Here is a 72,089-nt window from a genome sequence, read left to right as displayed (position 1 = left end):
ATCTAAAAGTCCCATGGTAAGCAAGACTGAAGACACTAGAGCCATCCAATTCAATGAAGTGCAGAGAAGGTCAAGTGTCACACAGGCTCCCTCTGTTCAAGCCAAGAGGAACAAATGTACAGCCTCTGAGCCTAACAGTGATGCTCCTAAGGCCAAAATCCAGCCCCACAGCCCTGACTGCATGCTCGTGGGAGAAGTGGGGATGTGCAAGCTGCAGCCAGTGATGGGGCTTCTGCAAACATGGCTAAGGATTCCAACAGCAAATCTCAGAAATGGGCAGCCAGCAGGCTCAGCATACATAATGGCCACGACCAGGAAAAGACATAAAGAACAAAAGAAAAGAACTCGAAAAAAGCTGAATATAAGAACTGAAGAAAGCAAAGAAGCAGAGAAAAGGTCAAGACACAAGAGAAGCCAACCATTCCCATGATGAAGCGGAGGAAAAACAACCTGAGCTGATCCAAGAACCTTCAAAAAGCCTCGAAGCCCCCTAGGTATGCAAATGCTGCAGTCTGTTCAGGCTTTTCATGCTCTGGGGAAGAAGACTGATGAGAAAATGGAACTCTCTTCCTCCCGAGTCCTGGAAAACTCAAGCAACCTCAAAGGCCCCCAGCTACTCCCAGGTATCAATCCATGGCTAAATACCCTGTATGAAGACAATTATCCTGAGAAAACTCAAGTCAAACCCTAGAAGCCAGACGGCAGTGTTGAGAAGGAGCTGCCACCTACTGGGAAGGTCAATTTGGTACCTTTGGCTTTTCCATCCTTGGACCGGCCTCAAGCTCCACCTGCTCCTCGCAGGCCACAGTCTCTGGCATCACATCGGGATGCTGTGGCTGACCCTGCCTGGGTTCTAACTCAGCTCAGGCTACTGCAGTCAATTCATCTCGGCCAACTCCTGCCAGGCCAGCTCGGCCAATTTCAACCAACACAGCTGTCCAGTTTTATCCAATCCTGCCTGCTCTGGTACTGACTCAGCTGTAACTACGACAGCCAATTCATTCCAGGAAACTCCTGCTAGACAAGCTTGGCCAATTTCAAACAACCAGGCTGGATGAGGTTTGACGAACCCTACCAGGCCTAGTGCCCTGCAGTCTGCTGCTTCTAGGCCTGTGCCCAACAAAACATCATCTTGCATGTTGTTCTAGTGGGAGCCCATTCACATTGCTGTGACCAAGTCCTAGATCTTAACTAAGCCTCAGGACCAGTATATACTCCAGGATTTTGCCTTGGAACCAGTTCCCTGGAGGAAACCCAATGTTCCTGGATCAGTAATGTCAATGCCCATCACAGAGCAGCAGAGGCCAGAATGAGAAACCATGAAGAAAATGGCTCAACTACAGCCAGAAAATGCTTCCAAAAGTACTGTATTGGGGAAACACCTCATTGAGAGGGAATAGTAAATGGGAATCTCTCAATACTATGGCTATGCGATTAAGAGATTCTAGAACACAGATAAAAAAATGGCAGTGAAGTAGACGGATGTTACAACTCCCACCTCCCAGGACCAAAGTGGATTACAACTTAATCTAGGAACAATCATTTTGAAAAACCAACTTTGGACTAAAGTAAGAGAAATCTATAATCAAGCAACACCGAAGGAACCACAATGAGCAGGTAGGAAAGGCGTAGACACAGAAAGGGCTGCCCCGATCCCAAAAGCGAAAGGTGGCCTGGAGGGTCTCTCACCGTGGGTGAGTTTTCTGGAGAGTTGTGGGCTCTCAGCTACAGGACCAGAACCACAGCCTGGAGCCTTAGAGACTAGAGTAGGCGTATAGACAGTATTTAGCTGAAAGAAGAGCTAGGTTACTAATTTTGTGAGAGAGACAGAACTCTCAGACCCAGGCTCCATCCTAAAGGAACTGTACAGAAAACTTCATTCACAGCCACTTACCTGGGGGTCTGGGAGCGGAAGTGAGGAGCACTGAGAGGGCTGGATATGCGAGAGCAGAGTGTAATGTCGGAGGCACAGTGAGAGACTATGGGAGACAGCCACTCTAATCCCTATGCTGACACACTCCCCAAATCTAAAGTGGCCATTTTTCCCCGGAAGAAGCAGCACCAGCAAAGGGAAGCAATTACTCCACCAACTGGAGGCTCTCCTACTCCAGTCAGCACAAAGAATCACTTAGAAGCAGGAAGCACATCAGGGACACAGGTTTTGAGTGGTGAGGTCTGGGATACACGGTCCTCCCAACCTGCTGAGCACCCTCCAAAGGACAAGAGGGCCCAGCTGCAGCAGCAGCCGTGGTGCTTGGCCCATGGAGCAAATGGGGGTGGAGCCTGGAAAGGCTTCCAATGCACCCATAGGAGGTGGAGCTCGGAGAGGCAGCCCGAGCACCCCCAAACAGCAGAGCACAGCAAACCATGCTGCAAAAGAGAGGGGTAGAGCCCTAAGAGGCATTCCTCATGCCCACAGGGGCAGAGCCCAGAGAGGCAGCCCATGCACCCACAAGGGCGGAGCCCATGGAGGCAAGGAATCTCCCGTACCCGTAGAAAAGCCCAAACTGTAGCCCACGAGCCCCTGCTGGTGCCCGAGTGCCTGAGGAGGCAGAGGTAGAGGGGGGCCACAGCAGTCAAACAAGAAGAAGAAATAAAAGGCATCCAAATTGGAAAAGAAGTAAACTATCAATATTTGCTGATGATATGATACTGTACATAGAAAATCCTAAAGTCTCAGTCAAAAACTACTGGACCTGATAAATGAATTCAGCAAGGTAGCAGGATATAAAATTAATATTCAGAAATCAGAGGCCTTTTTATACTCCAACAATGAACTGAGAGAAAGAGAAATTAAGAAAACAATCCTCTTCACTATTGTAACAAGAAAAATAAAGTACCTAGAAGTAAATTTAACCAAGGAGGTTAAAGACTTGTACTTGAAAAATTATAAAACATTAATAAAAGAAATTAAGGAAGATACAAACAAGTAGAAGCTATACTGAGTTCATGAATAGGAAGAATAAACATCATTAAAACATCTATATTACCCAAAGCAATTTATAAATTCAATTCAATTCCCATTAAAATGCCAATGATATACTTCAAAGATATAGAACAAATATTCTAAAAATTCATATGGAACCAAAAAAGAACATAAATAGCCTCAGCAATCTTGAAAAAAAAGAATAAAGTGGGTGGTATTACACTTCCTGATATCAAGTGATACTACAAGGCCATTGTACTCAAAACAGCCTGGTACTGGCATAAGAACAGGCAGATAAATCAATGGAGCAGAACAGAGAACCCAGAAATAAACCCACACCTTTATGGACAATTGATATTTGACAAAGGACGTAAGAGCATACTATGGAGTAAAGACAGTCTCTTTAACAAATGGTGTTGGGAAAATTGGACAGCTAACTGCAAAAATATGAACTTACACCATTCACAAAAATAAACTTAAAATGGATAAAAGACTTAAATGTAAGTTGTGAAACCATAAGCATCTTAGAAGAAAACATAGGCAGTAAGCTCTCTGACATCTCTCACAGCGATATATTTGCTGATTTATCTTCACGGGCAAGTGAAATAAAGGACAGGATAAACAAATGAGACTATAACAAACTAAAAAGCTTTTGCACAGCTAAAGACAATACAATCAAAATAAAAAGACAATCCACACAATGGGAGAACATATTCAACAAAGCGTCTGATAAGGGGTTAATAACCAAAATTTACACAGAACTTGTAAAACTCAACACCAGGAAGATAAACAATCCAATAAAAAAAATGAGCAAAAGAAATGAATAAACATTTCTCCAAAGAGGACATACAGATGGCCAATAGGCATATGAAAAAATGTTCAACGTCACTATCGTTAGAGAAATACAAATTAAAACCACAATGAGATATCACGTCACATCAGTCAGAATGGCACTCATTAACAAAACAACACATAATAAGTGCTGGCAAGGATGTGGAGAAAAGGGAACCCTCCTGCACTGCTGGTGGGAATGCAGACTGGTGCAGCCACTGTGGAAAACATTATGGAGATGCCTCAAAAAATTAAAAATGGCACTGCCCTTTTGATGCCTCAAAAAATTAAAAATGAAACATCCCACTTTTAAAAACATTTCCTAAGAACACCACATCACTGATTCAAAAAAAGAAATGCACTCCCATGTTTATGGCAGCATTGTTTACAATAGCCAAGATCTAAAAACAGCCCAAGTGTCCATCAGTGGACGAGTGGATTAAAAAGCAGTGGTACATATACACATTGGAATACTCTGGGGCCATGAAAAAGAAGGAAATCTTACCTTTTGCAACAACATGGATGGACCTGGAAACTATTATGTTAAGTGAAATAAGCAAGGCAGAGAAAGAAAGATATCACATGACGTCACTCATTTGAGGAATCCAATGAACAATGTGAACTGAGGAATGGAATAGAGACAGAGGCGGGATCAAAGGGACCAGAGGAAATGAGGACAGAGAGAAAGGGGATGATAGGATGGGATCAGAGAAAGGAAAGAGATTGGTGAAATACACATAACACAGAGTTATAGAGAGCAGAAAAGCAAATCCTGGAGGGAAGGGGGGAAGGTGTTGGTGGGAAGGGGACAAGGGAGATGTTAGGGGAACATGGAGGTGGGGGATGTATTAGGTGGGACACTAGAATCTACGTAAACACAATAAATTAAAATCAATAAAAATTTTTAAAAATGATACTAGAATTGTTGGTGACAATTTGGATACTAGATGTTATTCCATAGAGAAACAGATAGATAGAAAGACAGATAGATGGATATACATTTCCCTATTTTGATATATATTAAGCCTGACCTGCGGTGGTACAGTGGATGAAGTGTCAACCTGGGACACTGAGGTTGCTAGTTTGAAATCCCCTGCTTGCCAGGTCAAAGAACATATTATTACAGTTGATGCTTCCTCCTTCTTTTCCCTTTCTCTTTCTTTCTCTCCTCTCTCTACAAATAAATAAGTATAATCTTTAAAAGGAAAAAAAAGAATAAGTAAGTGAAATCGAATTACTAGATGAGTAATAAAGAAGTCTCTTGACTTCTGAGGTGCTGCTACTTTAGGAGAGGCCAGGATCATAACTGGAAGGCCAGTAGGGTCTGCTCCATGTTGAGGATGCACCTGCCTTCTTGACTAAGCACTAACATCAAACCAATTCTACCAACTAATCCACAGGATACGTCCATTCACATGTAGCCATAACAAGAAGCAAAGAAGGTCACTACATAACACTAAAGGGATTGGTGCAGCAAGAGGATATAACCATTGTAAACATATGTGCACCCAACACAGGAACACCTAAATATATAATATAAAGATGATCTTGGTGCACAGTAAGTGAGAAACTGACAGCACTGCAGTCATAATAGAAGATTTCTCCACCCCACTGACCTCAATGGATAGATCTTCCAGACAAAAATCAACAAGACAACAGCAACTTTAAATGATGCACTGGATCAGAGGGATTTAATTCATATTCACAGAATATTTCACACCAAAGCAACAGAATATACATTCTTCTCAAATGCATATGGAACATTCTCAAAGACAGACAACATATTAGGACATGAAATAAGTCTTCATAAATTCAAGAATATTAAAGTCATATAAAGCATCTTTTCTGACCACAATGGTATGAAACTAGAAACCAATTACAATTAAAAAATATATAAAACATTCAAACAATTTTAGGCTATATAACAGTTATTAAACAATGACTGGGTTAAAAATGAAATAAAAAAAGAAATCAAAAGTTACTTGGAGACAAATGAAAATGAACACACAACAACCAAAAATCTATGGGACAAAGCAAAAGCAGTCCTGAGAGGGAAATTCACAGCATTACAGGCTTACCTCAAGATGTATGAAAAATCTCCAAAAAACAATCTTACTTTACACTTAAAGAAACTAGAGAAAGAAAAATGCACAAAGTGCAGGGGAAGTAGAAGGAAAGAAATAATAAAGGTGAGAATAAAAGAAATGACATAAAGATTGAAAAATATAATACAAAAGATCAATTGAATGAAAAGCTGGTCCTTTGAAAAGATGAACAAGATTGACAAACCTATAACCATATTCATCAAGAAGAAAAAAAAGAGAGGATCCACATAAATAAAATCAAAATGAAAGAAGACAAGAAACAACCGACACCAAAGAAATACAAAGGATTCTGAGAAAATAGAACAAAAACTCTATGCCAACAAAATGGATAAATTCTTAGAAACATATTATCTACCAAAACTGAATAAGAAAGAATCCAAAAATCTGAATTAACAAATTACAAGTAAAAAATATTGAAGCAGGAATCAAAAAATTCCCAGGAAACAAAGGTTCTAGACCAGTGGCTTCACAAGCAAATTTTCCCAAACAGTCAAAGAACTAACACCTAGCCTTCTCAAACTATTCCAAACAATTCAAGAGGAGGGAAGATTTTCAAGCTCTTTTTTAGGAGACCACCACTTTTCTAATTTCAAAACTAGATAAAGATACTACAAAGAAAAAAAATATATAGGCCAACATCTGTGATGAACATAGATGATGAAATTCTCAACAAAATAGTAGCAAAATGAACCCAGCAATGCATTAAAAAGATCATACACCATGAACAAATAGGATTTATTCTGGAGATGCTAGGTCAGTACAGTATTTGTAAATCTATAAACACGTGATATCACATAAACAATACAAAAGATATCACACGATCATATCAATAGATGTAGAAAAAGCATTTGATAAAATACAGCACACAGGTACAATAAAAACTCTCAGGAAACTGGACCTGGCCAGTTAGCTCAGTGGTAGAGCGTCAGCCTGGCGTGCAGGAGTCCCAGGTTCAATTCCCGGCCAGGGCACACAGAAGAAGCGCCCATCTGCTTCTCCACCCCTCCCCCTCTCCTTCCTCTCAGTCTCTCTCTTCCCCTCCTGCAGCCAAGGCTCCATTGGAGAAAAGTTTGCCCGGGCGCTGAGGATGGCTCTGTGGCCTCTGCCTCAGGCACTAGAGTGGCTCTGGTCACAACAGAGCGATGCCCTGGATGGGCAGAGCGTCACCCCCTGGTGGGTGTGCCGATGGATCCCGGTCGGGCGCATGCAGGAGTCTGTCTAACTGCCTCCCCGTTTCTGGCTTCAGAAAAATACAAAAAAAAAAACAAAACAAAAACAAAAAAAAAAACAAAACAAAACAACAACAACAAAAAACCTCTCAGGAAACTGATAGTAGAAGGATCATAGCTCAACATAATCAAGGCCATGCAGGACAGACCCACAGCCAACACACACTCAATGGGTCAAAACTGAAAGCAATTCCAATTCCCTTAAGATCAGGAAAGAGACCAGGAGAAAGCTTTCACCACTCGTACTCAACATAGTACTGAACATCCCAGCCACAGCAATTAGATAAGAAGAAGAAATAACAAGCATCCAAACTGGAAAGGAGAAAGTTAAACTGTCATGATGTTGTATAAGGAAACCCTAAAGACTTCACCAAAAACAACCAGGTAGAATGAATAAATCTGGCAAAGTACAGGATACAAAATTAATATTTAGAAATTGCTGGCATTTTATACACCAATATTGAACTATCAGAGAATTAAGAAAACAAACCCATTTACTATTGCAATCATGACAACCATGACCACAAATAAGATGCCGACATATAAATTTAACAAAAGAGGTAAAAGATGTGTACTTCGAAAATTATAAGATGCTGAAGAAAGAAACTGAAGAACATACAAATAAGGGGAAGCATATACTATGTTCACCAACAACAAAATTTAACAGAAAAAAAATCCATACAACCAAAGCAATCTACACAATCAATGTGACTCTTATTAATATACCAAAAGCATTACTCACAAATCTAAAACAAATATTCCACAAACTTATACAAAACCATAAAAGGTCCCAAATAGTCTCAGCAACATTGACAATAAAGAACAAAGTTGGAGGAGTCATGTGAAAAGGCCACAGCGATCACAAGAGCATGGTATTGGCACAAAAACAGCCATATAAATCATTGGAACAGAATAGAGAACACAGAAATAAATCCATGCCTTTACAGTCAGTATTTTACAGAGGAAGCAAAAATACACAATGGGGTAAAGAAAGTCTCATCAATAAATGGTGTTGGAAATTAAAATTGGACAGATCCGGGAAATATGGAAATTAGACCACCAACTTATACCATTCGCATAAATAAACTCAAAAATTGATTAAAGACTTAAATGAAACTTAGAAAAAACCATAAAAATCCTAGAATATATAGGCAGTAAAATTTCAGACATTTCTCACAGCAGTGTTTTTGCCAATATATCCCCTCAGGCAAGGGAAACAAAAAAAAATTAACACATGGAACTACATCAAACTAAAAAGCTTTGGCACAGCTAGAGAAACCATAAACAAAATGAAAAAGGAAGCCACTGAATGGGAGAACATATTTACCCACTGATATTTTGGATAAGCGGTTAATTTTCAAAAGGTATATGAAGAACTTAAACACCTCAACATCAAGAATACGCAATTAAGAAATAGGCGAAGAACATGAATAGCCACTTCTCCAAAGAGGACAGACAAATCACCAATATACATATCTTATTTTTCTTTTTCTTAAGTGAGAAGTGGGAGGCAGAGAGACAGACTCCCGCATGCGCTCTAAAGGGATTTGCCCAGCAAGCCTTCTATGAGGCGATGCACTTCCCATTTGGGGCATTTGCTCTGCTGCTCTTATAGCATCTGAGGCAAGGCCATGAAGTCATTTTCAGTGCCAAAGACAAACTTGCTCCAACCCAGCCATGGCTGTGGGAGAAGAAGAAAAAGACAGAGAAGAGAGAGGGGGAGGAGTGGAAAAGAAGAGGGTTGCTGCTCCTGTATGCCCTGACCTGGAATCGAATTTGTAACATCCACATGCCGGGCTGACGCTCTACCACTGAGACAACCGGCCAGGGTCACAGACTTATCAAAAAAGGCTCAAAGTCACTCATCATCAAAGATGCAAATTAAAACAACAGTTAGGGATCACATCATGCCTGTCAGAATGGCTATCATCACTAAATCAACAAACAAGAGCTGGGGAGGATGGAGAGAAAAGGGAACCCTCCTGTACTGTTGGTGAGCGGGATGCAGACTGTAAAAAGCACTATCAAGTTTCCTCAAAAAATTAAAAATGGAACTGACCTTTCACCCAGCATTCCCACTTCTGGGAACATTGAAAAACCCAAAACACTAATTCCAAAGAATATATGAACCCCTGTAACAGAGGCCTGGTTACTTAGAACAGACTGACAGCTGTCAGAGGAGAGGTGGTTTGAGGGGCTCAATGAAAGAAGGTGAAGGGATTAAGCAGAAAACGATGTCTAAATAATGCATAGACATAGACAAGTGTGGGGATAGCCAGAGAAAACAGGGGTGGGGGCAGGTGCACACGGGGACATTTGGGATAAATGAAGAAAGAAGGACTTTGCTTTGCGTAATAGGTACAGGATATACAGTGCAGAGATGATGTTTTGTTGAGTTGTATACACTTCAAACCTGTATGGTTTTGTGAACCAACATCACCCCAAGAAATTCAAGAAATTAAAAAGAAAAACACAAGCAAATCACAACACCTGAAAGATCTCACGGGGAGAGGGACATTGGCCACTGTAAGAGGTGGAATCTGCCTGTGGGTAGGTAAAGGAGAGCCTGCAGGCAGGATCTGCTCAGGAATGTGTATCTTTTCCTTCCCTTTCTCCTTTTCTTCTTATCTTCTTTCCTGAACAAGTTGAAAACAGAATCTCCCATCTGTCCTCCTTCCTAGCCGAAAAACAAAACAACATGGAGCACTTCTTGCAAAGAAGCCTTGAGCAGACAGGGTCGCTAGTCACAGCAATGAGTCTTCCCACTGATTTCCACAGGCACTGGAGAGTGAGCAAGACAAACTTTTGTCACGTGAAGCCAGTGAGCATTAGGCCCAGAATTGCAGCCTAATCCACCCCAGCACTCCACTCACCACAGCCCTCGAGTCAGTCCTGCCCATCGTTTATTTGTCTACATAAATTTTACTGGGAAACAGCCACACCCATTATTTACATATAGTCTGTGGATGCTTCTGTACTACAACAGCAAAAGAGTAGATACAGCACAGACCACACTGCCTGCAAAGCTGTAAATATTTACTATCTGGCCCTACACAGAAAGTTTTCCTGACCTCTGATCTAATCTACCTTGACTGACACAATCATAATACATAAAGTGAGGAAAACATCAAACCATTTATAAAACATGAGTTTACAGTAGCGGTAGGACCTTGGGAAAGGTACTGTGTTATTTTAGTAGTTGTATGTAAAATGGATGTAATAACGGCATTTATCCTATAAAGTGTTATGAGAATGACTAACCAGGAGGCTTTGCAAAGGGAGATGCTGGAGTATCCAGAAGTAAGGGCAGGGATATGAACTGGTGCATAGAAAATCACTAAGGCAAAAACCTAGCACCTTCTAGACATCTAAGCAATGTTGGTAATTACTATCCAATTATATAAAACCAAAATATATTTGAATGGAAACAGAAGACAAGAATAAAATAAGAAATGCTATTAACAGTGATAATCTTTTAAAAAATTAACAGATAGAGCCCTGGCCAATTTTCTCCATGGTAGAGTGTCAGTATGGCATGTGGATGTCTCAAGGCACACTGAAAAGCACCCATCTGCTTCTCCACCACCTCCCCTATAGCTGCTTCTCTCTCTCTCTCTCTCTCTCTCTCTCTCCTTGCCTCCTGTAGCCAAGGCTCCATTAGAGTGAGCTGTCCCCAGGCACTGAGGATGGCTTTATGGCTTGCGCGTCAGGAGCTAAAATGGCTCTGGTTATAAGGAGCAAGAGACCCATAGGGCACACCATCAGCACCTTGGGGTTTGCCGGGTGGATCAAGGTCCGGGTGCATGCAGGAGCCTGTCCTTGCCTCGCCTCCTCTTACTAAAAAATATTTTTTTTAAATTAAGATGTTAACAGGTAGGATTTGAAGGGTTTTTTCCTTTTTTTACAGAATTTTGTGTTATAAAGTTTTCATGATGAACATATATAAATTTTATAATCAGAAAAGGAAATTTTAATGTTTTTAATAAATGCTTTTTTATATGTTTTAAATAAATGTTTTTTAACACTTCTGTCATTTTACAAAACATCTTTTGTTGACATCCTATAAATGACACCATTCAATAATGCCCTAGTACTTATTCTTCATAACACAGCTGATATAAAAATAAAAGACAAATTATGACATACTCATTATTCACGCACTACTATAGTATACAAACATACACAAGTGAAATTTATTACCATTAAATAACTGTGAAACTTGTATGAAATTACAATTGTGATGAAAATGATGCACAGTAGATGGCAATTCGCCACTTAGGTCAAAAGTGCCCTTTAAATTGCAGTTATGGTGGTAACTCTCTAAACAAAGACATCAAATCTGTACCTGTTTTAAAAGCATGCATCTAGACATTAACTTCATACTTCATTTATTTATATTATATTATAAATGTACTTACTCTGTAAGCTTGATATTTAGTTATCTATTCTTTGTTAATAAGAGAATGCTTTTTAGCAAGTAAGTTTTATTCATTTTTTTTTTAGTTTATTGGGGTGACACTGGTATTGGTAATCCAAATCAGAAATGTTGCAGGTACACAATTCATTCTACAACACATCATCAGAACACTGTATTGTGTGTTCACCACCCTAAGTTAAGTCTGTCCATCCGCATTTATCACCCCTATTCCCTTCACCACTATTTTACATAAACCTACATCTTCCAATTCTTTACATCTGTAATTATTATTATATTTTTTATTATTATTATTTTTTTATTTTTCTGAAGCTGGAAACGGGGAGAGACAGTCAGACAGACTCCCGCATGCGCCAGACCGGGATCCACCCGGCACGCCCAACAGGGGCGATGCTCTGCCCACCAGGGGGCAATGCTCTGCCCCTCCAGGGCGTCGCTCTGCCACGACCAGAGCCACTCCAGCACCTGGGGCAGAGGCCAAGGAGCCATCCCCAGCACCCGGGCCATCTCTGCTCCAATGGAGCCTTGGCTGAGGGAGGGGAAGAGAGAGACAGAGAGGAAGGAGGGGAGGGGGTGGAGAAGCAAATGGGCGCTTCTCCTATGTGCCCTGGCCGGGAATCGAACCCTGGTCCCCCGCACGCCAGGCCGACGCTCTACCGCTGAGCCAACCAGCCAGGGCCCTGTAATTATTTTTGAACTAATTTTTAATTACATTAATCTTTCTTAAATCTTCACACACAAGGAAATAGCAGCATTGGTGAGCAACAGCCATTAGCATTGCTACTGGTCCTCATCTATCACACTCTATAAATGTGGACTTACCTTTTTGACTTCTGTAATATTTGTTATTTCAGGAAAACATTTCAGAGAAACTGGATGACCTTCTATCTGAGGTTGTCTTCATCTATTTTTTCTTCTCCATCTTCAGTGTAAACAATGAGAATTGAAATGTCATTTGCTGAGATACCAAATTTTTTCAAAGCCTCTGAAATCTAAAGAAAAAAGAAAAAGACAGAAAACCCAGCAGTTTCTATATCAGAAGCACCTTCCCATTTGCTGTCTTCCCTGCTGGGGTTCTTATTTTCATATCCTAAGGGTCTCTCTGCCTACTGTTTATATCTTATGATTCCTTCCGAACATCCACCAGTTCCCCCTCTAGAGCACTCTGCTCTAAGGGGCACCTCATTCCTATGGAATCAAGCTCAGACTTCCAGCATGGTGCACAAAGAACCCCTGCCTCTGGCCACAGAGGACCCTCAGCCATGTACTCCCGAGTCCCAGCCAGTCAGGACTATTTGGAGATCCCATCATCATTTCACACTTCTCTGCCTCTGCTCACACTTTGTTCTCTGCCTGGAGTGTCCTCATTCTTCAAAGTCCAGTTCAAATGTCACTCCCCACAGCACCCACCTTACAGAATCAGTTGTTCTTCGCTGTTACCAGAGATGTGAATCATTTATCCTAGAGCATTAGAACTTCGGTCTTGTCATCTTTTTTTTTTTTTTGACAGAGAGAAAGGCAGAGAGAAGGACAGATAGGAACAGACAGACAACAGAAAGGAAGGGAGAGAGATGAGAAGCACCACTTCTTTGTTGCTGGACCTTAATTATTCATTGAATACTTTCTCATACGTAGCTTGAGCGGAGGGCGGGTACTAGAGCAGAGTTAGTGACCCCTTGCTCAAGTCAGCAACCTTGGACTTCAATCCAGTGAGTGACCTTTGGGCTTAAGCAAGCGAACATAGGGTCATGTCTATGACCTTTCAAGATTTAATGTACAGGGGAGATCTGTGACCAGGGCTTAAGATATTTACAAATTAATGCCTACATTAAGAGACAAGATAATAGTTCAAAAATTTACCTTAAAACCCACTGAACTATCCCTCTTTCTTTCCATTCCCAAGTTCCCATATCATCTTTATTCTTTCTCTTCTACTCTTTGAGTATATTCTCTCTCTCTCTCTCTCTCTCTCTCTCTCTATCTCTCTCTCTCTCACACACACACACACACACACACACACACACACACACACACACACACACACACACACACTATATGTCAGAGCCATCCTCAGTGTTCAAGGCCAGCTAGCTCCTATCAAGCCATGGCTGCAGAAGAAGAGAGAGTGCTACAGAGAAAGAGAAAGAGAAAGAGAAAGAGAAAGAGAAAGAGAAAGAGAAAGAGAGAGAGAGAGAGAGAGAGAGAGAGTTGCGAGAGGCATGAGAGGTGTAGAAGCTTTCGGCATTTGAGGGGGCTATGTTTTTGGTAAATAAGAGGTGTCCTCAACACTGGCAGACCCACGTATGAAGAAGCAGCCTCTCCCCATTGTATCCGAGGGGCAACGTCCGTAGCCCTGCTCTTGAAAGCGTGGGAAGCCTCAGTAAGCGCCGTGGGCAGGGCAGCGCCTCCCAGGGTCCACAGGGACCGAGGACTGCGCCCGCATGGCGACAGGCAGGGGTCACAGGAGGGGCATCCCCGGCCCAGGAGCTATAAGCTGGAGGGGCCGCGCCAAGGGCGTTACCTTTCGGGGATATGGGTTCCGTCCTTCTTCTTCTTGGCCAAGGACTGTCCACCAAAGATGCATCCCTGGCACCAGCCCCTGCAGGATCCATGCCGTTGGCTGATTTGGTCCTGGAGAAACCGCTCACCCAACGCCAAGAGAGCCCAGGTCGCCAGTGCAAGTGTCTGTGTGCCAAATCTCAACGGCACCTGAAACTCTTACATCGCATCTCACGAAGCTCCACCTACCGCCCCCCCCCCATACAACCTTCCTTGCTAATGCTCATGGGCCAGCTCCGGGTTTGATGACATCATCACGCGGTCCTTGACTGGCATACAGGGCCCTAGTCTAGGCTCTGGTGCCCACCTCACCTGTGGCAGGGAGCGCAGGTGGAGGAGTTCCTCTGTGCACACTCCAGAGATTCAACACTATAGCATGTGAAATGTTAAGTCCCACTCCCCAGTTCCTGTGTATTCCTTCCAATATATATACAATATTTTCCAAATGCTTACCTCCCCACTGAATGTATAGTGCATATAAATATCTATTTGTATGAATATGGATATCCTCTATTTTATATAAAAACCCCATACAAACATAATGTACAATAAGGCTACTAAAAATTTATTTTTTTCTCAATCAATGTCTATGTATATCCATCCTTTCTCTATAATTGAGTTTATTGGGATGACTTGGGTTGGCAAAACCATACACGGTTCAGGTGTACAACTCAATAAAACATTATCTTCATGTTGCATTGAAATGGCCATAGCCCAAGTGAAGTCTCATTCCTTCCCCAATTTCTCCCTCTTGCCAACTCCTACCAAGACACCACTCATTTTGTTTTGTCATTGAATTTATTGGGGTGAAAAAGGGTTGATAAAGTCATACAGGTTTCAAGTGTGCAGCTCAAGCACTCATTAATTATGAGTATCATAATTTAGATAAGTGGTCCAAATTTGGACACTTAGTTGTTTTTAGTTTTGTTCTCCTTCTTACAGATAGACTTCAATGTGAACATCCTGAAACATGTAGGCAACTACATCTATATTCCTAGAAGTAGAATTTACACAACAAAGGGTATGCAATCTTAAGTATTTGAAAGCTACTGGCTGTGTGATTACCCTCCAAAAATACTGTGTTAACAATGAAACTTCTATTGGGTTCTTGTCCGGTGCCATGTGGTAGCACATATTTACATTTTATAAAACAACAAAAAATAACGAAAAGAGGCAAGAGTGGGATTCAAGTGTTGCGGTTTCCACAGTATCGCGCATAGAGATCTGTATCGGTTACAAAACCTCTCTATTCTGCTCCATGTGAAACAGCAAAGGACAGCAAGACCTACATAGGTTTGAAGGCAGAATAGAATACCAAATATCAGGTTAAAATGTAGATTATAATATGTATCATATAAGCAAAATGTAATTATAATACCAAAGGACTTTTGATTTTTAACTTTTAGTTTCTAATCTCTGAAAGTATCTTATATATTGATATATACAGTGTTACTAAGCTTCACAACCATTTGAGATCCGGGTAACAGGGTCAGAAAGGTCAGTTATTGAATAAATGAATGAATGGGTAAAAAGATCACTAGTTTTAACATTTCTGTGACTCATATTCTAACCAAGTGTATATCCACAGGTATTAACAATTTTAAACACTTTCATATAATTAAAAATGGGTTAATATTCAGAAACTACTATTTGGAAAAATAGCTGTAAGTTAGCACAGCACACTTTGCACACTTCCAGTGAGGTACATTCAAATTCGGTGCTAAAATGTAAAATATTCTGTTGGAATTCTGGCGTGTAGTGGCCAAAAATAAATAATGGCACAAATGTCTGTAGACATGAAAATATACAAAATGTGACATAAATCTTTCTCAAAGTAGAAAAACAATATTTGGTCTTGTACTTCCAATTTGTTAATGACACAAAGCTTGAGGTGGGAACAAATGTGCTTATGGTTAACACAAGAAATCAAGACCTAGGGACAACAGGGTTTCCAGAAAAGACGACTAGCAAAGAATAGAACTTTTGATAGAAGTAGATCTAACACAAAGTAACAAAATGACATAATAGGTATGTAGTACACTGGGTGGAAAATATAGGAGTGAGGGATTTTTGGAGCCCCAAACAACTAAGTAGTTGATACTCTAAAATCTAATAGCATCTGGTATCATCCAGCTACAATATAGGGTTTTTTGAGAAATTCCAGTCTTTAATTAAATCAAAAGTGAGAGTAATGAAGAGTCCAGAGGTAGATGAACTGGGCACAGACATCCAAGCTGAGTAAAGAGTGTGTCTGTGGCGACTCAGCCAACGTGAGCTAACGCCCAGGCCAGACCATGACACAGACGGGCAAGTGGCGGCCGCCATTAGCCCCGATATCCTGGTTGGCGAGCGCAGCTAGTGTGCGAGAGATTACTCCTAGCACCCCGGGAGCAGGCACCCCTGTTCCCGGACAGAGGGGCAGAGTCAGAGGCTGTGGTTCCTTGCGTGGGCTGTGACCAGAGTCTCGGTGTGGTTCCTGCACTCTGAATAGCAGCGCACGGGGAGTGCACAAAAGCGAACTTCCCTACACCCGAACTTCTTCAGATGGAAGGGCGCCTCACCCAGCCATTCAAGCTAACAGCCCCAGGAAGGGAAAAAAAAAAACGCAAGTGTTGGGAGGAGGGGCACGCAAGCAGCTTGCAGTCTGACTTGGGAGCAGATCTGCGGATCAAATCGCTGAAATTAGCTTAAGCCACAGTCTGCTCACCTCCCAACTGACCTATGCGGCTCTAATGACAAGATCTCTCTCAGGTCAGCAATCTAAGACAAGAGGCGTGATATTTTTTAGTGCCTCTTGATACGAACATAGGGGTAGGGGCAACTTCTGATTGGCAGAGCTTTTATACTCAGGCCTATACGTTAAAAAGAGGGATTTTGCAGCTTGTAAGACCTCCTGTTTTGCAAACAGCAACTAGGGCATCTTCAACCCAGCCAAAACAGGTTAGAAAGTGCAAAAGCCTGGGGAGAGTGGTCACACAGAGTGCTGAGGCATACTGGACACACCTGGAGGCGCATAGAAAGGCACCTTGAGAGCAATTGGCTCCCAGCCCACTTTATTATGCTGGCGGCTCTGAAAGACAGAGCCTTACCCAGAGCCCTGCATTGAGTGGGGATAGAGTGGGGATTTCCCAGCTCTTTGAGCCTCTTACTCCCCAGGCAGAGGCAGCAGCAACTCCATAGCTGGACCATCAGGCTGCTAATTCAGGAAGGAGAGATTAGGAGAGAGGCTCCGGGAAAACGGACTCTCTCATTGTCAGAGCCTGCAAATGCTAACAAGCCTCAACTACAAACAAGACTGAAACCTAGTATAGGACATCGCCATAGAGACTTATCAACTGAAAATCTCTACCTAAGTGTGCCACAGGGGCAGAGCCTGGGATACAGAGACACCAACCAGGAAGAAGGAGAGGAAAGAAAAAGGAAGAAGATAGCCTCTCAAAATCAAGAAAAATCCACAGACTTTATAACCTTTTCCATTTTTTTTGTTTGTTTCTTTCAACTTCTTGTCTTGATTATTTTCTTCTTCTTCCACTTTGGTCGTTTTATTCTCTGCCTGTCTTATTCTTTCCTCTTCTTGAACTACACCCATAAGTGTTACATTTCCCATTTTCTTTCTTTTCTTCTTCCTTTCTCTCTATGAGGGTTGCACTCCAAAACCCTTAACTCTCTCTATCCCTCTTTTTGTTCTTTTTTCTTCTTTTCATTTTATCCTCTTTCTTTTTTTCTCCCTCTATATTAGTTTCTTCTTTTCTCCTTTACTTTTCCTCTCATTCAATCCTCAATCACAAACAAATTATTTTATTTGGGAGTCAAATTTTTTCTTTGTGGCACTTTGGGTGCTTTTTATATACTTTGCTTTTTAACTCATTAGCATTCCTCCCAACCCTGGCTCTTCATTCTATCTACTTTTAGCTCCACTTAATACAATAATAATTTTTAATTTTTTTCCCTTTTTCCTGTTTCCCTCTTATCCCTCTCATTATATCTCTTAGTTGACCATCACTTACAAGCAAATCATTTTATTATTGACCCAATTTTTTTTTCCTTTTTTGCATTTTGTGGGTCCCTACATCCTTTTTTGCCCCTTTATCACTTCTCCCTAACTCAGGCCCTCCATTATAGATAGTTTTTGTTCCATTTAGCACAATATAATTCACAGTTCATCACAATTTTTCTCAAGGAGGAGATGAGAGGAGAGGAGGAAAAAAAGGGAAATAATAAATTTTCTCTTTTTTTCCATTTTTTTCTTCTTTTTTTACTTTTTATTCTTTATTAATTTTAATTAGTAATATCAACAAAACCACCCTCAGATGCCATTAAGAAAAAGGAAATCGAATATCATGGATACAAAAGACAGAGATGTAGCACAGATAGATGAGGAAAAAGATATGGAGACAAAATTTAATATATTGGAAACCTTAGAGTTAAATGATAGAGAATTTAAAATATAAATCCTAAAAATACTCAGAGATACACAAGAAAACACAGAAAGGCAATTTAGGGAGCTCAGAAAACAACTCAATGAACACAAAGAATATATTACCAAGGAAATTGAAACTATAAAAACAAATCAAACAGAGATGAAAAACTCAATTCACGAGCTAAAAAACGAGGTAACAAGCTTAGCTAATAGAACAGGCCAGATAGAAGGTAGGATAAGTGAAATAGAAGACAAGCAACTTGAGGCTCAAGAGAGAGAAGAAGAGACTCAAAAATTTAAAAAAATGAGAAAGCCCTCTAGGAATTGTCTGACTCCATCAAAAAGACTAACATAAGAATAATAGGTACATCAGAGGGAGAAGAGTGAGAAAATGGAATGGAGAACATATTCAAACAAATAGTAGATGAGAACTTCCCAAGCCTGTGGAAAGAACTAAAGCCTCAAATTCAAGAAGCAAATAGAACACCGAGTTTTCTTAACCCTCAACAAACCTACTCCAAGGCACATAATAATGAAATTGGCACAAACCAACGGCAAAGAAAAAATTCTCAAGGCAGCCAGGGAAAAAAAGAATACAACATATAAAGGAAGGACTATTAGATTATCATCAGATTTCTCAACAGAAACTCTACAAGCTAGAAGAGAGTAAACCCCAATATTTAAAGTTCTGAAAAAGAGAAACTTTCAGCCAAGAATACTATATCCATCAAAACTATCCTTCAACTACAACGGAGAAATAAAAACATTCACAGATACAGAAAAGATGAGAGAATTTATCATCAGAAAACCCCCACTCCAGGAATTACTAAAGGAGGTTTTCCAACCAGACACAAAGAATAAAACAAAACAATACCACAAGTAAATGCTCCACCAAGATCACAATAAAACCAAATTTAAACTGTGACAAAAAAAGGGGGGGGCAAGAGGACGGAGATCGTGTACTACAATAAACATGGTAGGTACCTTTTTCATTATTTAATGATAACCACCCTTGAAAAAAACACCACAGAAGCACATAACTTAAAAAAGGTAACAACAGAGGGAAGAAGTATGGAATACAACCAAACAAAAACAAATGATAGAAAAACAAAAGAGAAGAATCAAACAAGATATATAACTAACATAAAGCAATTTATAAAATGGTAATAGGGAACCCACAAATGTCAATAATTACACTAAATATAAATAGATTAAACTCACCAATAAAAAGACACAGAGTAGCTGAATGGATTAAAAAAGAAAATCCAACTGTATGCTGCCTATAAGAAACACATCTAAGCAACAAGGATAAAAACAAATTCAAAGTGAAAGGCTGGAAAACAATACTCCAAGCAAATAACATCCAAAAAAAAGCAGGTGTAGCAATACTCATATATAATAATGCTGACTACAAGACAGCAAAAGTACTCACGGACAAGGGGACATTGAATCAAGAAGACATAACAATTCTTAATATATATGCACCAAATCAAGGGGCACCAAAATATATAAGACAGCTACTTATTGACCTTAAAACAAAAACTGACAAAAATACAATCATACTTGGAGATGTCAATACACCACTGACGGCTCTAGATCATTCATACAAACAGAAAATCAATAAAGATATATTGGTCTTAAACAAAACACTAGAGCACCCGGATATGATAGACATCTACAGGATATTTCATCCCAAAGCGACAGAGTATATTTTTTTCTTTAGTGTACATGGAACAATCTCAAGAATTGACCATATTTGGGTCACAAAAATAACATCAGCAAATTCAGAAAAATCAAAATTGTACCAAGCATATTTTCTGATCATAGAGCCTTGAAACTAGAATTGAACTGCAAAAAAGAGGAAAAAACCCCCACAAAAATGTGGAAACTAAACAACATACTTTAAAAAAGTGAATGGTTCAAAGAAGAAATAAGCACAGAGATCAAAAGATCTATACAGACAAATGAAAATGACAATACGACATATCAGAACGTATTCGATGCAGCAAAAGCAGTAATAAGAGAAAGGTTCATATCACTTCAGGCCTATATGAACAAACAAAAGAGAGCCCAAGTAAACCACTTAACTTCACATTTTAAGGAACTAGAAAAAGAAGAACAAAGACAACCCAAAACCAGCTGAAGAAAGGAGATAATAAAAATTCAAAGCAGAAATAAATGAGATAGAGAACAGAAAAACTATAGAAAAAATTAATAAAACAAGGAGCTGATTCTTCAAAAAGATCAACAAAATTGACAAAAAGACTCACCAAGGAAAAAAGAGAAAGGACTCATATAAACAAAATCCAAAATGAAAGAGGAGAAATCACCACAGATATTATAGATATACAAAGAATTATTGTAGAATAATACGAAAAGCTACATGCCACTAAATTCAACAATCTAGAAGAAATGGATAAAGTCCTACAACAATACAAACTTCCTAGACTGAGTCAAGAAGAAGCAGAAAGCTTAAACAGACCAATTAGCAGGGAGAAAATAGAAAATAATATTAAAACACTCCCCAAAAATAAAAGTCCAGGCCCAGACGGTTATACTAGTAAATTCTATCAAACATTCAAAGAAGACTTGGTTCCTATTCTAGTCAAAGTATTCCAAAAAATCGAAGAAGAAGCAATACGTCCAAACACATTTTATGAGGCCAACATAACCCTCATACCGAAACCTAGGAAGGACAGCACAAAAAAAGAAAACTACAGACCAATATCTCTAATGAATACAGATGCTAAAATACTAAACAAAATACTAGCAAATCGAATATAACAACATATTAAAAAAATAATACATCATGATCAAGTGGGATTCATCCCAGCATCTCAAGGATGGTTCAATATACATAAAATGGTTAATGTAATACACCATATCAACAAAACAAAGAACAAAAACCACATGATCTTATCAAAAGATGCAGGAAAGGTATTTGATAAAATACAACACAACTTTATGTTTAAGACACTCAACAAAATGGGTATAGAAGGAAAATATATCAACATGATAAAGGCCATATATGATAAATCATCAGCTAACATCATATTAAATGGCATAAAACTGTGGACTTTTCCCCTTAAATCAGGAACAAGAAAAGGTGTCCACTCTCTCCACTCTTATTTCACGTGGTGCTAGAAGTTCTAACCAGAGCAATCAGTCAAGATAAAGAAATAAAAGGCATCCATATCAGAAAAGAAGAAGTAAAGGTATCACTTTTTGCAGAATGTATGATCCTATACATCGAGAACCCCAAAGACTCCACAAAAAGATTACTAGAAACAATAAGCCAATACAGTAAGGTCACAGGATACAAAATTAATATACAAAAGTCCATAGCCTTTCTATACACAAACAAGAAAACATTAGAAAATGAACTCAAAAAAATAATCCCATTCACGATTTCAACAAAAAAAATAAAATACCTAGGAATCAACACATAACAAAGAATGTAAAGGACCTATATAATGAAAACTACAAGCATTGTTAAGAGAAATCGAAAAGATATAATGAGATGGAAAAATATTTCTTATTCTTGGATAGGAAGAATAAATATAATCAAAATGGCCATATTATCCAAAGCAATATACAAATTTAATGCAATTCCCATCAAAATTCCAGTGACATTTTTTAAAAGAAATGGAACAAAAAATCATCAGATTTATATGGAACTATAAAAAACCCTGAATAGCCAATGCAATCCTAAAGAAAAAGAATGAAGGTGGGGGCATTACAATACCTGACTTCAAACTATATTATAGAGTCACGACAATCAATACAGCATGGTATTGGCAGAAAAATAGACACTCAGACCAATGGAACATAATAGAAAGTCCAGAAATAAAACCATACATATATGGTCAAATAACTTTTGATAAAGGGGCCAATAACACACAATGGAGAAAAGAAAGCCTCTTCAACAAATGGTGCTGGGAAAACTGGAAAGCCACATGCAAATATAACGAAACTCGATGACAGTTTGTCCCCTTGTACTAAAATTAATTCAAAATGGATCAAAGACCTAAATATAAGACCTGAAACAATAAAGTACATAGAAGAAGACATAGGTACTAAACTCACAGATCTTGGTTTTAAAGAGCATTTTATAAATTTGACTCCATAGGCAAGAGAAGTAAAGAAAAAAAATAAATGAATGAGAGTACATCAGACTAAGAAGTTTTTGCTCAGCAAGAGAAACTGACAACAAAATAAATGGACAGCCAACTAAATGGGAAATGATATTTTCAAACAACAGCTCAGATAAGGGCCTAATATCCAAAATATACAAAGAACATAAAATTCAACAACAAACAAACAATCCAATAAAAAAAATGGGAAGAGGACATGAACAGACAGTTCTCCCAGGAAGAAATACAAATGGCCAACAGATATATGAAAAGATGCTCAACTTCATTAGTTATTAGAGAAATGAAAATCAAAACTGCAATGAGATACCACCTTACACCTGTTAGATTACCTATTATCAACAAGACAGGTAATAGCAAATGTTCGAGAGGCTGTGGAGAAAAAGGAACCCTCATTCACTGTTGGTGGGAATGTAAAGTAGTACAACCATTATGGAAGAAAGTATGGTGGTTCCTCAAAACACAGAAAATAGAACTACCTTATGACCCAGCAATCCCTCTACTGGGTATATACCCCCAAAACTCAGAAACATTGATAAGTAAAGATACATGTAGCCCCATGTTCATTGCAGCATTGTTCACAGTGGCCAACACATGGAAACAACCAAAAAGCCCTTCAATAGATGATTGAATAAAGAAGATGTGGTACATATACACTATGGAATACTACTCAGCCATAAGAGATGATGATATTGGATTATTTACAACAAAATGGTTGGATCTTAATAACATTATTCAGAGTGAAATAAGTAAATCAGGAAATACTAAGAACTGCATGATTCCATACACAGGTGGGACATAAAAACGAGCATAAGAGACATTGATAAGAGTGTGGTGGTTATGGGGGGGGGGAGGGAGAGGGGAGTGGGGAGAGGAAGGGGCACAAAGAAAACTAGATAGAAGGTGATAGAGGACAATCTGACTTTGGGTGATGGGTATGCAACATAATTGAATGACAAGATATTCTGGACAGGTTTTCTTTGAACATATGTATCCTGATTTATTGATGTCACCCCATTAAAATTAATAAAAATTAAAAAAATAATATGGCAATAAACAACTACACATCAATAATAACCTTAAATGTAAATGGTTTAAATGATCCAATCAAAAGATATAGGGTAGCTGCATGGATAAGAAAACAGGACCTGTACTTACGCTGCCTACAAGAGACACACCTTAAAACAAAAGATGCACATAGACTGAAGGTAAAAAGATGTAAAAAAATATTTCATGCAAATGGAAATAAAACAACAACAACACTGGGGTAGCAATACTTATATCAGACAAAGTGGACTTTAAAACAAAGACTATAGTAAGAGATAAAGAATGTCACAACATAATGATAAAGGGAACAATCCAACAGGAAGATATAACCATGATAAATATCTACGTACCTAATATAGGAGCACCTAAATATATAAAGCAGACTTTGATGGATATAAAGGGCGAGATCAACAGCAATACTATAATAGTATGAGATTTCAGTACCCCACTAACATCACTAGATAGATCCTCAAGAAAGAAAATTAACAACGAACAGCAGACTTATAAAATGCACTAGATCAACTGATTTAATAGATATCTTTAGAACCTTTCACCCTAAGGCAGCAAAATATACATTCTTTTCAAGTGCTCATGGAACATTCTCTAAGATAGACCACATGTTAGGACACAAAAGCAGTTTCAACAAATTTAAGAAGATTGAAATCATATCAAGCACTTTCTCTGATCACAATGGCATTAAACTAGAAATGAACCACAACAGAAAAACTGAAAAATACTCAAACATATGGAAACTAAATAGCATGTTATTAAATAACAAATGGGTTAACAATGAAATCAAAGAAGATATATAAAAATTCCTAGAAACAAATGATAATGAGCAAAAACAACTCAAAATTTATGGTACACAGCAAAAGCAGTCCTGAGAGGGAAGTTCATAGCACTACATGCATTACTTAAGAAGCTTGAAAAAGCTCAAATAAACAACCTAACCCTTAATCTAAAAGAACTAGAAAAAGAACAGCAAGTAAGGCCCAGACGTAGTAAAAGGATGGAAATAATAAAGATCAGAGCAGAAATAAATGACATAGAAGCTAAAAAAACAATACGGAGGATCAATGAAACCAAGAGCTAGTTCTTTGAAAGGGTAAACAAGATCAATGAACCTTTAACAAGACTCACCAAGAAAAGAAGAGAGAGCACTCAAATAAATAAAATTAGAAATGGGAGTGGAGAAATAACAAACGACACAACAGAAATACAAAATATTGTAAGAAAATACTATAAAGAATTGTATGCCAAAAACTTAAACAACCTAGATGAAATGGACAAATTCCTTGAAACATATAATCTTCCAAAAATCAATCTGGAAGAATCAGAAAACCTAAACAGACCGATTACAACAAAAGAGATCAAAACAGTTATCAAAAAGCTCCCAAAAAACAAAACTCCTGGGCCCGATGGCTTCACTGGTGAATTCTACCAAATATTCAAAGAAGAACTAATTCCTATCCTTCTCAAGGTATTTCAAAAAATTCAGGAGGAAGGAACACTTCCAAGTTCCTTTTATGAGGTGAGCATAATTCTGATTCCAAAACCAGGCAAAGACAACATAAAGAAAGAAAATTATAGGCCAATATCCCTGATGAATTTACATGCTAAAATCGTTAACAAAATATTAGCAAACCGGATCCAGCAATACTTGAAAAAATTCATACATCATGATCAAGTGGGATTTATTCTGGGAAGGCAAGGATGGTACAACATTTGTAAATCAATTAATGTGGTTCACTACATAAACAAAAAAAAAAAGGAGAAAAACCACATGATAATTTCAATAGATGCAGAAAAAACATTTGATAAAATCCAGCACCCATTAAAGATCAAAATTCTCCACAAAGTGGGAATACAGGGAACATACCTCAACATGATAAAGGCCATCTATGACAAACCCACAGCCAACATTATAACTTAATAGACAAAATTTAAAAGCAATTCCCCTAAAATCAGCAACAAGGTAGGGGTGCCCCCTTTCACCACTCTTATTCAAGATGGTGCTGGAAGTCCTAGCTACAGCAATCAGACAAGAAGAAGAAATAAAAGGCATCAAATTGGGAAAGAAGAAGAAAACTATCATTATTTGCAGATGATATGATATTGTATATAGAAAACCCTAGTCTCAGTCAAAAAAACTACTGGATCTAATAAACAAATTAAGCAAGGTGGAAGGATATAAAATTTATGCACAGAATTCAGAGACATTTTTATATATGAAGAATGAACTGTCAGAAAGAGAAATTAAAGAAACAATCCCCTTTACTATTGCAACAAAAAAATAAAGTACCTAGGTGTAAATTTAACAAAGGAGGTTAAAGACTTGTACTCAGAAAATTATAAAACATTGATAAGAGAAATAAAAAAAAAACACAAACAAGTGAAAGCATATACCGTGCTCATGGTTAGGAAGAATAAACATAATTTAAATGTCTATATTACCCAAAGCAATTTATAAATTCAATGCAATACCAATTAAAATACCAATGACATACTTCAAAGATATAGAACACATATTCCAAAAATTTATATGGAACCAAAAAAGAACACGAATAACCTCAGCAATCTTGAAAAAGAAGAATAAAGTGTGAGGTATCACACTTCCTGATATCAAGTTATACTACAAGGTCATTGTACTCAAAACAGCTTGGTACTGGCATAAGAACAGGCATATAGATCAATGGAACAGAACAGAGAACCCAGAAATAAACCCACATTGTTATGGACAATTGATATTTGACAAAGGAGGTAAGAGCATACAGTAGAGTAAATACAGTCTCTTTAACAAATGGTGTTGGGAAAACTGGATAGCTACCTGAAAAAATTTAAACTAGACCACCAACTTACACCATGCACAAAAATAAACTCAAAATAGATAAAGGACTTAAATGTAAATCGTGAAACCATAAGTATCCTAGAAGAAAACTTAGGTAGTAAGCTCACAGACATCTATCACAGCAATATCTTTGCTGATTTATCTCCACAGGCAAATGAAGTAAAAGAAAGGATAAACAAATGGGGCTATATCAAACTAAAAAGCTTTTGCACAGCTAAAGACAATATGAACAGAATAAAAAGACAAACCACACAATGGGAGAACATGCTTGACAATACATCTGATAAGGGATCAATAACCAAAATTTATAAAGAACTTGTAAAACTCAACACCAGGAAGACAAACAATCTAATCAAAAAATGGGCTCAAGAAATGAATAGACACTTCTCCAAAGAGGACATACAGATGACCAATAGACAAATGAAAAATGTTCAACATCACTAATCATTAGAGAAATGCAAATTAAAACCACAATGAGATACCACCTCACACCAGTCAGAATGGCGCTTATTAACAAAACAACACAGGATAGGTGCTGGAGAGGATGTGGAGAAAGGGGAACCCTCCTGCACTGCTGGTGGGAATGCAGACTGGTGCAGCCACTGTGGAAAACAGTATGAAGATTCCTCAAAAAATTAAAAATGGAACTGCCCTTTGACCCAGCCATCCCATTTACAGGAATATATCCCAAGGACACCATATCACCAACTGAAAAAAAGAAATGCACCCCCATGTTTATGGCAGCATTGTTCACAATAGCAAAGATCTGGAAATAGCCCAAGTGACCGTCAGTGGATGAGTGTATTAAAAAGCTGTGGTACATATATACAATGGGATACTATGGGGCTATGAAAAAGAAGGAAATATTACCTTTTGCAACAATATGCAGGGACCTGGAAACTAATATGTTGAGTGAAATAAGCCAGGTAGAGAAAGAAAAATATCATATGACCTCACTCATTTGAGGAATCCAAGGAATAATGAGAACTTAGGAATGGAATAGAGACAGTGGAGGGATCAAGGGACCAGAGGGAAAGAGGACAGAGGGAAAGGGGAAGATAAGATGGGATAAACCTGAAGGGAAGGTTTCACTAGTGTATCCTGTTTTTGTCTTGGGAGAGTTCCTGTCTTAGCCTTTGATGTGCAACTTTGTATCAGGGTCCTTGATTTGCATATGTCTATATAATAAAGGGAATTGGGGCTATGAGGCACTCGGATACTGCCAGGCAGTTTGAGGAGTCCTCCAGGTCCCATCGTTTTTGTTTTGACAAAGTGTGTTTCCTTAATTCCGCACCATTATTTGGAGCCACGCTGGTCTGCAGCAAGTTGTTTTTTAACTTCTTCACAAAAAGAACTCCTGAATCCCCTTCCTTTGCTCCTCAAAGGTTGTTGTCAAATCACTCAAGCTGGACTGATGTAATTTCAGGACAAATATAATTGTGCAAACTACCTGTCCCATTTCTTTCTTTCTACAGAAACTAACAATATACTATATGTAATGAAAGATATGTATGTTAGATACTATATCGTAAAAAATATAAGTAATTACTAGTTAATTTTGTTAATGAATGTCATTTAGAAACAGTGAGAGAACAAAAAAAAGAAAGTAATAGTGAGACTATTTCCCTAATAAAAGAGCCCTGGGAACACGAGATGATCACACACGTCTTGCTGACGATCAGATAGTCCCCAGAGCTCAGCCATAAAGGTGTTGGCTTAGTTCCCCTACCGCTCCCTCTGTCCAATCCTGTTTTCTTGTTGGCAATCTGACCAATCTATTGGCTCTCTCAGCCCTTTAAACTGCATTCTTTGTGACATCTTTCTCTCACCAAACCATCTGAGAGAACCTTGGAGTCTCCATGGATTTGTAAATACAGTTAGATCATTGCAACTGACCAGTGGCCAGTAACCAGTAACCAGTGACCAGTGACTCTTGTACTGGACACATGCACTCTTTGGCTCTAGCCAGTCAGACATCAGTATTGTCTCCTCATCCATTGAATCTATTGCTAACATATCCTCTTCTTCTTTATCATGTCAGGTAATGAATAAAACTTGCTAAAGATATTATTAGATAATTTTTGCCCCTAAATTTAAGAGTAGTGTAAACAAAAATAATATACAATAATGGTGAAAAGTATTGATCTAGAAATTGGAAGAACTGATTTCAGTTTTGATTTTGACATTTACTGGCTGTGTGACCATGGACAACTCAGTGACTCTCACAAAATTTGTTTTTCCCTCATCTATTTAATCACCGTGTAAGATCAGTTGTTCTCGCTAATCCCTAACTTTTCTAACACAGTGTCTTAAAAGAGCACCTATATAGAAAATGAAATCAACACTTCTTGAGATTTTTTAAGAGAAGGATGGAGAAAACTGGGGTGGTGGAAAGAACTAGCACAATATATATACAAGATGTCTCATGCGTAATAGTCTCCCATGCTTAATGTTTCAATGTCAGTATTTTCAATTTAGTGCTGTTCAAACTATAATATTCACCTGATTTTGGAGTTTTCTATCCAAACTAGGTAAAAAGAGAAAACAGGGAGAGAAGATGGAGGGTAATGGGCTATAGGGAGGCAAGTATTTAAATGTAAGAAACTTGAGGATTGTGTTCATCAGCACAGGCCAAAGGGCACCAGGAGGGAGGGAAGCAGCAGAATGAAGGAGGGGAACCTGAACGGATGAAGAAGAGAGCTTGGAGGAGCTTTCAAGAGCCAAAAAGTGGTTGGAACGGAATGTGGAGGGGAACCAAAGATTTTCAATTGTAACAGAAGAAGAGTGTAGAGTCAGCAGAGGGCACAATTAAGCTGATTTTAACAAATGCTTACATGAATAAACTAGACAAAAAAGGAAGGCCTGAATAGGATATCACTAGGCAAAGCAGCTGAACCAAAAAACATACTCAGTTGTTTGTCTATTGCCTTTCTGAAAAGTGGCAATTGACACTTTGAAGCATAAAGATTTAAAAGTCTGTTTTAGATATGAAGTCTCCTTTAAACAGGAAACTCGCAAAGCTGGTATCTAGGAGCTGGATGAAACAGAATTTCAGTGTTGCATTTCATTCTGATTTAAGTGATGTTGATGCTTTGTCTGCTAAAAATAAACTTAATTTTTTTTTTACTTTTTAAAATTTAATTGTGTTTACATAGATTCTAGGGTCACCCCGAATGCCTCCCCCCTTGCCCCTATTCCCCTGAACATCTCCCTTGCTCTCCCCTCTTCCCTTCAGGTTATCACATCCTATCATCCCCTTTCCCTCTGTCCTCTTTTCCTCTGGTCCCTTTGATCCCTCCTCTGTCTCAATTCTGTTCCTCAGGTCTCATTATTCCTTGGATTCCTCAAATGAGTAAGGTCATATAATATTTTTCTTTCTCTACTTGGCTTATTTCAATTAACATAATAGTTTCCAGGTCCCTCCATAGCTCCTAACTTGAATCAGAAAGACTGATTCCAGTGTGTGATAAGTATGTTTATATCAAAGCTGCTGTTCATCATCACAGGTATTTTCTTCGGCACACACACAACATACCGATAAACCACCACCATGTGTTTAGAACTTAACTACCTAAGAAGAAAAAGAAACGGTCAAGTCCCACATCTCTCATTCCACATTTATCTAAACCAAATTTGTGGAGCCCACTGTGGATCCCCACATTTATTTTTTTATTTGGATTCCAGTGATAATGGTTTCTAAGGCTTTGGGTATGACACTTTCCTGGATCTTAAAGATAATTATAATCTATGTTTTAAGAAAACCATAAAAACCTCCATGCCCATGCTCAGCTGATTAAAGCATAGTTTCCAAGCGCAGAGGTTGCTGGTTCGATCCTTGGTGTGGGCACACACAGGATCAGATTAATGATCTTATATCTCACTCTTTTTCTCCTTTCCTTTCCCTCTAAAATCAATAAAATAAACATTAGCCCTGACTGGAGCTAATGCTCGAATCAATTGAGATTGTTTTAGCACCTGCAGCAGATGCTCTAACAAATGAGCCATCCTCAGTTCTCAGGTCAACGCTGGAATCAACGGAGCCACTGGCTGCGGGTGGGGAAGAGTGAGAGAAAGGGCTGAGGGAGAAGAAAGAAAAGCAGATGGCCACTTGTCCCATGTGCCCTGACCGGGAATCTAACCCAGGACATCCATATGTTGAACTGACACTCCAGTCACTGAGCCAGCCAGCCAGGGCAAAATATATATTTCTAATAGATTTAAGATCTGTTCTTTGCTCAATAATATTAAGAAATATATGAATGAGCACCTTCATGGAATTCCTTTACACTTAATTTTCTTCCTGCTTTATACCGGTGTTTCTTTCATTTTTTTTCCATGTTTAAATTTTATTTAGAAAATTAACTTCAACACAGTAACATTGATCAATAAGAGTAAAGAGGCTACAGGTAAACATTTTTATAGCATTTGAACTGATGATTATGTTGTATACCCATCACCCAAATCAAATCATTTTCCATCACCTTATATTTGTCCCTTTTTACACCCTTCCCCCACCGCCTCCCTCATACCCCTCGCCCATGTTCCCTTCCCCTGGTAACCACTTCACTTTGATCTATATATGTTCATGAGTCTCAGTTTTATATCCCACCTTTGTGTGAAATCATATAGTTCTCAGCTTCTTCTGATGTACTTATTTCACTGAGCATAATGTTCTCAAGGTCCATCATATTGTCATAAATGTCACTATGTCATTATTTCTTATGGCTGAGTAGTATTCCATTTTATATATGTAGCACATCATCTTTATGCAGTCCTCTATCAAGGGACACTTTGGCTGTTTCCATGTCTTGGTCACTGTGATTAATGCTGTGATGAACGTGGGGTGTATGTGTCTTTACAAAACAATGTTTTTTAGTTTTGGGGGCAGATACCCAAGACAGGGATTGCTGGGTAATATGGTAATTCTATTCCTAATTTTTTGAAGAACCACCATACTTTCTTCCATAACGGTTGTACTAATTTGCATTCCCACCAGCAGTGAATGAGGGTTGCTTTCCTTCTACAATTTCTCCGACATTTGCTATTACCTGTCTTGTTAATAATAGCCAATCCAACAGGTGGTATCTCATTGTAGTTTAGATTTGCATTTCTTGAATAGCTGGTGAAGGTGAGTATCTTTTCATATATCTATTGACCAATTGTATGGCCTCTTGGGAGAGCTGTCCATTCAGGTCCTCTCTCTTTTTTTAATTGCATTGTTTACTTCTTTGCTTAAGAGCTTTGTGACTTCTTTATATCTTTAGGATATTCACCACCTATAAGAGGCATTTGTAACTATACCAGTTTTTTAAAAAAATATTTGTCTATAGACAGTGGAACTACCTATACATCTACATTTATTACATTTTGCTGCTCACTATTCAGTTTTTATTGATATATTTTTCTGTCTGTATGTACTAGCTAAGAATTCTTTCAAAATCACCTGCTACTGTGGGCAGCTTTTTGGTTAATAGTAGTTACTAAAATAGGAGAGGTATGTCCACTTATGTAATATTGCAAGTATAAAACAATTTCATTTATTAGTAAATGTATTATGATTAGATGCTTGCTCTATGCTTGAGTGTTCATTCATAGCTTTACATTTCTTTTTAGTTCTGCGATATGTTTTTCATGACTTTTCTCTTTGTCTTTCCAGAACTTATAACTTTACCCATACAAATCGTATGTAATATAACACTTACTGTTATGAATCATTATGTAGCTACTTTTATAACTACTTCACAGATAAGTACCAAAAACTAACTATTATAGTTTAAATAACATTTTTCTTTCAAAATTTAGTTTCTTGAGAAACTAAATCCCAAATAGACATTTTGAGGTAGGATCAGAAACCAGGCCTGAAAAGAATAAGAATGACTCATGAACAACTGGACTAAGCTATACCTAAATTTTAGTGAATGGCATGTGGTCTCTGCAGGAAAAATGAGACACTGAAGATTACTAGGGTACTACATACACTGTTTTCTAGGCACAAAAATAGCACCTCCTTTCAAAGTTCTATTGTTCCAAACATTTCGCAGTGTAGTGCTCAGAGCAGAGTCCTGGAAAGGAAGTCGGGATCCTTAGGTTATGTAACCTTAACCTGCTGATAATACTAACATAATTCAGAACATGAGGAAGCCTATCCTATATGTCTGAGACTCTGTTTCCTCACTCACATAGTGAGACTGTGAGAACAGACACACTTCAAAGACTCCTGGTTCTCAATGCTTTGCCTCTAGGAAAGAGCAGACACATCAATCCCTAGTGCAGGCTCAATAGAGAGACAGATATGGCAGCAAGTGACTGCATCTACCCTAGACTCTAGGGCCTAGAGAACAGTGTAGGAACCACAACACTTGGATCTTCTGCACATTTCTGCCCACGTTGGGAACAAATATTTTGAACTTCGTGGATTAGTCTGTGGGCCGCACAAAATTGTTCGGCAGGCCGCGGGTTTGAGACCCCTGCTCTAGGGCCTAGAGAACAGTGTAGGAACCACAATACTTGGGTCTTCTGCACATTTCTTCCCATGTTGGGAGCAGAGGAAGTTAATACAGAAGAGCAGCAAACAGCTCCGGCACTCACTCCCATCACAAACTGTTCCATTTTTGATATCTCAGTGAGGACTGCCATTGGAGGCTTTCTGATAGCAACAATCCTAAGATAATGCCATACTTCAAACATAGTGAGAGTTTATCGATCTCACTGATTTCTTTTTTCCCAATCACGCTCTTCTTACCTACAGAGACTTTCCAACATCCACCTTTAATTGGAACCTCAAATTCTCTGCAGAGCTCTTTTCCTGTAGTGAGCAATGTAGCTTCCTTAACAGGAAGTGTCTCCAATTTCTCTGGGGTCTCTGCTCCAGCCGGCAGTTCAGCATGGCTACTGCCATCAGCCTCTGGCACCTCTTTCCAGCCACTCATGGGAAGTGCCCATCTTTACCAGCATTCTAGCACAATTATGCTATCTGGAGTTGCTGGCCAGAGGCAAGTGTCCATTCAGTTGCTTCCTATGCTGGTACTTTTGAGTGGACTCTCCAGGAGGCACTGAGATGAAGTCATCATCACTCAGAGACTTCACTGTTTCTGTCGCAGAGCAGGCCACAGCTGTGTCCTCCACGGCCATGGCATCCCAGTGTCTTAAAACTCCAGATGCCAATAACATGGTTCCCCTGTATTCACCACTTTATGCCATCTTCACCCAGGGGGCACCGCCTCAGATACCAAATCAGGGACACAGCCTGTCACTTCCCTACCAGGAAGGAAGTCACATGTATTACTATAATAAAGACACAGTGAGGTTCCTGCTATCTGGAGAACTGGGCACCTACCTGCAATCTTATGGCTCCGTGTTTTACACACATAGCAGGGCCTCTGTCCCTCAACCACATGTGCTCATGGTACTAAAGGAGGCTCAGCCCACAAATGTGATACCACCAGCCTCTACCTCTGCAATCTGCTACTCTGCGTCTGCTCAACCCATCACAGAGACAAGTTTGCAAGGTGAGTACAACCAACAAGATGGAAGAGGTCAGCATTCAAAACCAGGGTCATTCTGAGCTGGCAAGTTCTGAGTACACATACAGGTAGAATTTCTGTCCTGTGCCTTTAATAACTATTACCTTCAGTCAGTGCTCTCCAATCTCAGACGCTTTGTTAGCTGAAGACAGCTGATAGAGGTGGGAAGGGGGAACACTGTAATGGCCACATATGCTCTATGTATGAGAACCCCAAGAGCATACCAAGAAATGGCACACTTTTCACGGCCCTCCTGGATTAGACCCCTGTACTGTACACTGTTATGAACTTTCTTCCCTGATGTATTGCTTTTGTTTCTTTGGAAGGAACTTCAGATCTCTTATTTTGATAGTACGAGCTTAAATTTTTCTTTTCTTTTTTAAAAATTTATTGTATTGATTTTAGGGAGAGAGGAAAGAAAAGGGGGAGAGAGAGACAGACAGACAGAAACATCAATCTGTTTCTGTATGTGCCCTGTCTGGGAATCGAAATGGTAATGTTAGTGGGTTGAGATGATGCTCTAACCAAATGAGCTATCGGGCCAGGGCTAAAGTTTTCTTACTTTTATGCCAGGAGTCTACTTTTTGTGTTCCAAGATCTTCTTCATAGCAAGCATGCCAACAGTCTGTCCTTGCTTATATATTTTATTAGGATTAGCTCCCTTCCCTCTCCTACTCTATGGTATGAAGTGTTCTTGTTCACTCAGGAGAGTGAGAGCATGAAAAGGGTACCCTATGAGGAAGCTAGGCCTGGAAAACATTTAAAATATGACCTTTACTTTTTTTTAATTACAAAAACCCTGTGAATTATAAAGAAAATCAAGGACATCTAAAGGTGACCAGTAAGAACTAGAACACTTGCCTCCTATCTCTTAGTGTAGTGCACTCTCTGATCCCTAACAGAGACTAGTAGAAATGTCTTCCCCTTTGTTGGAAGGATACGATTGCTGCACTGGTGATAGAGGGAGCATTGCACTTACCAAGACTGACTGACTTCTCCTTGATTTCTTTGTAGTGATGGAGACATCCCTGGAGATGGAGTCTTCCCTGGGACTGCAACCTCCAGGCCAAACAATTTGTCTACCACCAACTCCAAAACTCCCAACATCCTGCAGTAATAAAAATGTACCGACACCTGAGAAAAACCCACCATCTGAGCCTGGGGACATTTCAAAGGTTGCTCCTATTTATAGTCTTAGTGATTTTCTGACAATGCCTCCAGCTCCAAGCCAAGAACAAAAGGAGAAGAAGAATTCTGATGATATTAAATCCAAGCCAACAGAAAACCAAGATCCTCCACTGCCCCCTTTAGAAATCCCAGAAATCCACCAGCTCCTGGCCTGTGTTGATGATCCCCTTGGGCAAGAGGAGCACCTGGGCTGTGAAAGCACTGGGCTGGAAAACAATAGCTTGAGTCTGGTGGACCAACTGACAGTTGAACATGGGACTAAGCTTAATGATGGTTTGGAAGTCATCGCTGCACTGGTGGAGGATATTTACCTTCCACAGCTGTTAAGTTCCTTGGATGATCTAGATCAATCTAAATTCCCCATAGTGGGCAAAACCATAGACACTAGAGCCATCTAGTTCAATGAACTGCAGAGAAGGTCAAGTGTCACACAGACTCTCTCCGTTCAAGCCAGGAGGAACAAACATACAGCTTCTGAGCCTAACAGTGATGCTCCCAAGGCCAAATTCCAGCCTGAGAGCCCTGACTGCGTGCTCATGGGAGAAGTGGGGATGTGCAAGGCTGCAGCCAGTGATGGGGTTCCTGTGAACATGGCTAAGGATTCCAACAGCAAACCTCAGAAACGGGCATCCAGCAGGCTCAGCAAACATAATGGCCCTGAGCAGGAAAAGACAAAAAGAACCAAAGAAAAGAACTCGAAAAGAGCTGAAGACTGCAATCAAGGAGGGAAAAAGGTCAAGGCACAAAAGAAGTCAACCATTCCCAAAATGAAGCGGAGGAGAAATCAACCTGAGCTGATCCAAGAGACCTTCAGAAAGCCTCGAAGCTCCCTGGGTATGCACATGCTGCAGTCTGTGCAGGTGTTTCATGCTCTGGGGAAGAAGCTTGATAAGAAAACGGAACTCTCTTCATCCAGGGTCTTGGGAAACTCAAGCTACACCAAAGGCCACCAGCCAGCCCCAACTATCAAGTGATGCCCGGATACGCCACGTGAGGCTAAAGGTCCTGAGAAAACTCATGCCAAACCACAGAAGCCAGTCAGCAGTGCTGAAATAGAAAGTTCATCACCACCTCAGTACGAGCTGCCACCTCCTGGCAAGGTCAGGTTGGTACCTTTGGTGTTTCCAACTGTGGACAAGCCTCATGCTCGACCTGTTCCTCACAGGCCAGTGTCTGGCATCACATCGGCCCGCTGGGGCTGACCCCACCCGGACTGGTTCTAACTCCACTCAGTCTACTGCAGTCAATTCCTCCTGGCTGAATCCTGCATCTTTGACAGGTCCTGCCAGACCTGCTGTGCCAATTTCCACCTACCCAGCCCAACCAGATTTAACCCACGCTGCCCGCCTTGGTTCTAAGTCTGCTCAGTCCATTGCAGTTGGTTCATCCCAGCCAACTCCTGCATCTTTGGCAGTTTCTGCCAGACCAGCCAGACCAATTTTGACCAACTTAGCCTGGCCAGGCTGGACCAACCCTACCAGGCCTAGTGACCCTCAGTCTGCCTCTTCTAGGCCTGCACCTTACAGAATATCATCTTGCACATTGTTCCAGAGGGACCCTGTTCACACTGCTGTGACCAAGCCCCAGACCCCACTCAAGTCACAGAACCGGTATCTACTTGAAGACTTTGCTTTACAACCAATTGCATGGAGGAAACCTGATATTCGTGGGCCAGTCATGTCAACGCCCATCACAGACTGGCAGAGGCCAGAGCGGGAAGCCATGAAGAAGAAGGCTCAACTTGAGGGTGAGAATGTTGCCTATAACTTCGCCTTGGGAAAATATCTCATTGCCAGGATAGAAGAAATGGAAATTTCTCGCTCCTACGGGTATGCAAGATAAGACACACTAGAAATGTTGGTGCCACTTTGGATACCAGCTGTTTTTTTCATAGATAGTTCTAAATTTCTCTTTTCTGATGTATTTTAAAACAATAAAGTTAAATAAAATAATAGCATTAGTAGATGAGTAATGAAAGAGCCTCTTGAGTTTTGAAATGCTGTTTCTTGTAATTTTTGTTTGGTGGGAGTGGGAATGAAAGGCTCCCTGAGAATAAAGAATTGCAAGTTGGAAGTTTGAATAATGCAAATGGGGTAAGAACAGAGGAAAAAGTAAGAATATCCATGGCCAAAGTTTGAAAGAGATATGTTACCGGTTTATAGAGAAGCAAGCGAGGGGGACAATGTGTCAGATGAAGCAGGGGATGAGGTTAGGGGTAAAAGGATAAACGCTGGACAGAGTTGAAGATGGCAGAAAAAGAGTCCAGGTCGACCAGGAGAAGGGTAAAAGGTGTCTTGTTAATGCAGGCCTTATGATTCATTAGCACCAGACAACTATCTCAGAAAACAGAGTCAGGATACATTTCCAAAAGGTTTGGGTTGCCTTATCCATGTGATTGTCATTGGGGAAGGTAAGTACAAATCAGGGGAATCTACCTACAGTTACCTGGGGGCCAGTGACCAAGGTCAGGGGCCTAGGCAGGGGAACTGCTACAGCAGTAGGAGGCCCACCCAAACAGAGTTGGGATCGAAATCACCATTTACTCAACACCTACGCAGCAGACCCTCTAATGCATTCCTTCAGCTTCCCTTCACAACACGCATGGCTAGCATCACTGCATCTCTTTACTCATGCGGGTCAGCAATGGGCTTAGGTCACATTGCATGTGGTGGAAGAAAGCCTCAATTTGAGGCCAGTCTCCAAAGTTCTTAGTATTTACTACTGCCTGTAGGTGGCCAATCAGACTTTCAGAGCACAGCATCCAGAGGTGGTTGGTGCATAAGATCAACGTTTAGAAGATGTCTATATTAACTTGAGAGGTAGACAGGGCCACTACCCTGACCCGGGCTGCATGTGCCACCTTGTCTAAATTCCCCCATCAACTGAAGCCCACATAAATATCTGCTAGAAGCATCCATTTCCACCTGGGAAAAGCAATAGGCATAAATGTACACTGGGTCTTCACTTGTTCTGCCATAGGATGCAGGTGTCAGATATGAGACCCTCCTTGGAGGCCTCTGGCAGGCAGCAGGAGGAAGATAGTGTGGGTAATAGTGGGGGTGGGGCATGAAAGGGAATGGAATAGGAAAGGGTATAGATGGAAATCATCACCATATGAATATGGGCAATTTGCATTTTAAAAAATATTTTTAATTGATATATAATTTACATAATATAAAATTCATTTTAAACTTTCCCTTCAGTGACATTTAGTACATTCACAAGCTTGTGCAACCATCACCATTATCTAACCCAGTGGTAGTCAACATGGTTCCTACTGCCCACTAGTGGGCGTTCCAGCTTTCATGGTGGGCTGTAGCGGAGCAACCAAAGTATAAATAAAAAGATAGATTTAACTATAGTAAGTTGTTTTATAAAGATTTACTCTGCCAAACTTAACAAAAATATGACATAAAGTACTTGGTAAGTAATTATTATTATATGCTGTAACTCTGCTTTATAAATTTTATAAAGTAAAGTTACTTCCTTACTTTATAAATCTCCATTACTGTGGAACCAGTGGGCAGTTAAAAAATTTTACTACTAAGAGATACAAAAGTGGGCAGTAGGTATAAAATGGTTGACTACCCCTGATCTAACCCATAATGTTTCCATCAGCCCAGAAAGAAAGCCCCTTAACCATTAGCTGTCACTCCATGCTTCCTCCTTCTTCCAGCCCCTGGTGACTACTAATCCGCTTTCTGTCTGGATGGGTGTGTGTTTTCTTGAGATTTCATGTATATGAAGGAATACAATGTGTGACCTTTTTGTCTGGCTTCTTTCAATTAGCATGTAGAAAAGTTACCCATGTTATAGCGTGGGTCAGTACTGTACTTTCTATGACTGTATACTATTGTGTTGAATGGATCTACCACTTTGTTTATCCACTCATCAGTTGACAGACATTTAGTTGTTTCTACCAGTAATTTACATTTCTCAAGAGTTTATTCTGTGCCACGCAGCACCAGGCTAACATACTCATCCCATTTCACAGATAAGGATATAGGCTTGAAGAGTGTCAAGGGTTTGCCCAAGATTAAGAGTTAGCTATTGGGGGAGCTGGGGTTTGAACTCAGTTAGTTGAACTTCAGAGGTAATAGATTCACATGATAGAATTCAGTAAAAATTTACCCTTTTCCTGAAGTTCCCCAACCACTAATTTCCCTCCTCCCTTAGAGTCACTTCATTTAACATGCTGTGGGTCCTGCAGAAAATTACTTATAATCCAACATATGTGTACTACAAGTTATTGATGATTATGTTCCACTACTATTTTTTAATTTTTTTAAATTAAGTGAGAGCATGGGGGAAAAGAGATACTCCAGCATGCACTCCAACCAGGACTCACTCTGCAACCCTGTCTGGTGCCAATGCTTTGACCACCTGGGGCATTGTTCCATTGCTTAGCAACCAAGGTATTTTTAGTGCCAAAGGCTGAGGCCACGGAACCATCCTGAGGAGAAGTGGTGACAACTCCCTAACCAATCAAGGGGAGAGAGATTGTAGGGGGAGGGGTGAAGAAGCAGATGGTAATTTCTCCATTAAACCCTGGACATCCATATGCTGGGCAGATGCTCTACTACTGATCCAATCAGACAGGGTCTGTTCCACTAATTTGAAATGTTACTTTTTTTTTTATTTTTATTCATTTTTAGAGAGGAGAGAGAGAGAGACAGAGAGGGAGAGAGAGGAGAGACAGAGAGAGAGAGAGAGAGAGAGAGAGAGAAGGGGGGAGGAGCTGGAGGCATCAACTCCCATATGTGCCTTGACCAGGCAAGCCCAGGGTTTTGAACTGGCGACCTCAGCATTTCCAGGTCGACACTTTATCCACTGCGCCATCACAGGTCAGGCTGAAATGTTACTTTTATGGTATACTAAACCCATACATGTATTTAAATTACTTTTTCAAAAATGCCCTGGCTTCTTTACCTACCTTTTATATTTGCCATTTCTTTAGATTCTTTTTAAATTTATTTTGATTTCTAAATATGTTATTGCTTGACAAGGCAGTGGCGCAGTAAATGGAGTGTTGGCCTGGAATGCTGAGGACCCAGGCTCAAAACCCTGAGGTCACCAGCTTGAGTGTGGGCTCATCTGACTTGAGCACAGGGTCACTGGCTTGAGGTTGGGATCATAGATATAATCCTATGGTCGCTTGCTTGAGCCCAAGGTTCGCTGGCTGAAGCCCCATGTCGGAGTCACTGGCTCAGCTGGGCCCTTTCTCTCCCCCCAATACCCCTCCCCCGATCAAGGCACATATGAGAAAGCAATCAATTTACAACTAAGGTGCTGCAAGTATGAGTGATGCTTCTCATTTCTCTCTCTTCCCATCTGTTTGTACCTGTCTGTCCCACCCCTCAACTCTCTTGCTAAAAAAAATAAAATAAAATTCTTGTTTTCTTAAGGTATTATCCATTTTTTTCAATTCTTTTTTTTTCTATAAATTTAATTTAATCTTCATTTCTGATTTTTTCTTTTGTCATTAATTCTGTCCTGTGTTCTATCATATCACCTATTTCTGATTTATGTTATTCTTTCATTATTTTTTATTACAGTAAAACACAATTTACAATTTTAACTACTTTTCAGTATACAATTCAATCATATTAATTACATCATGCTATTATTATGCAACCATCACTACCACTTAAATTTAAAATAATTAAGTCAAAATACTTCGCAGGATTTCAGAAAGATAGAGGGTGCAGGACAGTTTTTTAATCTCTCCAACCCATCATCGAAAGAGATCAACACAAACCAAACAACCATGGTAGCACTTCCCAGCATTTACTAAATATTTCTAGAACTTTTTTCCTTATTCCAGCAAAAATTCTGTCTCCTGTAGGTAATAACTGCCCGTTCCCTCCATCGACATGGTCTTTCACTTTTTTTCCACTGTTTTCCTTCATGTCTTTTAGCTCATTTTGAAACAGCTGATTCCAGTTTTCATCTGTTTTGTGAGCCAGTCTTTTCTGATTTCTCATTGAAGGAGAGAGTCATCCATGTAGCATCTGGTGGCGAAAATCAGGGGGGATTTGGCCCACCTGGGAGAGAAAGGAGTCTGCTAGAAACAGGTGTTGCCTTCCCAGGGTCGAGCACTCCTATAGTTACAGTATCAGTTGGCAAGTGCATTGCCCAGTCATCCAACGACTTGTGACAGGACTCCACCATGCTTGGGTCCTGCAGAAGGGTCTGTAGGCTGAACCAGCAGGCTCCATTGGGGAGCTCTTTTTCTGGAGAAATTCTTGGCAGAGACTCAGACAGTGATTGGACTGTGAAGCTTGGAAATGGGACCAATCTTTCCCACCTCAAGTGCACAGAAGGTGCTCCCAGCCCCATCTGTTGAGTCACTTGGCCTGCCCTTCCAGTCCCTGTGGCTTCACTGTGCTGAGTTCAGTCTGACAGGAGAATCAGATGCTGCACAGCGCTGGGAATTTCAGAGCCCATTTCCAGGAAAGGTTTGTCCTGAATAAGATGGGCAAAACCAGAAATGTGTGGCTATATCATAAGGGGACCGCTACGATCTCTCCTGCAAGCTCAGGCCTCACTCTTCTCCCAATGGGAGACTTATTTGGCCTATCTCTCTCACAGCTAGTGGCCCTGCCTTGCTAAGTCCCACAAAGATATTGGAGAGCTGCTCAGAACAGGACCTTTCTTGAAAGCAGAAGGATTTTGCTTGGGAAGAAAAAGAAGTGCCCAACCCCCTCTTACAGGCCTGCTGGTTCTACCACAAATGGTAGACTAAATATGCCTTCCCAAGTCTCAGCTCTGCAGGGATCAGTTTTGCACAGAGTTGAGACATTCTCAATGTGTATCTCTCAGAAGCTATTGTCTGAGACCAGGAAAAAGTGCTTAGTCCTTTCCTGTGGGGTCTTTGGGTACCACCCTCAATGGGAGACTCTTTTGATATCTCCTCCCTAGTGCCAGGTGGTATCACTCTTTTGAACTTGCTCCTGCAGAGGGGAAGGCAGGTGGCACCCGGTCTTTCTTCAGAACGTTCTAGAGGAAGACCAGGAAACCTTGAGGGGTGGCAGTGTAGCTGTCAGGTATCAGGTAGTGGTGAACCTCGAAAACCCTTAGAACTTTCATAAATCTGTCCCCAGCTCTAAGCTGGAGGAAGTCGAACCTTGTACAGAGACTCACCCCTCCTACATACACCCAGGCTCAGCAGATGCCACAAATAGTGAATAACGTGATAATTCCTGACAGATAGCTCAAGGCCAGTTACACACAACACCTGACATAGATCTGTCCCTGAACTCTACCTAAGGAGAACCAAAACCAACACAATCAGTGTTGGGCTACAGGAAATACCAGACTTTAACCCAACTGGCCATACAAGTGGCACATCCAAAGAAAGAGACTGGCAAGCACCATTCCCTGCTGGGAACAACTCTGCCTCGGGGGGCAGTCACTGCACAGGGAACCAACACAGTGATTGAGATTTTTTTTTTATAAATAAATTTTTATTTTAATGAGGTGACATCAATAAATCAGGGTACATATATTCAAAGAAAACATTTCCAGGTTATCTTGTCATTTAGTTGTTACATACCCATCACCCAAAGAGAGATCGTCCTCCGTCACCCTCTATCCAGTTTTCTTTGTACCCCTCCCCCTTCTCCCCTCCCCCCACCCCCCATAACCACCCCACTCCTGTCCATGTCTCTTAGTCTCATTTTTATGTCCCACCAATGTATGGAATCCTGCAGTTCTTGTTTTTTTCTGATTCACTTATTTCACTCCACATAATGTTATCAAGATTCCACCATTCTGCTGTAAGTGATCCGATGTCATCATTTCTTCTAGCTGAATAGTATACCATGGTGTATATGTGCCCCATCTTCTTTATTCAGTCTTCTATTTTTTTTTTTTTACAGTGATTAGAAGCCTTTAAGCAAACTCTTGGCCAATACAGCAAGAATCCATAAAAGAGTAGTGTCCTTAACATGTTCACCAAGTCCAAGTTGGCCCCATCACCATGCCAAATTCCTGACAAAGAGAATCTTAAAAGCAGCAAGAGGGACAGAGTTAGTTACCTACAGTGTGCTCTCATAAGTCTGTCAGCTGATTTCTCAACAGAAACATACTCTTCATACCTGAAAGGATTGGCAAAAAATAGTCAATGTGATGAAATTCAAGTACCTATAACCAAGACTACTCTTTCCAACAAGGCTATCATTTTAAATTGGAGGCCAAATGAGGAGCTTCCCAAACCAAATAACCCCAAAAAGCTAACGTAGTTCATTACCACCAAAGTAGTACTGCAGGAAATATTAAAGGATCTGCTTACAGCAGAAGAAGAGAAGGAGGAGGAGGAGGACGAGGAAGAAGATGAAGAAGAAGAAGAAGAGGAAAAAGATTAAAGAGAAGGAGGAGAAGAAGAAAAACGACAACAACAATAACAACAAACAACAATGAGGAACATATATATAAAGAAAATGGCAGTAAATATTAATAATAAATATTCATACTAGGCCCTGGTTGGTTGGCTCAGCGCTAGAGCGTCAGCCCAGTGTGTGGATGTTCCTGGTTCAATTCCTGGTCAGGGCACACTGGAGAAGCACCCATCTGCTTCTCCACCCTTCCCCCTCTACTTCCTCTCTGTCTCTCTCTTCCTCTCCTGCAGCCAAGGCTCCACTGGAGCAGAGTTAGCCCTGGTGCTGAGGATGGCTCCATGGCCTCTGCTTCAGGTGTTAGAATGGCTCCGATTGCAGCAAAGCAAGTACCCAGAGAGGCCGAGCATTGCCCCCTGGTGGGTATGCCAGGTTGATCCCGGTCGGGGACATGCGGGAGACTGTTTGCCTCCTCTTCCCACCGCCGCTTCTCTCTTTGAAAAAGTACAAAAATAATAATAAGCATTAATACAAGTGAATTAAATCATCCAATTAAAAGACACAGGATAGCTGAATGGATAAGAAAACATGACCCATGTATATACTGTCTACAAGAAACCCACCTAAGAAGAAAAGATATACACAGACTGAAAGTGAAGTGATACAAAAGAATATTCCATGCAAATGAAAAAAAAATAAAAGCTGGCATAGCAATGTTTGTATCCTACAAAATAAGACTTCAAAACAAAGGTTGGAACAAGGAACAAAGAAGGTCACTACATAATACTAAAGGGCTTGATTCAAGAAGAGGATATAACCCTTGTAAACATACGTAACCCAACAGAGGAGCATCTAAATATACAAAGAAAATCTTAGTGGAAATTAAGTGACAGACAGACAGCATTAGAGTCATAACAGGGGAGTTTAGCACTCCAATGAATTCAACGGCTAGATCTTCCAGACAAAAAAATCAACAATGCAACATTGACCTTAAATGACACAATAGATCAGATGGATTTAATTGATCTTTACAGAACATTTCACAACAAAGCAGCAGAACATACATTCTTCTCAAGTGCACATGAAGCATACTCAAAGACAGATGACATGCTAGGACACAAAATAAGCCTTTTTTTTTAAGAGAGAGGAGGGGAGATAAAGAGACAGAATCCCACATGTGCCCTGACCACGATCCACCCAGCAAACCCTATATCAAGGCGATGCTCAAATCAATGAGCTATCCTCAGTGCCTGAGGCCAAAACTCAATGCAATTGAGACACTGGCTCCAAGGGGGGAAGAGAGAGAAAGGGAAGAGGGAAGGGAAGAGAAGCAGAAGGTCGCTTCTTATGTGTGCCCTGACCTGGTATTGAACCTGGGGCATCCACACATCAGGCCAACATTCTATCCACTGAGCCAACTGGCCAGGGAAGGACAAAGAATAAGTTTTAATTAATTCAAGAATATTGAAATAAGCCCTGTCCACATAGCTCGGGTGGTTGGAGCATTTTCCTGAAGCGTAGAAGCTGCCAGTTCAATCCCTGGTCAGGGCACATACAGAAACAGATTGTTACTCTCTTCTACTCTTTCACTTTCTCTCTCTAAAATCAATAAAATATGCATTAGAAAATATAAAAAATCATATCAAGCATCTTCTCTGACCACAATGTCATGTATAAAACTAGATATCAATTACAATAGATACATGACAAACATTCAAACACACAGTGATGAAATAACATGTTATTAAACAATAATTGGGTTAACAATGAGATAAAAAAAGAAATCAAAAGTCATCTGGAGACAAATTGAAATGAACACACAACCACCCAAAATATATGGGATAGAGCAAAAGCAGTCCTGAGAGGGAAGTTCATAGCATTATAAGCCTACGTCAAGAAGAAAAATCTCCAAAATACAATCTAAATTTATACCTAAAGGAACTAGAAAAGAATAACCAACAATGCCTGGGTAAGTCGAAGGAAATAAATAATAAAAATCAGAAAAAAGCCTGACCCATAGTGTTGCAGTGGATTGAGCATCAGTTGGCACACTGAGGGTCCAAGATCACAATCCCGAGGTTGCTAGCAATAGGAAGGGCTCAGTGGCTTGAGCATAGGCTGCCAGCTTGAGCATGGACATGCCAGCCTGAGACCCAGGTTGCCAGCTTGAGTACAGGATCATTGCTGTCATTTCAAGGTTGTTGACTAGAGCCTAAATGTCACTGGCGAGAAGTCCAAAAGTCACTGGTTTGAAGCTCAAGGTTGCTGGTGAGCTAGGGGTCACTGGCTCGGCTTAAGCCCCTGGTCAAGGCACACGTGAGAAACAATCAATAAACAACTAAAGTGAAACAATTGCAAGTTAATGCTTCTCCTCTAACTCCGCCCCCTATCTCCCTTTCTATTTCCCTCTCAAAAGTAAATATATAAATAAAAATAAAGAAAGAAGATAAATGCCATAGAGACAAAGAAATAATATAAAAAATCAATAAAATAAAAAGCTGGTCCTTTGAAGAGATAAATGAGATTGACAAAACTTTAACTATACTCCTCAGGAAAAAAAGACAGAGGATCCAAATAAAAAAAATAAAAACTGACACCACAGAAACACAAAGGATTGTAAGAAAATACTAGGAACGACTATATGCCAACAAAATGAATAAATTCCTAGAAACATACAATCCTCCAAAATTGAATTACACAGAATCAGAAAATCTGAATAAACCAATTACAGCTTATAAAACTAAAGCAGGAATCAAAAAAGCCCCAGGAAAAAAAAAGTTACAGCAGAGGGCTTCACAAGCAAATTTTACCATTCAAAGAACAAATACTTACCCTTTTCAAACTATTCCAAAAATTTCAAAAGGAGAAAAGACTCTCTGTCTAGGAAGCCAGCATATTCCTATTTCCAAAACCAGATAAAGACACTACAAAATAGAAAAATTATAGGCCAATAATATGTGTGATGAACGTAAGTGATAAAATTCTTTTTTCCCCCTTTTTTAACAGAGACAGAGAGAGAGAGGGGTAGGTAGGATCAAATGGACAGGAAGAGAGAGAGATTAGAAGCATCAATTCTTTGTTGCAGCACCTTAGTTGTTCACTGATTGCTTTGTCATATCTGCCTTGACCAGGGGGCTATAGCAGAGCGAGTGACTCCTTGTTCAAGCCAGCGACCCTGGGCTCAAGCCAGCGACCCTGGGCTCAAGCCAGTGCTCTTGGACTTCAAGCCAGTAACCTTTGGCCTCAAGCCAGTGACCATGGGTCATGTCTATTATCCATCTCAAGACAGCGACCCCACACTCAAGCCAGATGAGCGCGCACTCAAGCGGTGACCTCAGTATTTTGAACCTGGGTCTTCTGCATCCCAGTCCGACATGCTCTATTCACTGCACCACTGCCTGGTTAGGCAGATGCTAAAATTCTTAACAAAATAAGAGCAAACTGGATCCAGAAATACATTAAAGAGTTCAGACATCATAATCAAGTGCAATTTATTGTGGTGATTCAAGGTTGGTACAATATTTGCAAATCAATAAACATGATATATCACATAGACAAAACACAGGATAAAAATCACATGTTCATATCAAAAGAATCAGAAAAAGCATTTGGTAAAATCCAGCATCCACTTATGATAAAAATTCTCAGCAAAGTGAGAGATTAGAGGAATCATAGCTTAATTAAGGACATATATAAGAAACCCGCAGCCAACATCATACTCAATGGGAAAAAAACTAAGCAATTCTCTTAAGATCAGAAAAAATACAAGGATGTCCACATTCACCATCTTATTCAGCATAGCCATGGAACTCCTAGCCACAGTGATCAGACAAGAGGAATAAAAGGCATCCTACCAAAAAGGAGAAAGTAAAACTGTCATCATTTCCAGAGGGCATTATATTATACACAGAAAACCCTAAAGACTCTACCAGAAAAGTAGATATAATAAATAAATTTGGCACAGTACAGAGTACAAATTAATATTCAGAAATTGGTGGCATTTTTATAAACCAATAATGAACTATCAGAAAGAGAACTAAGAAAACAATTCCATTTATTATCGCAATCACAACAATAACAAAAAATAAGGTACCTAGGAATAAATTTAACCAAGGAGGTAAAAGGCTTGTACTTGGAAAATCATAAGATGCTCAGGAAACAAACTGAAGAAGAGACAAATAAGTGGAAGCACATACTGTGTTCATGAATAACAAAAATAAATAGTAAAGCCCATACTACACAAAGCAATGTACAGCTTCAACGTAATTCCCGTTATCAATTCCAAAGGCGTAACTCACAAATCTAGAACAAATATTCCAAAAAATTTATGAGACCACAAAAGACCCCAAATAGTCTCAGCAATATTAAGAAGAACAAAGTTGGAGGTATCATATTACTTGTTATTAAATTATATGAAAAGGCCTAGGGTTCCAAACAGCAAGATATTGGCACAAGAACTGGCATAAAGATCACTGGAACAGAATAGAGAGCACAGAAATAAAGCCACGCCTTCATGGACAATTAATATTTGACACAGGAGGCAAAAACATACAATGGGTAAAGAAAGTATTTTCAATCAATGGTGTTAGGATAACTGAACAGATACATGCAAAATGAAAAAGAAAAAAGAAACTTGACTACCAACTCATACCTTACAAAGAATAAACTCAAAATGAATTTAAGATTTAAATTTGGTCCAAGAAGAGAACATACACAGTAAAATTTCAGATATTTCTCATCGTAATATTTTTGCCAATATATCTCCTTGGATAAGAAAAACAGGAAAAAATAAACAAATGGAACTACATCAGACTAAAAAGCTCTTGCAAAGGAAAAGAAACCATAAATAAAATAGAAAAGGAACCCACTGAATGGGAGAATATATTTGCCAATAATACATGATAACAGGTTAGTGTCTAAAATATATAAACATACAAGTCAACAGTAAGAAGACAAACAACTCAATTAATGGGCCAAGGACCTGAAGAGATTCTTCTCCAAAGAGCACATACAGGTGGCCAATTGGCCTATGAGAAAATGCTCAACATCAGTAATGATCAGAAATGCAAACTAAAACCTCAATTAGATAGCATCTAATGCCTGTCAGAATGGCTGTCATCAATAAATCAACAAAAGTGCTGAGGAGGATATTCAAAAAACATCCTCACATGCTGTTAGTGGGAATGTAGACTGGTGCAGCTACTATAAAAAGTACTATGAAGTTTCTTCAAAAAATAAAAATGGAACTGTTTTTTCATTCATCAAACCCACTTTTGGGTATATATGTGGAGAAAACTGCAGTACTAATTCCAGAGAACATATGCACCCCTATGTTTACTGCAGCATTATTTACAACCGCCAAAGTACCCATCAGTAAGGCGAGTGGATAGAAAGGCTGTAGTATGTTTAAACAATGAAATACTACTTGAAAGCAGTGCATGCTGGAAATAGCAGGATGAGATTCACTAATAGAAAATGTTTAGGCTCTCAGAACAAAGATTAGAAGCCAGTATGTTGCTTGTCCTTTACATCACCCCCTGAAAACTTCTGCTGTTTCACTGAATTATTTATACCAACTAATAAATATCTGAGTAAGGTTGAGACTGGACTTCTGTCCTTCAGTCTGCTGACCACCCCTAGAGCATTTCCTCTGTTCTCCAAGTAACTCATTGTCTCCGTGACAGGAGAGTATTATGTTAAGTGAAATAAGCCAGGTAGAGAAGAACAAATACCATACAATCTCAGCATATGTGGAATGAACACTCTAATGAACTTACCAACAAAATAGAAACTGAGGCATGCTGAGACCTGTCAGAGGGAAGGTGGTTGGGGGTGGTGGTGGATGAAATATGAAGATACCAAGCAAAAATCTGATATCTAAATAATACATAGACATAGACAATAGTGTGGTGGTAGCAGGAGGGAAACGGGTGGGGACAGGTGCACATGGGCACAGCTGGGATAAATGGGGACAGGACTTTGCCTTGGGCAATGGTGCAGATGCAGTGTGGAGATGTTTTATTGACTTGTACACTTCAAACCTGTATGGTTTTGTGAACCAACGTCACCCCGATAAAGTCAAGAAAATAAAAAAAGGCAAAACACAACAACCCCCTCTTTAGGGCTCAGGGGAGAGGACATCTGGCCAACATGAGAGGATGAAAAAGCCTGTGGGCAGGTTAAGTCTGCAGGCAGGCTCTGCTCAGGAATATCTATCATTTCCTTCCCCTCTGCCTCTATTTTTATCTTCTTTCCTAAAATGTAGAAAACAGAATCTCCCATCGGCCGCCTTCCCAGCTCCAAAACCAAACAAAATGGAGCACATATTGCACAGAAGCCTTGAGGAGACTGGGTCCCGAGTCACAGCAATGAATCTTCCCACTGATTCACACTGGCACTGGACAGTGAGCAAGACAAACTTTTGTCACATAAAGTCAGTTAGCTTCATGGTCCAGGACTGTAGCCTAATCCACCCCAGAACTTCACACACCATGGCCCTTGGGTCATTCCTGACACTCATCATTTACGTACTGTCAGTAGATGCTTCTGAACTACAACAGCTAGAGATGAGTAAATGCAAAACAGACCACACAGCCTGCACCCAGTCCTTCATAAAAAGGTTTGCTCAACCCTAACCTAGTCTACCTTGATTGACACAATGAAAACAAAGTGAGAAAAAAATCCAAACCATTCAGCAAACATGATTTGATACTAGCAGTAAGACCTTCAGCAAGTTACTGTTATTTTAGTGGCTGTGTACAAAATGGGGGTAATAACAGTATCTATCCCCTAATGTGTTATGAGAATGAAATTAATTCTTGCATGTAAAACAGAACAGGAAGCTTTGGAAGAGGGATGCTGGAGTATACAGAGTAAGGGCAGGGATATAAGCTGGTGCATAGAAAATCAATAAGGCAAAAACCTAGCACCGTCTAGATATCTAGTAAATGTTTGTAATTACTATTCCAATTATATAAAAGCAAAATATAATTTAATGGAAATAGACTAGAAGTAAAATAACAAATAATACTAACAGTGATTATCTTTAAAACTACGAACAGGTAGGATTTGAAGGGTTTTTTCCATTTTTTATGGCATTTTGTGTTGTAAATTTTTCTATGATGAACATATATACAGTTCATAATCAGAAAAAAAATCATTTTACAAATGCTAAAAAATTTTAATATTTGTCATTTCACAAAACATCTTTTGTTGACATTCTACAAATGACACCATCCAATAATGTCCCAATATTTTCTTCTTGTGAAGATAGTTTATATATCTATAAAAATAAAAGACAAAATATGCTAATTATCCATGCACTACTAAGTTTTATTATACAAACATACATAAGTGAAATTTAATATCATTCAATTATTGGAATAATGGCATAAAATTACAAATGTGATGAAAATAATGCACAGTAGATGGCAATTAGTCACTTAGGCCAAAAGTACCCTTTAAATTGCAGTTATGATGGTAACTCTCTAAACAAAGAAATCAAATCTGTACCTGTTTTAAAAGCATACATCTAGACATTAACTTCATACTTCATTTATTTATATTACAAATGTACTCTGTAAGCTGATATTTAATTCTCAATTCTTTCTTAATTAAAGAATGCTTTTTATCAAATAAGTTTTTTCCTTTTTTATGTTTACTGAGGTGACAGTGGTTAACAAAATCATACAGGTTTCAGGTGTACAAATAACTCTATTTAAGACAACATCCGAAATGTCTGTCAACATTTATCCCCACAACCCTACACATAAGCCTGCATCTTCTAATTTTGTGTATGTGATATTATTTATGAAATAATTTTTATTACATTAATCTTTCCAAAAAGTTCAAAAAAATACCAGCATTTGTGAGCAACAGCATCAGCATCAGCGTTACCACTAGACCTTATCTATCACACTCTACAAATGTGGCCTTACAAACCTTTTTGACTTCTGTAATATTTGTTATTTCCGGAAGACTTTTCAGAGAAACTGGAAGACCCTCTACTTGAGATATTAGGTCTACTTGATCTATTTGTTTTTTTCCATCTTCAATGTAAACAATCAGAATTGAGGTGTCATTTGCTGAGATACCAAATTTTTTCAAAGCCTCTGAAATCTAAGGGAAAAAAAGACAAAAATCAGTAGTTTTCTCACAAGCACCTTCCCGTTTGCTGTCTTCCCTGCTGGGGTTCTTATTTTCATATCCTAAGGGTCTCTCTGCCTACTGTTTATATCTTATGATTCCTTCCGAACATCCACCAGTTCCCCCTCTAGAGCACTCTGCTCTAAGGGGCACCTCATTCCTATGGAATCAAGCTCAGACTTCCAGCATGGTGCACAAAGAACCCCTGCCTCTGGCCACAGAGGACCCTCAGCCATGTACTCCCGAGTCCCAGCCAGTCAGGACTATTTGGAGATCCCATCATCATTTCACACTTCTCTGCCTCTGCTCACACTTTGTTCTCTGCCTGGAGTGTCCTCATTCTTCAAAGTCCAGTTCAAATGTCACTCCCCACAGCACCCACCTTACAGAATCAGTTGTTCTTCGCTGTTCCCAGAGATGTGAATTATTATTCCCATTAATCATTTATCATTATCAACTGAACTTCTATCTTGTTCATCTGCCTATCTCAGAAATAGTTTCTTCTCTTTCTGACACTAAGTGGAATGGGAACAAACTCAATAGATGTTTATTGAATTAGTTTATTTCAAATGATATAAAAAACAAAACAGTAGCTATCTGGCAATTTTTTCCTCCAGGACCTGAGGAATTCTATTACCATGCATTTTATAACTATTTCAAATATCTATATTTTAAACCATACTACACATTTCCAAATTTTTTTGATGATATCTGTACCTAATGGTGTGAATAATAGAATAGAAATATTAAAACTTTATCAGCAAAGTTTATTCATATTTTCATGTGCCACATAAGGAATGTCTTTACTTCTTTTTTTTTTTTTTTTGTATTTTTCTGAAGCTGGAAACAGGGAGAGACAGTCAGACAGACTCCCGCATGCGCCCGACCGGGATCCACCCGGCACGCCCACCAGGGGCGACGCTCTGCCCACCAGGGGGCGATGCTCTGCCCCTCTGGGGCGTCGCTCTGCCGCGACCAGAGCCACTCTAGCGCCTGGGGCAGAGGCCAAGGAGCCATCCCCAGCGCCCGGGCCATCCTTGCTCCAATGGAGCCTTGGCTGCGGGAGGGGAAGAGAGAGACAGAGAGGAAGGAGGGGGCGGGGGTGGAGAAGCAAATGGGCGCTTCTCCTATGTGCCCTGGCCGGAATCGAACCCGGGTCCCCTGCACGCCAGGCCGACGCTCTACCGCTGAGCCAACCGGCCAGGGCTGTCTTTAGCTCAATAACTGATAACTAACAGTATCTCAACCACAAACTTCCTGTGAACTGAGTTTGTGAATAAGCATGTGATAAGGGCTGTTCTCTGTACCAGGCAGGCTTCTGTTATACAGAAAAAATATGGATTCTACCCTTAAAGAGTGTACTGGGAGATTAAAGGATGCATAGGACAGCAGAGAAATATCCACACCTACTGTTTTATCAGTTTGATTTCAGTATCATTTAGAGGAATCTTTCTGTTCCTATGTACATAAAATTATCCACACCTAACTTAGTGAAACTTTTATCATATGTGTAGTGACTCCAAAGCTTATTTTTCTAGTAAAAGGCAGTGCTAAACTTCAACTCTCTGTCTAACCTCTCTTAACTATTATTCTGTTTTGTTATTAACAATAGGCTTACGGGAATTTAGCCACCAACTCAACGCTAAAGAACTCACACCTTATCATGACAAGGTCAAGAAAAGCAAAATGAGTCAAATCCATATTAATTACATTGTTATTTGGGGACAGGTTGAAAATAATTTCAGTAGGTAGAGTTCTCGTCTTCATTTTTCCTAGTTTGTACAGATGAACTGCTTTGTTTGTTGCCAAAAGTATCTGAAATGGATCGATGATCTACTGAAGAGAACAAAGAGAATTACACACAGAGAATCTGGGGTACTCTGCAGATGCACGCCCCATCCGATGGTAACTCCGTGGTCGGGCTGTTTTACCTCATCACAATTCCTATAAACTATACTTTCAAAACTGATAGCAAGGACCTGGGTTTCAGAAAAATCATAGAATTTTAAAGCTTCAAAACTCTTAAAGATGAAGGGTATGCAACAGAATTGAATGACAAGATAACCTGGACATGTTTTCTTTGAATATATGTACCCTGATTTATTGATATCACCCCATTAAAATAAAAATTTATTTATAAAAAAAACCAAAAACAAAAAACTCTTAAAGAGTTAAAAATTTAAATATAACATTTATCAAGGGATAATATTATCAGAAAAATTATATTCTAAACATTTTATACTTGCAATGTTTTTTTAAAATCTTAAACCTACCCTATGAAATCTGTATTCTTATTCATCAGCAGTGGATGAGGAAATGAAGGCGAGGGATCTCTGGGTATGAATGCCAGCTCTGACACTCACCAAAAAGAGAACTCGGGCAAATTCCTTAGTGTTTCATCTGTCAGATGCAGATAATCAGCACACACTGCATGGATTTAGGTGATCAGTACATCTAAAGCCCTTAGGACGATGCCGGGAACAGAGTAAACACTATATAAAGGTCGGCTACCATCTGGGCAAAGTCATAATAATCGACAGAGTGGAGATGAAGTCTGTGTAAGCTGACTCCACAGTGTGTGCTCTCGGCACCATGCAATGCCTTCTTTGCAGAGATGGGCACCTGTCATTCTGAAGCCAGGCCACTACCTTTCCTATTTCCTAGCGTAGGGGTCTGACACTTCAGCTTCTATTCAGTTTAATTCAAGGCTGCCCAAATCTGACTCCACTCCACAGCTTGGACAGAAACTTTGTACTTGAAGGTGACGATTTTAGGCAAACCTTGTGAAAAATAACCTCATGAAAAACTAACATGTTCTGAAATGTCTTGAATCTCTCATCAATAGTACTTACCATTGTAGGGTTTATTAGTGAACCATCAATAGAACCTTCCATGGCCTTTTTTCTCAATTCTCCAGCATTTTTCACATCTTTAAATAACAGAAGAGTCACCCTGCATCCTGGAAAGAGGTCCAGCTCATGTGTTGACTGCATTTCATAGGTAAGCAGGATTCTAAAGCATACAACCAAAAAAACCGAAACACTTCTTTTGATTAAGTTAACACTACAGTTTATAACAAAATATCCTTGTTAACAAATAAATGAAAATAACTTTAATACTGGCATGACAGAAATGTTATCTAGAAAAATTTATCCTCAAAGCACATTTGGCAGCTTCATGAGATATTATCTTCCTAACACTGCTGAGCTTTTTGTAGCTTCCTCTCCTTGGGGAAGGATCAAGGTTGCTGCCTGATCCCCGGTTGTACAGATGAGGCGAGCTCAGATACACCTGTGAGGAGCAGCTTACTCTGTGGACAACAGGGAGCAGAACACCAGGAATTCTACAGACCACAGTTTATCTATGGTATTAAGGAATCCGCACTTCCACTCATCCTTTTTAACCTTTGAGCTCATCATTGTACTTGTATTTTAGCATAACATACACACACATATTAAGGAAGAAAATAACTTTATACAAAAGTTATGGCATGACCCAACGATCAGTATTTCACACATGGATTTTAGCAGAGAGGGCAGACTATTAAAGAATCAATAATATTAGACTTAAAAGAAGCATAAGAGACAACTCAAATAACTAGAGAGATATAACTATAACCTTGGATGGAAAAACAAAGCCCTGAAAAAGTTTGAATTCTAAAAAAATTTCAATCAGTCTTAATAAGATTTGAGTGAAGCAATTTGATAGGTTCATATAATCAATCTATTTTGATGGTTCCATTTCTAGAACTCTTTCTCAGAAATCAATTAGAAACTGAGAATTTATGTAATAAGATATCCTTATTCTAACAGAAAAATACTGAAAAACTATTATCTAATAACAGGGGACAGTTTGTGACTAAACAACCATTGAAAACTGTAGTCTATTAAATGCCTGAACTGTGCTGGCACAGTGGATAAAGCATCAACTTAGAACACTGTGGTTGCCAATTCAAAAGCCTGGGCTTGCCTGGTCCAGGCACATACAGGAGTTGATGCTTTCTGCTCCTCCCCCTTCCTTCTCCCTCCCTCCTTCTCTTTTATAAAAAAGAATTGATAAAGTCTTGAAGAAAAAAAAACAACTGTAGTCTATTAAAGTAGTTAAAGATGTGTCAAAACAGCAAGAAATAACATTAAATTATGATTGCTTCTCGGCCTTTTGGCTAAAATCAAGTGTAAAATATCTGATTGGAAAAGAAAACATAAAATATGGCATAAATTCTGTGGTTTTTAAAAAAAGATACACAGTCAACAAAAAAACACACCAGTGAAAATAGAGTATACAAAAAAGTTATACCAGACTTGGTGGAAAAACATCTGACGTTTTATGTTACAACCTGGAAAAAAAATCTATAAATAATGTACTGGTATATACGAGTTCAATCTTATGCTCATAATAGTGTCCAATGGAGAAATAACAGATACTGAAAGATATAACGAATATACTCAAAATATATACCCAAAAGATACAGGCAAAAAAGAAAAATGTGAAGGAAACACCCAAAATATGGCCATCTTGGATTATACTCAATCTTTTACTGTCCTCTACAAAAAATGCGTGTATGTTCCAAGTTTTCTTCAGGGACCACACAAAATATATTGAGTACATATAATCATGGAGGAAAAAAAACTTTTTGTGCTTTTAGTTTTCACATTGGGGGAAAGGGACCCTTAGAACACATCAAAATTGTCTGGCTTTGTTTTATATAATTCACTCAGGCCAGAACCTTAGAATCATTTCATTAAATCCATACAGTCTTGTCAATTTTGCCTCTTAAATACCATTTTATCCAGTCCACTTCTCCCCTATACCCACTGGCACCCACCTAGACCACCGTCTCTCATCTACAGCTGTGGCCTCCTAGGAGTGGTCGCCTCACAATACCTGCCCTCGGATCATCCAACCTCTACCCGGCAAAGTGATCCTTTCAAACTGCAAAGCAAATCTTGCCCTTGGGCCGCTCTTGTTATGAGCCCCCACTTTACGTTAAGGCGTTCCAGATTCCATGACCTGGGCCTTCCTCCTCTTCTGCTCCCAAGCACACCTCTGCCTGACCCTGCTCTTCCGGCTGTGGCCGCCATGGGCTTCTCGGCTTCAAGTCACCGAACTTTCTCCCACACTCTGCCCTCTCGGGCAGGTAGTTGTCCTGACTCGATTCTTGCCTCCCTCCAACTCGCTGCTATGAGCCCATTTACCAGAGCGCCCAGGGCCCCGGGGGCGGTCCCTATTACACGGGCTCCTTAGCCCCTGTCACAACGTGACATGAGCGTACAGTCCTAGGGGAGGCTTCCGTGCTGCCCTCCCAGAGCCTGGCCTCGGGAGGCGCTGGATAAACAAGAGCGGAGAATGCCAGTCGTCATCCCTAACACCCCGGTTACAGAAGCGCTACATTGCTCCTCCGCTCACCCACCTCCAGCACTCCTCCTTCCGGCCTGGCTCCGCGGCTCTAGCGACGGTAGGAGTCACCGCCTCTCACCCTTGCAGACCCGAAAGACTTTCCCCTCGGAAACAAAGACTTCAACTTCCGGAAGCTCGGTCACAACAGCGCCCTGTCCCTCAGTCCGCACCTACTTTCCGGATCCCCGCGAGGGAAGGTTCCGGACCTCAGTCCCACCAGCCCGTCTTCCGCAGATACTTCATCCTTAGCTTGAGGTCCGTCAGGAGACGCCAAGGAGAGCCAAGGCTCCCTCAGACACTTCCATGAGCGGAGCTGAAAGGATTCGTGGATCGGAAGCTGAGGTCTGGGTGCAAGTGTTAGCCTTGACCCTAACCTTTGTTGGGATTCGGCGAGAAGTCCGCACTCCATGCCTGCGCGAATATTGGCCAGGATGACTTCTACAGGTCTCTAGATTAAAATTCAAGTTCTTTTGGGAGGTAGGCGGGACTCAGTGTCCTTGCTTTCAGTTCGGTCTTTATAAGAGGATCCGCTAGAGGGGACCACACTCGGAGATTTGCTCTGGGTAAGAAGAGACTCGTGACTACATTAATGAAATCATCCTCTTCGTCTGCCAGGCTCAGAAATTTGGTTTGTCATCCTGAGTGTGTCAGCCCCAGGAGAGGAGTAATCCCCTAAATTTAAGGCTGTATTATCCAATTAAATACAGCATTCCAGGCAACAAAGGGAATTTAAAGGGACTAACGACACATAAGGCCTTAGCCTATTTAAGGAATTGCAAAGAGAAATGTGACTAGAACACGGTATGAATACATTTAATTGGAAAAACTATTCTGGCAAAAGTTAGGTATGTAGATTATATAAAGAACTCCTAGAACGCAAGAAAAAATATATAAGAGAAACAACCTAATTCAGAATGTGTCAAGTCCTAGATGGTTTGCTCAGTCAGCGCATCCTCTGGAACTCCCAAGGTTGCATATGGCATCCTGGTCAAGGCACATACAGGAAGCAAATGAACACACAAATAAGTAAAAAATGAACTGAGTGTTTCTCTTTCTCTCTCTCGGTCTAAAATCAGTCAATAATATATATATATATATACACATTTCAAAAACCTATTGGGTGACATTTGAACAGACACTTCAACGAAAGATATGTGAAAGGGCAATAAACACAAGAAAAGATGCCGTTCATGCCTGATCAGGCAGTACTGCAGAGGATAGAGTGTGGGACTGGGATGCAGAAGATCCAGGTTCAAAACCCCAAGGTCACCAGCTTGAGCGCAGGCTCATCTGGCCTGAGCACAGGGTCACTGGCTTGAGAAAGGGGTCACTTGCTCTGCTGTAGCCCCCCAGTCAAGGTATGAGAAAGCAATCAATGAAAAAGAAAAGGAGCCACAAAGAAAAACTGATACTTGTCATCTCTCTCCCTTCCTGTCTTTCTGTTCCTATCTGTCCCTCTCTTTATCTTTCTCTCTGACTCTGTCTCACATACAAAAAAATGATGCTGATCATCATTAGCCTCAGGAAAATGCAAATTCCAAAAACCAATGGGATACTACTATACACCCATATGCTGACTTAAAATAAAAGCAAGACTTTAAAATCATGTTACTGTACGATCTCAACTCTACAAAACTCTGGGAATTACAATTTTATTCTAGAATAATTAAAAGCAAATCAGTGCTTGTTAGGAAAGGGGGAGTGGGAGACAGTGACAGGAAAGGACCCCGAAACAATCTCTTCAGTGAAACCAATATTCTGTATCTTGTTATTGTGTTATCAGGGAGTATGAATTTGTTGAAAAACATCAAATCATGTACTTTATTATTTACTTGTTTTTGGGGGGTTTTTTTTGTTTGTTTGTTTTTAGCTGAGAAGATGGGAGATAGTGAGGCAGATTCCTGCATGCTCCCTGACGGGGATTCACCTGGCCAACCACATCCAGGGGGATACTCGAGTACTGATTAGTTCCTGAGGCTGATATGCTCCAACAGAGCTATTTTCAATGCCCAGGGATATGCTCAAACCAATCGAGCCACTGGCTGTGGGAGGGGAAGAGGGAGAGAAAAACGAGATAAGGGGCAGAGGGAGGGAAGGGAGAAGCAGATGGTCACTTCTGCTGTGTGCCCTGACAGGGAATTAAACCTGGGAACTCCATACACCAGGCTGATGCTCTATCCACTGAGCAATTGGCCAGGGCCAAATTATTAATTTTAAAAGTATATTTTATAGACAACTATATATCTATTAAATACAATCTATTCAATAAACTGGATTTAAAACAGACATTAAAAATATTGTCTCAGTTCATAGCAGCTTGTTCATAAGTGCCAAACCTGGAAGCAGCCCAAATATTCATCAAATGAATAAACATGCCCTGGCCCAGTAGCTCAGTTGATCATCCCAACCTGCACAGGTTGTGGATTCAAAGCTAAGTGAGGGCACATACAAGAGTTGACCAATAATGTATAACAACACTGTTTCACTTTTTCTAAAAATTAATACATAAAACTCAAAGAAGATATAAATGTATAAATAAATTGTAGGTCCATACAATAGACTTCAACTTGACAGTAAAAAGGATCAACTGTTGCTAAATACAGTAATGGAGAAGAATTTCAAAATATGTAATATGCTGATTAGAAAAGGCCATACATAAAAATAGTGCAGCTGTGTGGTTCACTTATATTAATCTAATCTATAGAGACAGAAAGCAGATCAGTGGTTACTTGGGTAATAGGTCTGGGATGGAAAAGAGGAATACTTGGGGGGAGGTGTAATAGCATCTTTGTAAAAGTCAGTAACTGCTGCCTGACCTGTGGTGGTGCAATGGATAAAGCATTGACCTGGAATGCTGATGTTGCTTGTTTGAAACCCTGGGCTTGCCTGGAACATATGACAAGCAATCAATAAACAACTTGGGTGAAGCAACTATGGGTTGATGCTTGTCATTCTCCCCCCACACCTGTAAAATCAATTAAAAAATCTTAAAAAAAAACAATTAAAGTCAGTAACTGAAAATAATCCAATCCTTCAACTCATAAATGGATAAACAAATAGTGATATATTCATAGAATAGAATACTAACTCAGCATTAAAAGTGGTGCCATACTGAGCCTCTCAGTGACATGAATCTTAAATTACGCTAAACAAAAATATCATGTTCAAACGACTATATGTACTGTCTGGTTCCATTTACATGACATTCTAGGAAAGGCAAACACACTGAGACCGAAAGCAGATCAGTTGTTGCCAGGGTCTGAGGTTGGTGGGAGCAGTTGGCTACAAAGTGACATGATGGAGTGATGAAACTGGTAATTATAGCTTCAAACATGAATGCAATTGACAAAACTCACAGAACTATACACTCAAAGAGGATGAATTTGCCTGACTATGCAGTGGTGCAGTGGATAAGAGGTTTGACTGGGATGCAGAGGACCGAGGTTCTAAACCCTGAGGTCGCTGGCTTGAGCACAGGTCATCCGGCTTGGGCTTGGGCTCACCAAGTGAGCCCAAGGTCTCTGGCTTGAGCAAGGGGTCACTTGCTCTGTTGTAGTCCCCCCCCCCCAGTTAAGGCACATATGAGAAAGTAATTGGTGAATAACTAAAGAGCTGCAACAAAGAGCCACAACAAAGAATTGATGCTTCTCATCTCTCCTTACATGTCTGTCTGTCCCTATTGTCCCTCTTTCTGTCTCTGTCTCTGACACACACACACACACACACACACAAAAGAGGATAAATTTTACCCTTTTTCAAAAAGTTATCTCAGAAGTAGAGATGATTTCTTTACCTACAAATGCAGAGGAACAGAGATCATTATGCATCATAAAGTTAATTCAAAAACTGATCTGAAGGGTTAACTGAAAACTTTCATAAGAATATCAACCTAGTTTTCCTCAGCCATATACAGACTTGCATAAATGTGCATAACTGTTAAAGTGAATCTAACCTTGGAAGTGTTATCTGAACAAACGGGTCATGAAAGACATCCAGATTCCAAAAAGTATTTCTGTGCCATTCGAAAATAAATTGTACTTCTTGAAAAACTGTTACTTTGGATGTAACTAATATTTCTGCATTTGAAAAGGTATAAATATTGGTAGGATCTCATTGTCCAATCAGTGGGAGAGCTCTAATACTTTCTGCTCTCTTCTGCATGGTCAAATGATTAAAACTATGACTGCCATATTTATTAAGAATAATCTAGAGGGCAGAGCCTGAAGCAAGAGTTAAATTGCTGGATTTTTATTTGGGTGATGAGGGTGAGGAAAAAAGAGAAGAAAAGTAAGAAAAGATGCAAAGCATTATGGCATAATGGGTTATCTCATGGCAGACTTCACACTGAGCCAGAGCCAAGACACATGGCTTGTATGGCATGTGTTCACTCAGCAGGTGGACTCACTCTGGAAAGAAAAACCATCCTGAGTGGTCCACAGAAGGGGGGAAGGGGGAAAATTAGCCTGCCAGGCTCCTGCTGTTATTGAGTTCCATTAATAAAGTCTCCCCACCATGGGAACTGACTCCTCCACAATACTGATCCTCTCTCTGTTCAGTAGCAGCGCAGAAAGCCAGATTCTGTGGCCTGTAGTGTGACATTTACCTCTAAAGTGAAGGTGTGACTGAGAAGAGAGTGAGTTTGATGTGGGATTTCAAGGCAATGCAGGTCCAGTTTAACCTAGGCTCTAGTCAGCTCAGGGAGTGCTATATGCTTTGCTGCTAAGGCAAAAAAAGAGTGTCATCCAGAAGGCAGAAGACACCTTCAGGGAGGAGGAGGGGGTTGAAGGAATCTGAAACCACACTAAGAACCTGTTTCATATAACAGGAGATAAATATGAGATAAATGCTAAGCAGTGACAAAAGGTACTTTTTAGAAAAAGAAAGAAATATGTGGGGGAGTATTCCTGGGGAGTAATCTTAACTGGAAAGGTAGGGCTTCAAAAGCAAGCATGATTTGCTCAGAGAAAGCACAGGGAGCCATTTCAGCCAAGCAAGCAACCTGAACGGTGAAGACACAGCAGCATAAATGCGCACAATACAATGGACTCAGGAAATGGCTGGCAGACTGAAGAATGTAGTGGAATATAGCAGAGGCTTTAAAAAATCAGCTGGAAAGCATTCACAGAAGGCCTCGATGATTAGTTAGGGGTAGATTCTTAAGGCCCTTAGCCATTCAAGATTTCCAAAAGGGAATAACATGAAACTCATTACTAGTATCTAATTCTGGGGCATTCATAGAAGTATATGAGAAAGCTATTCAACAGAATCCTGGATGGGTTTTGCCTCCACAGTAGGAGTGTGTGTGGTTGACACTGTAGGACCAAATCATGATTCAGGGTACTCAACGGTTACACAACCCAGGAAAAATCAGCTGGAGAGTCACGGCTACCCCCAGGTTTTCTCTGGGTCCCTGGGGGCCCTGCCTAGCCCTACTCTCACCCTGACATCGATAGTGAATATCATTCAGCTCAGTGAAAATGCAGACAGGTACATTATTTACCAGCTGATATAGTAGCCACATTTCAGCTCAAAAGCCTCCAGAAGACAGACAAATGGACTGTGATCACCCTATCTGGACAGTTGGGGTTCTGGAGCCCTGCACTGAAGGAATCTGCTTAACCCCAGAAACCTACCTGATGCCCCTCTGATCCCAAGGCAGACTGTGTTTCCCTTTTCTGGGCCAAGGGCCCTTGTGGCCTCACCTTGACACTGAGCCCCACCTGGAATCTCACAGAATGGTGCGTCAGGAATGAACATGAAGCCTAGGGCATGCCAGTGGTCCAGGCAGGGACAAAGACAATCCTAGGCAATGCCTGTAGCCCCAGCCACCTCAAGTGGCTCACTACAATGGGCCTGGGTCTGAGTCTCCTGTCAGCCCACACTTCCTCCTTCTTCCTGTGTTTATGTCCCTCTCACAGTGGCCCTCTCCCTGACCCATTGTGAGCACTGTGTGGACTGTAGGCAGGCAGATTAAAACACATCTGAATTTTGAGTTGAGAGTGAATGCTGGATATTTTAAAATTAAAAGACATTTTGGCCCCGGCCGGTTGGCTCAGTGGTAGAGCGTTGGCCTGGTATGCAGGAGTCCCAGGTTTGATTCCTGGCCAGGGCACACAGGAGAAGCGCCCATCTGCTTCTCCACCCCTCCCCCTCTCCTTCCTCTCTGTCTCTCTCTTCCCTTCCCGCAGCCAGGGCTCCATTAGAACAAAGTTGGCCTGGGTGCTGAGGATGGCTCCATGGCCTCTGCCTCAGGCACTAGAATGGCTCCGGTTGCAACAGAGCAACGCCCCAGAGGGGCAGAGTGTCACCCCCTGGTGGGCATGCTGGGTTGATCCCAGTCGGGCGCATGCGGGAGTCTGTCTGACTGCCTCCCCGTTTCCAACTTCAGGAAAAAAAAAATTAAAAGACATTTTGAGTAAACAAAAATTAAAAAAAAAGAAAAGAAAAAGCAGTTGGAAATCAGATCACAGGTGGCCTTGACAAGGAGTTATAAGTGGATTCTGAAATCCCAGACCCATTCAAGATTTCAAAGAAGGGAATAACATGAATGAGCTTGTTTCTAGGACTTAATTACAGGGCAGTTATATGAGAAAGGTGGTTCAACAAGATCCTGGATGGGGTCTTCCTCAACAGTAGGGGTGTGTGTGGTTGAGACTGTAGGACCAAATTATGACTCAGGGTACTCAATGGTTACATACTCAGGAAATGACGCATAAAAATCAAACTTACCGCCTGACCAGGTGGTGGTGCAGTGTATAGAGCATCAGACTGGGATGTGGAGGACCCAGGTTAGAGGTTGCTAGCTTGAGCATGGGCTCTTCTGGTTTGAGCAAGGCTCACCAGCTTGAGCCCAAGGTTGCTGGATCGAGCAAGGGATTACGTGGTCTGCTGTAGCTCTCCAGTTAAAGCACATATGAGAAAGCAATCAGTGAACAACTAAGGAGCTGCAACAAAGAATTGATGTTTCTCATCTCTCTCCCTTCCTGCTGTCCCAATCTGTCCCTCTCTCTGACTCTGTCTTTGTCACACACACACAAAAAAAGCTTACCAGACTGTGGATAAACCTAAAACCAAATTTCACTGGCTTATTTATAGGCTCATTACAAAGGTTAGATTGAATTCATGCCTTTATCTCTACTTTTTACCCAAAATGATGGTAAAGAATTTTTTTTTCCTTTTTAGAGAGAAGCAGAGAAAGAGAGACATACAGGAACGTCAAGCTATTCCTGAACTGGTCCTGTATGTGCTATGAGCAAGGATTGAACCAGCAACATATGCGCTTCAGGATGACTCTTCAACCTACTGAACTATGTGTCCAGGACTCATAAGGAATTTTACAGATTAAAAACTCATGGCTGACCAGGCGGTGGTGCAGTAGATAGAGCGTCGGACTGGGATGCAGAGGACCCAGGTTCGAGACCCCGAAGTAGCCAGCTTGAGCATGGGCTTATCTGGTTTGAGCAAAGCTCACCAGCTTGGACCCAAGGTCGCTGGCTCGAGCAAGGTGTTATCAGTTTGCTGTAGCCCCACGGTCAAGGCACATATGAGAAAGCAATCAATGAACAACTAAGGTGTTGCAACGTAAAACTGATGATTGATAAATCTCATCTCTCCATTCCTTTCTGTATGTCCCTATATATTCCTCTCTTTCTTTTAAAAAATTTTTTTCTTTTATTAATTTTTAGAGAGGAGAGAGAATGAGAGGGGGTGGAGGGAGGAGCAGGAAGCATTAACTCCCATATGTGCCTTGACCAGGCAAGCCCAGGGTTTTGAACTGGAAACCTCAGCGTTCCAGGTCGACACTTTCTCCACTGCGCCACTATTCCTCTCTTTGAATCTCCTTCTGTCTCTATATAAAAAAAAAATTATCAAATATGGTAACAGAAAAAAGAAAAATGAAACCTAAATGTGTAGAGCAAGGGGAAAGTAAACAACAAGCAAGCCAACCACTTTATTACAAATCTACCATGACACAAACAGGGCTCCCATCAGCTTTGAGTGGCTCACTCTTAAGCACAGAATGATGAGCAGAGGTTACCAGATATTTCAATGACATCTCCCACATGAGAGACAGACATCAACAAACAAGACATAAAAAGGAAAAGAGCTGATGCAAGGAATGGAAGAAACCTAAAAATAATTGATAACTTTAGAGAGAGGAAAGACACAGTACATTCAATAAAGAAAGAGAGGCCCTGGCCGGTTGGCTCAGCGGTAGAGCATCAGCCTGGCGTGCGGGAGTCCCAGGTTCGATTCCCAGCCAGGGCACACAGGAGAAGCGCCCATCTGCTTCTCCACCCTTCCCCCTCTCCTTCCTCTCTGTCTCTTTCTTCCCCTCCCGCAACCAAGGCTCCATTGGAGCAAAGATGGCCCGGGCGCTGAGGATGGCTCTGTGGCCTCTGCCTCAGGCAATAGAATGGCTCTGGTTTCCACAGAGTGATGCCCCAGATGGGCAGAGCATCGCCCCCTGGTGGGCATGCCAGGTGGATCCCGGTCGGGCGCATGTGGGAGTCTGTCTGACTGCCTCCCCAGTTTCCAACTTCAGAAAAATACAAAAAAAAAAAAAAAAAAAAGAGAGAGAATCAATTTACAAGTATGTCTTTCCATAGTATGTACATCATATGCCTTGTATATCTTTCCTCAATAAAAAAAATTAGTCAGTTGAACTTCAAAGAATTTCTTAGAATACATAAAAACTGGGATGAAGATCATGATAGGAAATAGGGGTATTGAGTTAGTAGTAATAATCACTTGAACAAAATTTTCTTGTCAAATTAATAAAATTATCTAATATTTAAAAAATAAAGTACTTGAAAACATGACATTTGAAAAAAATATATATATAGCAAAAAATCTAAACATTCAATGGAAGAGTAGAAAATAAAGCTAAAGAAATTCTCATTTTTAAAAAAGGCAGAAAGATTAAAAATGGAAAATAAGCAAAACATATAATATTAACATAGAGGTACATTTCAGAAAATCCAATATTCAACTAATAGAAGTTCCTGAAAACTAAAATAGGATGAAGCAAAAAAATTTCTCAGATGCACATAAGGTGCCAGACTAAAAGGGCTAAGAATCTAGTATTACAAATAACAAAATATCAACACTAAGGCATATCATGAAATTTCAGGACATCTGAGATAAAGATCCTAAAGTGTTCAGACAGAAAAACTGCATGTCACAGATAAAAGCTCTGAGATCAGAAGAGAACAGGGTTTCAACAGCAACGATTGTAGCAAAGAATAATAAAAGTGTCTACTTATACTTTTATAGCCTATTAAATTATCAATGCAGTGAAAGAATAATATAAACTCATTTCAGACATGCAGAAGTCTCAAAGGCTTACAGCCTATTAATTCTCCTTGGGAAGCTACAGAAGGATATACTCCAGCGAACAGGAAGTAAGCCAGGAAAGCAACAGCCATGGGCTCCAGGACACAGAAGAGGGCATAATAAATGACCATGGTGAAGGTGAGAAGAAATTCCAGGACTAGAGCTATACCCCAGGTATAGAGAGGTGCACATCATGAGCTAAGTGGTGCCTTTCCAAAATTCATGCCGTAATCACACTAACACCCAGGACCTCAGAATGTGACTATATGTGGAGATAGGGTCTTTAAAGAGGAAGTTTAAATGAGGTTATAGGGTGGGCACTAATCTAATATGACTAGAGTCCTTATAAGAAAGGGAAATCTGGACATAGACACAGAGGGAAGACCATGTGAGGACAAAAGGAGAAGAAGGCCATCTATAAACAAAGAAGAGAGGTCTCAGAAGAAACCAACCCTGCCAACACCTTCTCATCCCTCTCCCTCTCTCTCTAAAACAAACAAATAAACAAACAGAAAAACAAAAAAACAAAAGAAAATCTTCTGCTATGATTCTGCTGCTATTTAAATGTTCTAAAAGTATTTCCATAAAGTTTTATTTTATATATTTTACTCCTGAGTTTTTAGGTAAAAAGATTAATGGCTATTATTTGTTTTTATGAATTGTATCTTTTGTTGTTGGTACTATTAACATTATCTCAGTTTAAATTTTTGCCCTGGAATTCCATTTTATGTGATTTTCATATTGACTAATCCTATTTCTTTTGCATTATAGTCTACTAATTATATTTTTGCCCATCCCTTATTGTGAACCTATTTTTGTCATTACGTGTGTGTGTTTTTAAAACTTTTTATTTTGAAATAATGATAAATTCACTGAAAGCTGCAAAGATAACACAGTGACGTTCTTTACACCCTTCATGAAGTTTTGCTTATGGTTAAATCATAGCTGATCAACATCAGGAAACTGATATTGGTACAACATGTGTGTGTGTGTGCACGCATGCGTGTGTGAGTGGTGCCATGTCATTTTATCATAGGTACAGATTCAGGTACAGAACTGGTCCATCATCACAAACATAACCTTCATGCTGAACTTTTATAATTATCTCCACTCCCCTCTGTATCACCATACCTAATTGCTGGCAACTACTAATCCATACTCCATTTTTATAATTTTGTTGTTTCAATAATGTTGTATATATGAAATCAAATGACCTCTTTGGATTGTTTTTTTTTTTTTTTTTGCAATTCCCTTGAGATCCATTTGAACATTTGAGTTGTGCATGTATTAATAGTTCTTTTTCTTCTGAGTAGTATTTCATGATATGTGCATTTGTCCCATAGTTTATTGAAGGACATCTGAGTTGTTTTCAGTTTTTGGCCATTACAAATAAAGCTGCTATTAACAGTCACATAGGTTTTTGTGTGGACATAGTTTTCATTTCATTAGGATAATGCCTGAGAGTGCAATTGCTAGGTGCTATGGTAAGAGCATATTTATATATATATTTACTAAAAAGCCTGGCAGTCATACGAAATGACTGCTGTTCTAGATATTATAAATTGTAATTAAAATGATTTGTGCAAAGGTGTCTGCTAATTCAAACTGAATTACCCAGGGAGGACGCCCCTTTGCTTAGTGCCCCATGGGGTTTCCCCCTTCTACTTGCTTAATTGCTTAAAGTAGAGTGCAATGAAGGAAACCACTGGTGGTACATTTCTTAAGAGCCACCGCTAGCTCAATAAATAACAGTGATTTAAATAATAAAATGTTAATTCACATGTCAAAGATCTCTTTGTACACAACATTTCTTGTGTAGATCTTTCCATCATTTTTAAGCTCGCCTTACAGAGGACCATCAATTATTTTTAATTTTACATCTGTTCTTTCATGAACTCTTGAACAGGCAACATAAAGCTGGCCGTGTCCAAATGCAGGATCAGGTAAAAAATGCCAACACGCTTAAGCGTTTGGCCCTGAGACTTATTGATGGTGATAGCAAAGGCAAGTTTTACAGGAAATTGTCTACGTCTCAATTGAAATAGCAACCCTGTTTGAGATGGAGCCAATCAATTCTTTTTGCGTTTCGGTCAGCATTACTCTGTCGTTTTTTTTGTTTTTTGTTTTTTTTTTTTTTTTGCATTTCTCTCCTGCCTTTGTTCAAGGGACTCATTTTGTCAAGACAGGCTTTTTTGTCTTGCATCTGAGGCAAGCCTTGTTTCTCTATGCTCATCAGTCTCATTTTGCCGAGAAAGACACATTTGCTCTGCGACTGAAGCAAGCCTTGTCTTTCTCTGCTCTGTGGTTTCTTTTTGTTGAGAAAGGCATTTTTGTGCAGCTTTAGCTCCTTTTCTCTCCTCTTCAGTGCTGTATTTTCTAGGAAGCAATCTTAAAAGAAATTACGTTAAGACATAGTTTTTATGTAAAACAGATGATTGCCAATGCAAACAAATGTTCACCTTCCCCCTGACACGCTCAATTTGCGTTCAGCCGTGGCAACTTCACCCCATTGGCTAGTACAGTTATGCAAGCAACCAATAAGCTATTGGCGACAAACAGACACTTAAGCCGCATATAATAAAGAAAAATCTGCTGAACTATTTTACAGAGTGGCTATACCATTTTATATTTCAACTAGAAATGGGTGAGACACTAGTTCTCCACATCCTTGCTACCACTTAATATTGGCTTTATTTTTTATTTTAGCTGTCCTTGTAGAAGTGCAGCACATTTCACCATGGTGTTAGTTTATTGGGTAGAGATGTTGAATATCCTTTTTTGTACTTTGTTTGCTCACCATACATATTTTTTTTTTTTTCTGAAGCTGGAAACGGGGATAGACAGTCAGACAGACTCCCGCATGCGCCGACCGGGATCCACCTGGCATGCCCACCAGGGGCGGTGCTCTGCCCCCCAGGGGGCGATGCTCTGCCCATCCTGGGCGTCGCCATATTGCGACCAGAGCCACTCTAGTGCCTGAGGCAGAGGCCACAGAGCCATGCCCAGCGCCCGGCCCATCTTTTGCTCCAATGGAGCCTTGGCTGCGGGAGGGGAAGAGAGAGACAGAGAGGAAAGCGCGGCGGAGGGGTGGAGAAGCAAATGGGCGCTTCTCCTATGTGCCCTGGCCGGGAATCGAACCCGGGTCCTCCGCACGCTAGGCCGACGCTCTACCGCTGAGCCAACCAGCCAGGGCGCTCACCATACATATTTTTACTGAAATGTCTTATCTTTCCTCGTTTTCTAGTTGGAATGTTTGTTTCTATTACTGTTTTATGAGTTTTTTAGATTTTAGAAATGAGGCCTTTAGCAGACGTGTGGTTTGCAAGTATTTTTTAGGTCTTTGGCTTGTCTTTTCACCCTCTTAGCAGGTCCTTTCACATGAGGAAAGTGTCTAATTATGATGAAGTTTAATTTATTAATTTTAAAGAAATGGATTATGCCTTTGATATCCTGTCTAAGAACACTTAACACAGCTCAAGTACCTGTTTTTTAACGCTGCCTGCTGACAGTTTTATACTTTTACATTTAAATCTGTGAGGCATTTTGGGTTAATTTGGCATAGATCTGAGGTTTATGTTCACGTTAACATTTTTTGCCTGTGGGTGCCCAATTGCTCCAGCAGCATTTGTTGCTAAGACTAGCCTTCCTCTGTTGAAATGCTTTCTAATTTGTAGAAATTGTGTTGGCTGTATTTTATAAGCCTTTTAAAAAAATCCTGTTTCATTCATCTATGTGTCATTCTGAAAACACAACATTGTCTTGAGTAATAAAGCTGCATCAATTCAGAGTATTTTTCCCCCGCTTGATTCTTCTTTTTCACAACTGCTCTAATCTAGTTTTTTTGCATTTTATATTTGATATTTTGGTCTATATCTACAAAATTTTTTGTTGGAATTTTCAGAGGAATTTTATTAACCTTGTTTATCAATTACGGGAGAATTAATATATTTACTATGTTGAGTGTATTTATCAGTAAACATAACGGATATCTTTATTTATTTAGATCAACTTTTTTCTTCACTAGTGTTTTGTAGTTTTCCTGATTTGTTAGATTTCCATGAAATTGTTTAACTTTGGGGAGATTGACTTTGTGTGTTGACCTTTTACTCTATGATCTTGCTAAACTAACTCCTATTTTAGAATTACGTTTTGTTTTTTGGGGGTTTTTTGACACATGGATTATTTAGAACTGTATTGTTTAATTTCCAAGGGTTTAGAGATTTTCCTATTATCTTTCATTTATTGAGTTTTAGTTTGACTCATTGGAGTCAGGGAATGATCTCTACATAATTTAAATGTTTTTTAACTAGCTTGTTAAGTTTGTTTTATGGGTCAGGCTATGGTCATCTTAGTATATATTTTGCAAATTCAAAGAAGAATGTGTGGTCTGCTGTTTTTAAGTGATGATCTATTATAGTTAACTAGGTTTTGTTAATTGAGTAGGCTGTTGAGTTTTATATTCTTTTGATTTTATTTTCAATTGTCCTATTAATTCTTGAGAGAAGGGTGTGGAAGCTTGCAACTATAATTATAGAAACACCTATTTCTCCCTTGAGTTTTATCAAGCTTTGCTTCATGTATTTTGCAGCTTTGTTGTTTTATACATACACTTTAGGATTGTTAGGGCTTCTTGGAAGACTGACCATTTAATCATTATGTAATGTACTTCTTGTCCCTGGTAATTTTCTTTCTCTGAAGTTCAGTTTGTTTGATATTAGTGTAATTACTCCTGATTTCCTTTGATGAATATATGCAAGGTACATTTTTTATATCACTTATGTTCAACCTCCCTAAGTCATTGTATCTGAAGTGAGTTGTTTGGTAGATGATATATAATTTGGTAATATTCTCAGTTTAATCTACCCTCCAAATGTTTTTATTTTATGCATTTAGATCATTTACAACAATTATTCCTGTTATTTAGGGCTTAAATCTGCCATTTTATTTTTTGTTTTCTGATTGACTGTTTTTATTTGTTTTCTTTCATGCACTTCCAGTGGTGATGTGACATTTTTTAGAATTTTATTTTCACTTATATATATCTTCCAGCGTGTTTTCTATTCTACAGCTTTTCTGGTGACTGGTTAGGTTTTATGTATTTGCTCCTTTTTTCTGACTTCAGTGGTTTCTGATGAGAAATCTACTATCATTTGAATTTTCCCTGAATGGGGAAAACTTGTTCTTTTGACTTGTGTACTCATTGACTCTTTCTCCTGCATGCCTTGACAGGGGCTGAACTTGTGACCTCTGGTGCAGTAGGTCGATGCTTTATCTACTGAGTCACCTGGCCAAAGTAAAACTTATTCTCCTCTGGCTGCTTTCAAGATTTGATCTCTCATTTTCAGAAAATTGTCTACGATGTACCTTGATATGAATATATTTGTTTTTTTTCGGTTTAGGGTTTGCTCAACTTCTTGATACATAGTTAATATATTTTTTTCATACTTAGGAAATTTTCTGCCATTATTCTTTCAATACTTTTTCAGTCCTACTCCCTCTCTCCTCTCCTGCTTGGACTCTATTAATCTGAGTATTAGAACTTTAGTTTTAGTCTCACATGTTCCTGAATCTGGCTTCACATTTCTCACTATGTATTTTATTTCTACAATTAAG

At 39.8% G+C, this 72,089-nt stretch overlaps 1 protein-coding gene and 1 pseudogene across 3 annotated transcripts; one reads left to right on the top strand and one right to left on the bottom strand.

Annotated features, from left to right (window-relative positions):
- Positions 1-16,379: 16,379 nt before the first annotated feature.
- LOC136377183 (uncharacterized protein C2orf78-like) lies at positions 16,380-43,628 on the top strand (annotated as a pseudogene).
- A 7,126-nt stretch (positions 43,629-50,754) lies between these two features.
- Positions 50,755-57,281, bottom strand: LOC136377543 (EKC/KEOPS complex subunit TPRKB). 3 transcript variants are annotated; one of them, XM_066344460.1, is made up of 5 exons: positions 57,154-57,281; positions 54,596-54,755; positions 53,454-53,576; positions 51,540-51,716; positions 50,755-50,880 (listed from the first exon to the last, which is right to left on the bottom strand). In XM_066344460.1, the coding sequence occupies exons 2-5, from the start codon at positions 54,734-54,736 to the stop codon at positions 50,794-50,796; spliced, it is 528 nt and encodes a 175-aa protein (XP_066200557.1). In that variant the 5' UTR covers positions 54,737-54,755; positions 57,154-57,281; the 3' UTR covers positions 50,755-50,793. The 3 variants fall into 3 exon arrangements, with proteins under 3 accessions (XP_066200557.1, XP_066200556.1, XP_066200559.1); XM_066344459.1 differs by lacking the exon at positions 57,154-57,281 and adding an exon at positions 56,754-57,103; XM_066344462.1 differs by lacking the exons at positions 53,454-53,576; positions 57,154-57,281 and adding an exon at positions 56,754-57,109.
- Between the last annotated feature and the right edge of the window lie 14,808 nt (positions 57,282-72,089).

This window comes from Saccopteryx leptura, chromosome 6 (genome assembly GCF_036850995.1).
Source record: "Saccopteryx leptura isolate mSacLep1 chromosome 6, mSacLep1_pri_phased_curated, whole genome shotgun sequence".
Lineage (NCBI taxonomy): Eukaryota > Metazoa > Chordata > Mammalia > Chiroptera > Emballonuridae > Saccopteryx > Saccopteryx leptura.
This window is presented reverse-complemented; position numbering and strand designations above follow the sequence as displayed.

Coding starts and splice junctions, on each gene's coding strand:
- LOC136377543 (XM_066344459.1), bottom strand. CDS start 56,824: ATGGCGGCCACAGCCGGAAGAGCAGGGTCAGGCAGAGGTGTGCTTGGG. Junction 51,717..53,453: donor ACCTGTCCCCAAATAACAAT/GTAATTAATATG, acceptor TTTTTCCCTTAG/ATTTCAGAGGCTTTGAAAAA. Junction 50,881..51,539: donor ATATTACAGAAGTCAAAAAG/GTTTGTAAGGCC, acceptor TTATTTTTATAG/ATATATAAACTATCTTCACA.